Genomic DNA, 60,948 nt, shown 5'->3' with positions numbered 1-60,948 from the left:
CTGAGCGGAGCGATGAATGTATTGATTTTTACAATGATGTGTTTTTTTTTTTAATTTTTAAATTTTTTTTTTGTCTTTGTACACGATAAGTAGTCGAAATAATGCTTCAATTTTCAACTTCAGTATCTTGTTCGATGGGAAAGTGAATATTGTTGGTGCATTGAGAAGGTCAAAATTTAAAATTCCCATTAGTTTTCAATAGCGCCGGGAAAAACAACATAAAAATTAAGGAAAACGGGAATTTTTACGAAAATTTTTCACAAAATAGTTTTTAGTGTAACTCTAAAACAAATGAACGTATATTCATGAAATTTTCATTGGTCATTTATATTTGCATTTTCTATACACGATAAAATGTTCAAAAATTAATATATTTGAATATTTTAAGTTTTTATTTATAAGTATTTAAAGTTCAAATCTTGACAAAATACAGAAAAATCACGAAAATTAGCAAATTATTTTAAGTTGAGATTTAATAAAAATTTTTCTTTTTAAATCTAAGATTTGAAAATGTAATACAAGATTGTTCATAAGTTTGTCTACCTTTATCAAAAAAAAAAAAATGTCTACAAGAAAGTCAAATTAAATTTTTATGAGCGTTTGAAACTCATATTTTTACAACATTTGATATTCATTCGATATCTCGTGTAACGATTTTCTTATTTTGTTGTAATTAAAAAACGTATGACTGTAGATACTTGAAAACTTTACTGAATGTTTATATTAGCATTTTCTTTACACCATATAATTTTGAAAATAATTTGACTCTTTTTGAGCTGTTTACGGACATTGTCAGTTTTCAATTTTTTTAGTTTTTTTTTTTCTATAATTATCAATAACATTTTATTTGTTGGGTAAAAAAGCGTGAAAATTTAATATAAGGCTCCTGATATATCGTTCTAATAGCAGTTGAAAAATATTAAAAATACATAGGCACAATTTAAATTATTTAAAGTTCACATTTTGACAACATTTATCAAATTTATAATTTATTAATTATTTTGTAGTTAAAAATGTATAAAATGTTTAACTTTTATGGCTAAGGATTGAAAATTTAAAACAAGGCTCCACGTAAAAAGGTTATATATAAATTACTTTATTCACAATAATATCATCAAATATACTTGGTAATATCATAGGCTGACTGACCGTTTTTGCTCAGAATCGTTTTTCTTATACAATGATATTATATCATTGAATTCAAATTTAACACCATCCATTACAGTGATCCACTTGTAACCTACTGTACAGCAGAGCGACATCCATGTACCCACTTTTTTAGTTTTGAAGTTTCGTGGTAATATAATCAAGGTATTCACAAATCATTAGCTGCTGCAGCCAAATATTTCTCAATAATATATTTTAATAATATTCATCAAAACCTTTGTAAATTGAAATTATAATGTGTAGAATAATTCAACTGCGAATAATATTAACTATATACCTACTATACTGACTACTACTATAGAATGTATATTTTTGTTATATTTATCACTTATGACAATATTTTCCAAGACTCAACATCACTTCACTGGAACGAAGAATGTATAGGAATGTGTAAAATGTGTTTCATCCATTGAATTCATACAACTAAACATAATATATAGAGACCCATTTGTTGAAGGGTGATATTTGAGTGTATTTCAACTTGTGCGAAATCCATTAAAATTTGAAAATGTTCCTAATTGGTCTATTCAAAAATATATTGATAACCAATAAGTCATAACAAATATGCCATTATGTATTCCATGAAATGGAATATATATAAATTAATGCTGCTCTTTAAATAAAACATAAATTTAAAAACGCCATTAAAAACATATTATGCATATCTAAATTTAAAATTTAAATTTGGATCATTTAGAATTAATGCATATAAATAATAATTTTATGTACATAGTAAAAATATAAAAATTAGTCTATTTTTATACCTAATTTTAATATTTTATCAATTTTAATATAATATTATTACCTAATTCAAATAAAAATATTAATTTTATTTTTAGTTAATATAGATTAATAATATTATATCGCTTCGATATATTTTTTCTTTTTGAAATGCCTTTTTTGACGGAATATTTTATATCTAAAAAAGTGTACACACAATTTTACAATTCAAATTATTTATACTTTATTTATCTTTAATTGGCATTTAGGTACGGCACATAGAAACAAATATTCATTAAGAGAAAATCAAAATTGTCAATCAACGTCTATCCAGGAGTTACCATCTTATAAATATATACAGTTTTATCGTAACAATAGATTTATTTAGGTTTACGAAAGTATCTATAAATTGACAGTAAATGTTTGGTAACTTCTGGACGGGTTATAATTAACAGATAGTATAAATTAATAAACGTAATACAACGTTTTCATTAAATCCAAATGGTACAATTAAAATTGATGTGAAATAAAATTAATTATACATTCACACAATTACTTTCAATTTCGAATATTTAATTATAATATATTGTACATATTGATTCTATTAAACGTTTATTAAAAAAAAAAAACAATTTAAATAAAAAAATATCCTTATAATTTGGATTACAATCAATAAAATTAACTTAAACTAAAAATAAAATTACCTGAGCTTTTGTGGCATTACATTTTATAGTATAATATAATTGTCAATTAATTTTAGTACAATATGGATGTAATCGTATAGCCGTATGTCCAAATATAAAAAAATATTGAAATGTCATAATATTTATCCTGTTGCCGATTTATTTGATTTCTAATTTGTATTTTTTTAGTCTTTAAATGTGTATTGATTATTGTCAATATTATTAATCTATAGTTTTCCTTCTTACAACTTTTATCTTTCTTCCAAATTCTTGTTGGTCATAAATTGGGGCATTTGGGTAATTCTTTCTACTCGGACTTTTGATTACAACGGATGGATTTAATTGACTTTGTTTTACTACTTGATTAAAACTGCTTCTGATATTCGCGGTTTGTGATTCACTTTGTTCGCAATATGAACATTTATATGGTACTTGATACGCCGACGGGAAAACAGGATTTAACTTAGATGTTAGCACTTCTTTTGATGCTGCACTTCCTGCTCCACATGATGGATAAAATACTACCGGCACGAATCCAATAACAGCACCCTCCGGAAGATTATTTAAGTCAAATGTTGTTTGTTGTTGTTGTATTTGATTGGTAGAATTGTTACTTGTTGGTGGAACAAAATAACATGGACAAGATCCTGGGTTTGGCACAATTGGCAGTGGATAAGGAATTATATTGACAGGCGTTGAAGAATCCGGTGAAAGAGTACTAAATTGGTCTTCATAGGATATGGTACTAGTTGATTCCACTAAATTAGTATTTTCAGGTGTCGATGATGTTTTAGTGGATACACTATAGAATGGAGTGCTGGTTTCTGGTTTGCTTGATGATAAGACTACCTGATTTGATTCTTGACCAAATTGATATGGTAATTTGGGTGCCTTTGTAGGACTGTTCACGTATTGTGGAGTAAGGGAGCTGGAATATCCAGATGATCCTGATGATGGTCCTATTAATTCATTTTTACCTAAAATTACGGCTTTTTGGCCATCGTTAGATTCAGGTTCATTTGGCACATTAATGCGTACATCTATCAAACTAGGCTTTTCTGGGTATTCCACAGTAGTTTGACTAGACTCACTCTTATAACCATATGTTGGTGTAGAAACAGGTGTAGTTATTTGAGGTGTTTTACCTTTGTTTTCTGTTGCTGGCGAAGTAAACTGTTGATTAGGATTACCATAAGCGTTTCCGTTGAAAGGATATTGATCACCAGTTGGGTATGCATTAAAATCCGGTTGAACGGGGTATATTTGATTTTGACCCGGGTACAATTCGAAATAACCAGAGTAACCAGATGGTGAACTAGGTGGTGGATAATTAGGAAGTGGTGCGTTTGGTGGAGGGGGTACTGGGTAACCTGAACTTAAATACCCAGGATATTCATTTGGTTGCTGTGCTCCATAGTCAGGAACATTTGGTCTTTGAGGATAGCTGGTAGGATAAACATAGCTTTGACCCGGATACGATGGTTGAGGAATAGGTTTATTTGGATAACCTGTTTGAGTTTGACCAATTGATGATGGATAACCATTGGATGGTAAACCTTGAAAAAAATATTGATTTATTATAAATTTAAAAAATATTTAGTTATTTAAATATTCACCTGATACACTTCCACTGCCTGGATTTATGGGAGATGGGCTGGGTTTTGGTGAAATGGGATAAGAACCTGGAGTTCCTGGGGTTCCTGGAGTGCCTGGTTGACCGGGAAGCCCTGGTTGACCTTAAACAAAAGCAGAACTATGTTACACGAGAAAATAAATAACGAATATTACATTACTAAAGCTTCAACAAAAACTTGTAAATGATCAAATATTTGAATTACAAATTTTTCAACCATTGTACAGTTTTTGATACTTAATATTCAAATTTAAAATTCTTAAGAGGATGTCAGCGCACTATTTGTTTTCTCTCTCTGGCCCACGCGTTACATAGAAGAAATTTAGTTATAATAAATTTTACCTGCAGAACCAGGATATCCTGATAGATTAGGTTTTCCATAATCAACTGAAGCTTGAGGATATTGACCAAACGATTGAGCTGGAATACCTGGGAGGCCAGGAGTTCCTGGTTGACCTAAAATATTGTCAACACGTTAGTATAATATTGTATTTAATTCAGTAAAACTAAAATTAAAAACATGCTATAAGTAAGTGATTTTATATATACTATTTGATATATTATAGATGAATAGATTATAGCAGTACATATGTATAAGTAATTATACTATATTTAAACTGTGTGGGTCAAAATTTAAGTTTAAATGTACCTGGTGTACCAGGAGAACCTGGATATCCAGCTGGAGGTGTAGGTTTTTGGTAGGACGGTCCCGCGGGAAGTCCTGGTGTACCTGGAGTACCAGGAGTACCTGGTTTTCCTGGTTGACCTGAGGTATAAATCACATTTATGAATAAATACATCGTTTAAGTACAATCTAAATATTTAAAATTGCTTAACATAATGCCTAACCTAACATAATGCAGTAATTTTAGTTTTAAATACGTACTTATTTAAAACTATAATAGGCACAATAAGTTTTTTTAAGTTATATTTACCTGAGCTTCCGGGATAACCGGAATAAGATGGTTGAGAAGGATATGTTGGTTTAACTGGGTATGTTGGTGGATTTGGTTTTTGATACGATGGCTGGCTTGGTATAACTGGGGTTCCTGGTTGACCTACAATTATATTTCACAAATTATTATACACAAATATATTGAGTAGGTAATCGTTAAGTCTTTTCTCGTTAAGAAATAATTTAAAACTTTTAAGAATATGATAATATTATACGTATGTACATAAATTATAAATGTATAATAAATTATGACATCAAAAAAGATATTTTTAGTAATTTTCCCGTATAGATTACATAAGTAAGTAATATTTTTATGTACAAGTATACATTTTAAATAAATATAGTATACTGTGTAGCAAGTTGTTTTCTTAAACATAAAATTCAAGCTAGGTACTTATTTAAAAAAAATTCAAACGTGTTTATCTATAATTTATCTTAGGTACTATAATAAGATAGTGATATAGGTACAAAACAGCAGTTATGTCAAAATATTTATAATACCACCATGACTATGTGCCTGTACCTATGTCAATTGGAAGATAAAGGATATTACTTAGAGTTGAATGAGTAAAAGAAACAAGAGAATTTCCAAATAAACCAAAATTAAGTATTACATAACCAAATGTATTTTTATTAATGGTGGATTTTATTGTACCTATTATATTTTTTTTATAAAAATATTTAGTTATTTAAATATTCACCCGATACACTTCCACTGCCTGGATTTATGGGTGATGGGCTGGGTTTTGGTGAAGTGGGATAAAAACCTGGAGTTCCTGGGGTTCCTGGAGTGCCTGGTTGACCGGGAAGCCCTGGTTGACCTTAAACAAAAGCACAATTATGTTACATGAGAAAATAAATAACGAATATTACATTATTAAAGCTTCAACAAAAACTTATCAATGATCAAATATTTTAATTACATATTTTTCAACCATTGTACAGTTTTTGATACTTAATATTGCAAAGCAAATTTTTATGCTACTATTAACATGGAAATTCAAATTTAAAATTCTTAACTAATTTATTTATACCTCGTATTAGTATTCTAAAAATCTATAAAATGTGTTTTAATTGGGAACCCCAATAACCAAAATCCCAAAAATAACCTTAGTTATAATAAATTTTACCTGCAGAACCGGGATATCCTGATAGATTAGGTTTTCCATAGTCAACTGAAGCTTGAGGATATTGACCAAACGATTGAGCTGGAATACCTGGGAGGCCAGGAGTTCCTGGTTGACCTAAAATATTATCAACAAGTTAGTATAATATTGTATTTAATTCAGTAAAACTAAAATTAAAAACATGCTATAAGTAAGTGATTTTATATATACTATTTGATATATTATAGATGAATAGATTAAAGCAGTACATATGTATAAGTAATTATACTATATTTAAACTGTGTGGGTTAATATTTAAGTTTAAATGTACCTGGTGTACCAGGAGAACCTGGATATCCAGCTGGAGGTGTAGGTTTTTGGTAGGACGGTCCCGCGGGAAGTCCTGGTGTACCTGGAGTACCAGGAGTACCTGGTTTTCCTGGTTGACCTGAGGTATAAATCACATTTATGAATAAATACATCGTTTAAGTATAATTTAAACATTTAAAATTGCTTTAACATAATGCAGTAATTTTAGTTTTAAATATGAACTTATTTAAAACTATAATAGGTACAATAAGTCTTTTTTAAATTATATTTACCTGAGCTTCCGGGATAACCGGAATAAGATGGTTGAGAAGGATATGTTGGTTTAACTGGGTATGTTGGTGGATTTGGTTTTTGATAGGATGGCTGGCTTGGTATACCTGGGGTTCCTGGTTGACCTACAATTATAATTCACAAATTATTATACAATAAATATATTGAGTAGATCGTTAAATCTTTTTTTGTTAAGAAATATATAAAAAATTTTAAGAATATGATAATCTACGTATGTACTAAATATGGTAATATGCGTATCAGTTGAATGAGTAAAACAAACTGGGAATTTCAAAATAAACCAAAAATAAGTATTATTTATGAATTGTGGATTTTTTGACGAATAGTCACTTTTAACTAATTAACTGTTACGATTACGTTATAATAGAATATACTGCCAGAAAGTACATTTTTAAGTTAGAAACAATTTTATTTGTTTTTTTTTTTTTTATTTAGGAAAAAGAAAATCCTCGATAACGGGACCATTGGTTTGCTTTACATATGTACTTAAACTAAGTTATACAATTTAATGTTTTTCAAGAATAATAATATGTTTTGGATGGCTTCTTCATCTGGGCCGAGTGCGTCATGAAGGTGCTAAGTTTGTTTTTAAATTTAATTCATTAGACTGAAGTTTTTTTTTTTTAATTTTAAGCCGTATATTACAATGTTATTTACCTGGTAATCCTGGAGTTCCTGGTTGTCCTAAAATATAAAAAATGTGAAATATATATTATAATTTTATTCTAATTTCATTATATCCTTTTATATTTAGTTGATTATATTTATAACTACTTAAATGTAAATATATTTACCCGGACTTCCTGGGTATGAAGAACTTGGTTTAACAGATTGATAATTAGGTGTTTGATTCAATGTAGAACCTGTATAAACTGAGCCTGGTGTTCCAGGTGTACCGGGTTGACCTTAATTAAAAAATTTAAAATTGTTGCTTTAATAATTAATATTTAAACTGTAGATTTTAGTAAAGTTATTTGTTTAAAACGTTAATTAATGCATTTCGTACATTTTGTCATATTATCAATTAATAATAAGTACCTGGTAATCCTGGTGTTCCGGGTAATCCTAAAAGAGTTATATTATATATTATTATCTTAAAACAAAAAAAATCTTATACTTTACGTATTTTTTTTTAAATTATTTTATTTATATTAATTTATATTGTTTACCTTGACTTCCGGGATAAGAAGATTCTGGATATAGTGATGGATTTCCATATTGACTAACGGAAGATGGTTTTTGATATGAAGGTTGGTATACAGACCCAGGTAGACCTGGTGTTCCTGGTTGACCTATTAAAATTAAAATAATATTTATATAAAAAAAGTCTTAACAGAATAATGATAGGTATATTATTTAGTGTAATTGTTGAATTGTAATATTTACTTTTTCACTAATGTAGTAAATCATTGGAAAATAATGAGCAATGAGCAATGTTAATAAAATTATTTTCCATATTAATATATGTATTTATTTTATACTATTATAATATTCTTCATTAAAAATGTTCAAAAAAAAAAATGTATTGTTTTATAGTTATGGTTTGTTTTTTTCTGTAGGTACATGGTAACTACTAACTGTAATGTAATTATATTTTCATACACATATAATGTAGGTAGTGAACTTCTTATTTTTATAAATACAATTACGTGATTGAATACATCATTATTATAGATAGCATTACATATAGTCATATAGATTACTTATTTAATCTACTCATGTATTTAATATATATGTATATACAGATTTAATGGATTTTTTTTTCTTTTATAGCTTTCAATATTATGATTGAAAGGATTTATAAAATATATCTTCATTCATTTTTGTATTAATTTTATGAATGATGATGACATGTTATTTTTTACTATATAATATATTTTTGATGAAATTACCTGGAAGTCCTGGAGTTCCAGGGTATCCTGCTTGACCTAAAAAATTTGTTTAATTAAGAAAATAAATAAATCATAATACTAGTATATTGTGCTGATGATTACATAGACATTTTCTTTTTATTTCAAATATATTTTACTATATATCATGTTAATTTAATATTTTTGTTCCAAGTATATAAGATGAAAAAAACTAAAAAAAATAAATAAATAAACTGCATAAATCATAAATGTCTGATATTTGTATATGCTGATTAAATGTAAAGCCGTTGTACTTAGTTGTAGTCATATTTATTATTTTGTAATAATATGCTTTAAATATTTAAATATTTCTATTATTTTAAGCTTATAATATTTTTATTTTAAACATTCATTTGAATGTTATATTTAATTATTTATAAAATATAATTATAATGGGTCATATATGTACTCATATAGGTATTACAATAATATCGATTAGATAAATTAATGTTTCTTTAAGGAACCCATTTTTAATTATAATTTGTAGAAGTATTTATTATTGCATTACCTGGTCCTACAGGATATGCGGATGGTGGTGTGGGTTTTGGGTATGAAATTGTGCCTGGGAATCCTGGTGCTCCTGGTAAACCGGGAGTACCTGGTTGGCCTGAAAATAAATTATTTCTTATTAGAATGTATATATTATAAATAAAATATTATGCTTTTTTTATAAAAAAAATTAAAATGTTATTCTAATTTCTAACACAATATCAACTTAATGTCATACAGTATTAATAAAAAAAAAAAATTTACCTGGACTTCCGGGGTATCCTGCATTTGGTTTTTGGTAAGTTGGTTGTGGTTTTTCATATGACGGTACACTTGGTATAACTGATGCTCCTGGTTTACCTACATAGTTATTATTAAAATGGTCATTATTAATGATCATAAGGATTTTATTCATAGGAAATATGTTATATAACTAATACATTGTGCTTTTTTCACATAAACATATACCTGGTAATCCTGGAGTTCCTGGTTGACCTGGTTGACCTAGTAAGAAAAATAAAACCAGATTATATTAATTGGTATAATATATTATTTTATAATTATTTGTATGTACAAAATAAATTATTTATAGTCTATAGATATTATATTATATTTTCTATGAAAGTAATATTGACATTTCTCAGAAAATTAAATACATATTTTTCTATACCTGGGGTACCTGGATAAGATGATTCTGGGTATGAAGTTTGGGGAACGTAAGGTCCTGGTTTTCCTTTAATCAAATAATTGAAAATTAGACATTTGTAATTAATTTTAAAGTTACCTTGGTATTATGTATTTATGAATATTTATATATCATTCAATCACAAATTAAATAATTTTTTCCAAACAATCAGTTACAACTTACATTTTACTAAAGAAAGGTATTATTTACCAATATGGTAATTTGTATAACAGTCATTGTACATATAATATCATACATATATGTATAAATTGTAGAATCTACTAATACAACATACCTACTCCAAATTAAAATAAAAACAAACTCTAACAAACCACCAAATTAAAATTCAATTCCGATACAACTCAAAAATCTCCAACACACTCGAACATTGTTAACACTCAATAGATAGCTCAGAAATTATGTTTCTAGTAGGAACTACTTCGTCATATTACTTATTCACTTTTAAATGTTAAATTAGTTTTTAAAAATATTAAATTGTATACCTGGTAATCCTGGTGAGCCTGGTAACCCTGGTGTTCCTAAATTTAAATTGAAAAATAGTTGTTTTTAATAAAATATTTATTCATATCAAACTAATTATAATGGTATCAATTAAATTACCTGGACCACTTGGGTATGAAGATGGCCTGTTATAAGAAGGTGATCCTGGTGAACCGGGAATTCCTGGAGCTCCTATATAAAAATAAATCATACATTATAGTTACTATAATTTAATGTTACTTTCCAAATAATACATAGTGTATAAAAACACTAATTTTATATTTTTAAAAACTGATAAACTATTAAATAATATTGTAAGCCTATTGACTAAATTTTTCTATTTATTTACAACAGATAGGTAGTAAAAATATTATAATAGTAGTTAAATTAGTATGTCATAAAATACCAACCTGGAATTCCTGGAGTTCCTGGCAAACCTGAAGAGCCTAAGTAAAAATTAAAAATGCATATATTTAATAATTTAATACGATTGGCTGTCCTACAATATTTAAAATATTAAATATTAAGCATAATAAATAAAACATAGAACATATTCAAAAAGTTCAAAATTTAAACAAAGTTATAATTATTTATTTTACATGAATGATGTTCTTATATTATATTTACCTGGTGCGCTTGGATAAGGTGATGGTTGTTGATATGATGGGTAGCCTGGAGATCCTGGTTTACCTATAAAATAGAAATAAAAATTAATTTATTTAGCGTAGGTATATCGAGCCAGAAGTAATTTCTCTAAATTATGAAACTAATTTTATAATTATACTGTACAATATTAACCTGGTAAGCCTGGAGTTCCGGGTGAACCTGGAGAGCCTGGAGAGCCTGGGGAACCTAGAACATTTAAAAACAAAATTATTTTCATCGTTTTTTTTTTTCGAATATCGGTTTTGTATGAATAATAATACATTGGTACTTCTTAGTTACTTTGAATATTGTATTTTATGCAATATATTAATCATATACACATATTAAAATGTAATAGAACTATATTAAATCGTTGACAGTATATGAATAGTTTTAATTATCAGAATTATATTTAAAAAAATATCTAGTTCGTAATATTGATTCCTAATATTGTACGTTTTATGAACTAGATATTTTATATGGTTTTTAAATCAAATATTATATTAATCATAATAACCTGAGCTCCCAGGATAAGTGGATGTTGGATAAACTGTTGGTTTTTGATAAGATGGTAAACTGGGTAGTCCTTGGCTACCTGGGCTACCTGGGCTACCTGGGCTACCTGGAGCACCGGGAGAACCTGATGAACCTTGTGATCCTGAGTAACAAAAAAATAAATATATTTTAATGATACAGAAATTTTGAAGCCAAGTTAATATTATATTATTTATTTTCATAGGCAATATATACTAAAGTTTTTATTAATTATTGTAAAAAGTCATTGTAATATACAAGCTTGTGAACATAATATGCATGTAGTTATTTCCTGTTGCCAACAACATTGGCGCCAAAATTCATTTTTTACAACATTTGATATTCACTCGATTTCTCGTGTAAAGTTTTTCTTATTTTGTGTTGTCATTGAAAAACGAATGACTGTAGATACTTAAAAATGTAATTAATGTTTATATTTTCATTTTCTATATACCATACAATTTTGAAAATATTCTGACTAAGTTTGAGCTTTTTACGGACAATTTAAAATTTCAAGATTTTTTTTTCTATTAATATCAATAAAATTGTATTTGTTGGGCTAAAAAGCGTGAAAATGTAATACAAGGCTCCTGATATATTCTTACAATAGCGGTTAAAAAATATTATAAATGCATAGGCACAAATTTTTTTTATAATCATTTGAATTTCAAATTTCGACAAAATGTATCAAAATCAGGAAATTTATCAATCATTGTACATTGTAATTAAAAAATTATAAAATGTTCAGTTTTTATAACTAAGGATTGAAAATTTAAAACAAAGATTCTCATAAATAGTTCATACTGTAACCGAAAAATCTAAAAAATATATAAACACAGTTATTTTTTACAGACATTTTTAATTAAAATTCGGACAAAATTACATATTAAAACCGAGAATAATGATTTTAGTTTTTTTGTTGTAATTTAAAAATATTACTTGTTGATAAATGAATTTTTTAGAGTATATTGTTATACTTTATTTACATGCAATGACATTTTCATATGTAATTTTTTTGGAAAAAATGAATTAAACCTACTGTAGTATATACTAGTGTCTAGTACTTTACTTACAATAATATCCTAAAATATGCCTACTTATAGTAATAGGCTGACATACCGTCTACGCTCAGAATCGTTTATCGTACACAATGATATTATATTATTGAATTCAAATTTAATACAATTCATTATACAGTGACCCATTTGTAACCTACTGTACAGCAGAGCGACATTCATTTTTTTTAGTTTTTTTTTCAATCATGGTCGATAAATAATTTTCGATTCCATCCAAAAACTCAAAAATGTAATACAACGTACCTAACACAAGTTATTATTATATTATATTATAATTAAAAAAAAGTTGAACGTAATCCCCAATCATTTTTAATGAGCATCTGAAGAAAGACATTTTACAAAACTCTTTATAATTGCTAAACCTCACAAGTTATTTTGAGTTAGAAATTCATAAAATATCTTCATTTTATATCTAATAAGATTTTTCCTACAATTTTCCATCTTTAACAAACAAAAAAAATTTTAAGTGGGTGTCGCTATGTTGTACAGTATGGCTTAAAGTGGTCACTGTAATGGACGGTGGTAAATTTGTATTCAATGATATAATATCATTATAGGTATACGAAAAAAGATTCTCAGCGGAGATGGTTTGAAAGCCTAGAATATTTTATATTATATATTTATATTGTTATTTTGTTATTAAAAAAAACAGTAGCCGGTTAAGTTGATTTATTATTATTTGATTATCATCATATTTATATAGAATAATATGCTTAAGAAGTTTTGAGTACCCACGAATAATAATAGTTTAAAATATAGCAAAAAACTAAAATTGTCCATCTTAGTTTAAATATACGAATAGGTATATCTAATGTTGTCCAAATTTGAACTAAAAATACTTAACTATAATAAAAAAAACTTTGCTTTTAGATTTTCTGGTTACAGAATAACCTACTTACGTGGAACCCTGTTTTAAATTTTCAATTCTTTAATATAAAAGTTGAACATTTGATACATTTTTAAATTTTAAATTTTTTGTCAAAATTTAACTTTAAACGCTTATAAAAAAAATCTTCTAAATAATTATAAAATATATATATATAAATCATTTTTTTTTTATATATATTTATAAGTTTGTACACTATTAAAGGCAAATTAATGTATAAAACATTTGTTCATCTTCATTTAATACCCTATTTTATCAAATGTATATTAAACAGTGTTTATTTTAATTAATGTGCAAAACTGCACATAACAGTCTAGAGTTTTAAGAAATCCATTCACAATAAATAATAATATGAACAGTTATTAAAAAAAACATTTTTTTCAATTGTATATTATTAATTTATAGCTATTTTTAAAAAAAACAATTTCCCGATGGGTGGTTATTTGGAAGGGATGGGTAGATGAGCGGGTGGTTAAATTATTTGAACTGCCAGTTTCAATTTTATTTGGCGCCACTGGCCTACAACCATAAGAGGCGATGCCGATTCATTTTCTAAGAAAAAAAGGCAGCTCAGAGAGAAAAAACCAACTGTGACCAAGGTTTGATCAAATGTCGATATATGACAGCACTGCCACTTTTCTCAGATTCAACAAACTGATCCCCCTCCCCCAAAATAATTTAATATAATATATTTGTACCTGGATAACTTGGATAAACTGAAGATGGACTTGCTGGAGTTCCAGGGTATCCTGGTTGACCTAAAAAATATTTTTAAATAAGAATATAAATAAATCATAGTACTACTATATTGTTTTGAAGATTACAAAGACAATTTCTATTTAATTCAAAAATATTTTACTATACATCATGCAATTTAATTTAATATTTTTGTATATGCTGATTAAATGAAAACCGTTGCTCTTAGTTGTAGTCTTATTTATAATTGTGTAATAATATGCTGTAAATATTTAAATATTTAATTTTAAATCAGATTTAATGGATTTTTTTTCTTTTATAGCTTTCAATATTGTGTTTGAAAAGATTTATAAAATATATGATCGTTCATTTTAATACTAATTTTTTATGAATGATGATAACATGTTTTTTTTATTATATAATATATTTTTGATGAAATTACCTGGAAGTCCTGGGGTTCCAGGGTATCCTGCTTGACCTAAAAAATATTTTTAATTAAGAAAGTAAATAAATCATAATACTAGTATATTGTGTTGATGATTACATAGACATTTTCTATTTATTTAAAATATATTTAACTATATATTATGTTAATTTAATTTAATATTTTTGTTCCAAGTCTTAATATAAGATGAATAAATCTAAAAAAAATAAATAAATAAACTGCATAAATCATAAATGTCTAATATTTGTATATGCTGATTAAATTTAAAGCCGTTGTACTTAGTTGTAGTCATTTTATTGTTTTGTAATAATATGCTTTAAATATTTAAATATTTCAATTTTTTTAAGCTCATAATATTTTTATTTTAAACATTCATTTGCATGTTATACTTAATTATTTATAAAATATAATTATAATGAGTCATATATGTACTCATATAGGTATTACAATATTGATTAGATTGATTAGATTGAAGGAATCCATTTTCAATAATTATAATTTGTATTAGTATTTACTATTACATTACCTGGTCCTACAGGATATGCAGATGGTGGTGTGGGTTTTGGGTATGAAATTGTGCCTGGGAATCCTGGTGCACCTGGTAAACCTGGAGTACCTGGTTGGCCTGAAAATAAATTATTCCTTATTAGAATGTATATTTTATAAATAAAATATTATAATTTTTTTATAAAAAAATTAAAATGTTATTCTAATTTCTAACACAATATCAACTTAATGTCATACAGTATTAAAAAAAAATATTAATTTACCTGGACTTCCGGGGTATCCTGCATTTGGTTTTTGGTAAGTTGGTTGTGGTTTTTCATATGACGGTACACTTGGTATAACTGATGCTCCTGGTTTACCTACATAGTTATTATTAAAATGGTCATTATTAATAATCATAAGGATTTTATTCATAGGAAATATGTTATATAACTAATACATTGTGCTTTTTTCACATAAACATATACCTGGTAATCCTGGAGTTCCTGGTTGACCTGGTTGACCTAGTAAGAAAAATAAAACCAGATTATATTAATTGGGTTAATATTTTATTTTATAATTATTTGTATTTACAAAATAAATTATTTATAGTCTATAGATATTATATTATATTTTCTATGAAAGTAATATTGACATTTCTCAGAAAATTAAATATATATTTTTCTATACCTGGGGTACCTGGATAAGCTGATTCTGGATATGAAGTTTGGGGAACGTAAGATCCTGGTTTTCCTTTAATCAAATAATTGAAAATTAGACATTTGTAATTAATTTTAAAGTTACCTTGGTATTATGTATTTATTAATATTTATATATCATTCAATCACAAAATAAATAATTTTATCCAAACAATCAGTTACAACTTACATTTTGCTAAAGAAAGGTATTATTTACCAATATGGTAATTTGTATAACAGTCATTGTACATATAATATCATACATATTTATACATATAAATTGTAGAATCTACTAATACAACATACCTACTCCAAATTAAAATAAAAACAAACTCTAACAAACCCCCAAATTAAATTTCAACTCCGATACAACTCAAAAATCTCCAACACACTCGAACATTGTTAACACTCAATAGATAGCTCAGAAATTATGTTTCTAGTAGGAACTACTTCGTCATATTACTTATTCACTTTTAAATGTTAAATTAGTTTTTAAAAATATTAAAGTGTATACCTGGTAATCCTGGTGAGCCTGGTAACCCTGGTGTTCCTAAATTTAAATTGAAAAATAGTTGTTTTTAATAAAATATTTATTCATATCAAACTAATTATAATGGTATCAATCAAATTACCTGGACCACTTGGGTATGAAGATGGCCTGTTATAAGAAGGTGATCCTGGTGAACCGGGAATTCCTGGAGCTCCTATATAAAAATAAATCATACATTATAGTTACTATAATTTAATGTTACTTTCCAAATAATACATTGTGTATAAAAACACTAATTTTATATTTTTAAAAACTGATAAACTATTAAATAATATTGTAAGCCTATTGACTAAATTTTTCTATTTATTTACAACAGATAGGTAGTAAAAATATTATAATAGTAGTTAAATTAGTATGTCATAAAATACCAACCTGGAATTCCTGGAGTTCCTGGCAAACCTGAAGAGCCTAAATAAAAATTAAAAATGCATATATTTAATAATTTAATACGATTGGCTGTCCTACAATATTTAAAATATTAAATATTAAGCAAAATAAATAAAACATAGAACATATTCAAAAAATTCAAAATTTAAACAAAGTTATAATTATTTATTTTATATGAATGATGTTCTTATATTATATTTACCTGGTGCACTTGGATAAGGTGATGGTTGTTGATATGATGGGTAGCCTGGAGATCCTGGTTTACCTATAAAATAGAAATAAAAATTAATTTATTTAGCGTAGGTATAACGAGCCAGAAGTAATTTCTCTAAATTACGAAACTCATTTTATAAATATACTGTACAATATTAACCTGGTAAGCCTGGAGTTCCGGGTGAACCTGGAGAGCCTGACGAGCCTAAGTAAAAATTAAAATGCATATATTTAATAATTTAATACGATTGGCTGTCCTACAATATTTAAAATATTAAATAATAAACATAATAAATAAAACATAGAACATATTCAAAAAATTCAAAATTCATTCAAAGTTAAAATTATTTATTTTAGATGAATGATTTTCTTATATTATATTTACCTGGTGCACTTGGATAAGGTGATGGTTGTTGATATGATGGGTAGCCTGGAGATCCTGGTTTACCTATAAAATAGAAATAAAAATTAATTTATTTAGCGTAGGTATATCGAACCAGAAGTAATTTCTCTAAATTACGAAACTAATTTCATAATTATACTGTACAATATTAACCTGGTAAGCCTGGAGTTCCGGGTGAACCCGGAGAGCCTGGAGAGCCTGGGGAACCTAAAACATTTAAAAACAAAATTATTTTCATCGTTTTTGTATGAATAATAAAACATTGATACTTATTAGTTACTTTGAATATTGAATTTTATGCAATATATTAATCATATACACATATTAAAATGTAATAGAACTATATTAAATCGTTGACAGTATATGAATAGTTTTAATTGTCAGAATTATATTTAAAAAAAGGTGGATAAGTGGATGTATTTGATGATATTATTGTGAATAAAGTAATTTATATATAACCTATTTACTCGGAGCCTTGTTTTAAATTTTCAATCCTTAGCCATAAAACTTAAACATTTTATACATTTTTAACCACAAAATAATTAATAAATTATAAATTTGATAAATGTTGTCAACATTTGAACTTTAAATGCTTATAAAAAAAAATTGTGCCTATGTATTTTTAATATTTTTCAACTGCTATTAGAACGATATATCAGGAGCCTTATATTAAATTTTCACGCTTTTTTACACAACAAATAAAAATTTATTGATATTTATAGAAAAAAAACTAAAAAAATTGAAAACTGACAATGGCCGTAAACAGCTCAAAAAGAGTCAAAATATTTTGTAAATTTTATGGTGTATAGAAAATGCTAATATAAACATTCAGTCAAAATGTCATGTCCCTACGGTCATTTGTTTTAGAGTTACACCAAAAACCAAAATCGATTTTCTCGAAAACAGATTTTGCGTAAAATTTCCCTTAATTTTTCTTTTGTTTTTCATGTCGCTTGTGAAAACTACTGGGAAATTTTTACTTTTGACTCCCTAAAGTACAACTAGATTCACTTTCCTATCAGAAAAGCTAGTATTGAAGAAAATCCGAGCACTTTTACTGTCCTAAAAGGTAATGACAGACACAAAAATAAAAAATAAAATAAAAAATAAAAATAAAAAATAAAAAAAAAATAAAAAAAAAACACACATCATTGTAGAATCAATACATTCATCGCTTCGCTCAGAATCTAAAATATCTAGTTCATAATATTGATTCCAAATATTGTATGTTTTATGAACTAGATATTTTATATGGTTTTTAAATCAAATATTATATTAATCATAATAACCTGAGCTCCCAGGATAAGTGGATGTTGGATAAATTGTTGGTTTTTTTACAATATATAAAATATTAAATAATTAACATAATAATAAAACATAGAACATATTCAAAAAATTCAAAATTTAAACAAAGTTATAATTATTTATTTTAGATGAATGATGTTCTTATATTATATTTACCTGGTGCACTTGGATAAGGTGATGGTTGTTGATATGATGGGTAGCCTAGAGATCCTGGTTTACCTATAAAATAGAAATAAAAATTAATTTATTTAGCGTTAGCGTTTATTGAGCCAGAAGTAATTTCTCAAAATTACGAAACTCATTTTATAAATACACTGTACAATATTAACCTGGTAAGCCTGGAGTTCCGGGTGAACCTGGAGAGCCTGACGAGCCTAAGTAAAAATTAAAATGCATATATTTAATAATTTAATACGATTGGCTGTCCTACAATATTTAAAATATTAAATAATAAACATAATAAATAAAACATAGAACATATTCAAAAAATTCAAAATTCAAACAAAGTTAAAATTATTTATTTTAGATGAATGATTTTCTTATATTATATTTACCTGGTGCACTTGGATAAGGTGATGGTTGTTGATATGATGGGTAGCCTGGAGATCCTGGTTTACCTATAAAATAGAAATAAAAATTAATTTATTTAGCGTAGGTATATCGAGCCAGAAGTAATTTCTCTAAATTACGAAACTAATTTCATAATTATACTGTACAATATTAACCTGGTAAGCCTGGAGTTCCGGGTGAACCCGGAGAGCCTGGAGAGCCTGGGGAACCTAAAACATTTAAAAACAATATTATTTTCATCGTTTTTTTTTTTCGAATATCGTTTTTGTATGAATAATAATACATTGGTACTTCTTAGTTACTTTGAATATTGTATTTTATGCAATATACTAATCATTATACACATTTTAAAATTTAATAGAATTATATTAAATTGTTGACACTATATGAATAGTTTTAATTGTCAAATTATATTTAAAAAAATATCTAGTTCATAATATTGATTCCTAATTTTGTACGTTTTATGAACTAGATATTTTATATGGTTTTTAAATCAAATATTATATTAATCATAATAACCTGAGCTCCCAGGATAAGTGGATGTTGGATAAACTGTTGGTTTTTGATAAGATGGTACACTGGGTAGTCCTGGGCTACCTGGGCTACCTGGGCTACCTGGGCTACCTGGGCTACCTGGAGCACCGGGAGAACCTGATGATCCTTGTGATCCTGAGTAACAAAAAAATAAATACATTTTAATGATACAGAAATTTTGAAGTCAAGTTAATACTTTTTTTTACTACTATTTATATTATATTTTGTAAATTGTGTGAAGTCAAAATAAATTCAAATTAATCATCAACATAAACATTGGTTGACTTGAAAAGGACTTTTTCTATGTTATATTAAAATATATTAGCACCCAATAGAATGAGTTTTAATGAAAGTAATTTTGTTTTTTTGTACGCGATTGTTTTAGGAGTATTTGGAAAAAGTGCATGTCTACTGTAAGTTTTAGTTGGTGTTAATACTTTAATGGATTGTGGTTCTTCGTAATTTTAAGACACAGCGTTCTTTTTAAATTGTTGATCTTTTCATTAGTAAAATCATTGTTTATTAAATGTTCCATACATAATCGTTTTTTGTACAAATCATCTGTCAAATGTATTAAACTAATGATTACTGTACAAATATAATTAATATGTGAAGTCTAAGACAAAAGACAATAGATACATAAAATTTTAACTGAACGTTTATGTTGGAAATTTTGTGCACCATACCATTTTCAAAATACTTTGATTCATGTTAAAATATTTATAAGCTTATGCAATTTTCGATTATTATATTTTTTTTGATTTTACAATGATGTATGTTTTTTTTTTTTTGTGTGTATTATATATCAATTAAATTATATTTGTTGAGTAAAAAAGTTTGAAAATTTAATAAAATGCTCCAAGTATATTGTTTCAAAGACAGATGAAAAATATTAAAAATCCATACCTAATCACAATTTTTTTTATAAGCATTTAAAGTTCAAATGTTGACAAAATACCTAAAAATGAAAATAATTTGCAAATTATTTTAATTTTGAAATTCATAAAAATTTTTTTTTTTAAATCTAAGATTTGAAAATGTAATTCAAGATTCCTAATAAGTTCGTCTACCTTTATTCAATAAAAATGTCCAAATTTAGTCAAATTAAGTTTTTATGAACGTATGATATTCATTTTTTACAACATTTGATATTCACTCGATTTCTCATGTAAAGCTTTTCTTATTTTGTGTTGTAATTAAAAAACGAATGAGTGTAGATACTTAAAAATGTAATCAATGTTTATATTCTCATTTTCTATACACCATAAAATGTTGAAAATTTTCTGACTAGTTTTGATGGTTTATTTATCTATTTATTTTATATGAATGATTTTCTTATATATTTACCTGGTGCACTTGGATAAGGTGATGGTTGTTGATTTGATGGGTAGCCTGGAGATCCTGGTTTACCTATAAAATAGAAATAAAAATTAATTTATTTAGCGTAGGTATATCGAGCCAGAAGTAATTTCTCTAAATTACGAAACTAATTTTATAATTATACTGTACAATATTAACCTGGTAAGCCTGGAGTTCCGGGTGAACCCGGAGAGCCTGGAGAGCCTGGGGAACCTAAAACATTTAAAAACAAAATTATTTTCATCGTTTTTTTTTTTTCGAATATCGTTTTAGTATGAATAATAATACATTGGTACTTCTTAGTTACTTTGAATATTGTATTTTATTCAATATACTAATCATATACACATATTAAAATTTAATAGAATTATATTAAATTGTTGACAGTATATGAATAGTTTTAATTGTCAAATTATATTTAAAAAATATCTAGTTCATAATATTGATTCCTAATATTGTACGTTTTATGAACTAGATATTTTATATGGTTTTTAAATCAAATATTATATTAATCATAATAACCTGAGCTCCCAGGATATGTGGATGTTGGATAAACTGTTGGTTTTTGATAAGATGGTACACTGGGGAGTCCTGGGCTACCTGGGCTACCTGGGCTACCTGGGCTACCTGGGCTACCTGGGTTACCTGGGTTACCTGGGCTACCTGGGCTACCTGGGCTACCTGGAGTACCGGGAGAACCTGATGATCCTTGTGATCCTGAGTAACAAAAAAATAAACATATTTTAATGATACAGAAATGTTCAAGTTAATACTATATTATTTATTATCATAGGCAATATATACCAAAGTTTTTATTAATTGTTGTAAAAAGTTATTGGAATATACAAGCTTGTGAAGATAATATACATGTACATGTGGTTATTTCCCGTTGCCTACAACCATAAGAGGCTATACCGATTCTTTTTCTAAGAAAAAATGTTTGCCCAGTGAGAAAAAACCAACTGTGACCGAGGTTTGATCAAATGTCGATTTACGACAGCACTGCCACTTTTCTCAGATTCAGCAAACGGTCCCCCCTCCCCCAAAATAATTTAGCATAATATATTTGTACCTGGATAACTTGGATAAACTGAAGATGGACTTCCCGGTAATCCTGGAGTACCTGGTTGACCTTAATTAAATACATTACAATTAAACTCACATAAATAATACTTGATACAAATCATACAAAAATGTATAATGATATTAAAGAATTTGTACATTGTAACGCTTATAAGTTCAAAATACATAAATATGTATTGTAATAAGAATTTTAGAATTGTTAAAAATGATTAATTTTACTTAATTGATAAAAATTCCACTATGTATATTTTTAATATTGAAATATTACATAATTATCAAATCGGCCGTAACACGTTTGGGCACAAAACGATATTTTTACCTGTGGTTCGGGAGAACGATTGGGAACACACGTTTAGGTACACTTTTTTGCAGGCCCCAAAAATCAATACAACGTTTAGGTAATAATATTTTTTAAATAATACTACGTTTGGTTGAACTTTTTTAGATTCTGGAACGATGAATGTAATGATTTTACAATGAAGTGAGTTTTTTATTTTATTACTTTTTTTTTTGTCTGTCACCGTTTAGAACAGTAAAAATGCTTAGTCTTCAACAGTATCTTTTCTGATTGGAAAGTGAATCTAGTTGGTACTTTGGGGGGCCAAAAGTAAAAATTTCCCAGTAGTTTTCAAAAGCGCTGTGAAAAACAAAAGAAAAATTAAGGGAAAATGGGAATTTTTACGCAAAATCTGTTTTTGAGAAAATCAAAGGTTTAGCCCACTATTGTAGATCACGTGTTTATATAAAGTGTACCCACATGTGTCTTGTATAATATGTGTATTGTGTACCCAAACGTTCTCTGATTTACAAGGTAAAATTATAAAATACCTTTTATTTTATGTGTCCAAACGTTGTGTCTATTTGTACCCAAACGTGTTGGCTTTTGGGCCAATGTGACCAAACGTTCAGCGCCCATCAAATCATTAGTTGGCATATTATAATAATGTATTTATTGAAATGTAGGTATAAATTGTAATAGAAATAATTTCATACCAGGTGCGCCTGCCGGTCCTGGTTGACCAACTCCAACAAAGCTTGGGTATCCTGATGAACCTGATCCACCTAATTGACCAGTACCTTGAATTGGACGTCCTCCTCCACATCCCTTTGGGAAATAAAGATCACCCCATGCTGTTACCACTCCATGATGTCCATGATGTTCGTGTTCAGAACCACCTTCAGAACTTTCATTAGCTTGATTTTCATCTGCGGGGTCATGCTTATGATGGAATATTTCTACAGGTTCACCTGGTGTGACAACTCTGTATCCCCATCCATCAGATATATAATGAGTCGCTTGTAATTTTCCTTCTGGATCTACATATCCGTAGCAACCATATGTGAATCCATCTGGACCTTTATTTTCATGATGGAATTGACCATTTGGACCTACTTCGTAGCCGAATATATAGGCCACTATCAAATGAAAAAAAGTTTATGTAAAATATATTATAGTAATATATGGTTAAAAAATACATACTGGTATCGAAATTTTGTTCATGGTATTGAGTTTTATTGCTGTCTTCAATGTTAAGCACCACTTCCAAATCATTTGGGTTAGTTTGCTGAGATAAGGCAAACTGAACCCCCAAAATTGAGAACAGTATTAAATACATCTAAAATAAAAATAAATGTTTTATTATAGATAAGTTTAAAGTGATCTTAAAAGTTAGAATAAGACTTGGCATAATATTGTATCTGATTGGAATTTACTATCAAATTACCAAATTATGAACAATATAAATGTATCTATTTACTATTCGATTCAATGTTAAGTTCAATTTCACACTATAGGTTTAGTATGTAACAATAATGTATAAAATAACAACGTCAATGTTAAAATGATACTCAAGAGCTCTTAAAAGTTTGAATTAATTTATTAAATATTGTACTTATGTTGACTAAATTCTATTCTAATTATATCAAACTTTTAGATATATAAATATACTTTATGGAATTTAAAATAGAAATATTATCAAAAAATCTTATCGTCGTGTCACTCAACTAGAAAAATAAACAATTTTTTATATTAAATTGTAAGTTGCAAATAAATAAATAAAATTATTTTTAATTAAAAAGTTACATACAAAAAAATAATATTTTCAGAAATTTAATACAAATTACGGTAATTCTTTATTATTTAAAATATAAATGAATTGCCATCTTAAAGTTCAACAGTAAAATTATATCAATACAGATAAAGATGTTTTAATGTTTGGTCGTGTATTCAGCTAAGTCGTCCGATACGTAACCTATTTTATTTTCTACAAAGACACTACCCAGATAATATGCTTTTAATTTAATATAATATTTTTACACACATTTATATTTAGATTTTTTTTTAACCTAAAACATTTAAATCCAAAACTTGAATAAATTAATACAATTTTAAGGCATTTATTATAATATGGTATATATATTCTCCTAAGTGTGCAGCTACTACGTGTACCAACATGGATGTATAATATTTTGATTTTAACCCGGCGCATATGCCAAAAAAAAAAAATATAGTATTATTCCTTGCTATTTTGCCAATGAACGTTAAACTGTTATTTTTGTCGCGATTCCAACTAAGACGTGTAACCGTAGTTGTTCTCCGGCACAAAACGGAATTCTAAAAATTATAATCGTGTTGGCATTTTTGTCCTACATTTGTTCACTGTGAGAACCTCCTGGTCGAATTCATCACACGAGCTAGAGCACTCGTAATCACCACTTAGAAATTCAACTCAGACTAGTGCATTCGCATGGTGAATTACCTACCTATATTATATTGAAACGTCATGTAGGTGCGCTCAGTGTGCTGTTACTTATTGTAGGAATATGCGTATTAAAATGTAATATTGTTCGTATAACGTCAGGATTTGCATATTTTTTCAAAAACATAATAATAGGGCAATATGGGAATGTAGTTGAATAACTATATGTACTTAATAAAAAAGTTTTTTCATTATATTATGTTGTTCGCATAAATATTATAGAATGTATTATAGAATTTCACATGGAATTTCCATCGTACCTATGTACGTATGTAAGTACGTGGTAATATAATATAATATATTGGTTTTATAATTAAAATTATAAATTACTTTAAAATGTATATAGATTTAGGCTTGACATTATTTACAAAAAAAGATAAATATATTTTTAAAATGGTCATAATAACATATTTCGAAATTAAAATATCAAAAATAATCTCAGTGGGACACTGAATAATATTCTGACCTTTAAATTTAATAACAGCTCAGTTCACTCCAATAAAAAAATTAACTTAACAAAATGGATTTATGCGTTACCAATCAAAACGGAGACAACACTCACTGAAAGTAGTACCATGTCACTATTATCATCAAAATTATGATAATCAAGATGAGATGATATGGAATACTTATTTGCATTCAATATGGGATACTATTTCCCATATAAATGTTTTTATATTTATATAATATATACCTATGTGTATTTATATTTTTCTTCGTTTTTATTTTTTATCATAAGACTGATCCGTATTCTTAAGATTTAAATAAAAATATATTATGTTAAAAGGGCAAACATCAGGACTTATTTTAATTCATTCCTATTAATACACTATAGTTCATATTACCAACACATTTTGTTAAATGGTAAAATTGAATTGTTATACATTATCGTCATTATAATAATATTGGTACCTTGAAGTGTTCTAACGACAGAAAAATGTATTCTATAATAACTTTAAATTAATATGATACTAATGGTTTTTCAATAACATCATGGTTATTTTCACTGAAGATCAAAATCAAAATGGTATTTAATATTCATCACTTCTCCTGACTTTCCAAATAATCAACATACAGAATGCAAATCGTACTTGGAGAATTGATTTTTATTTTCCCTTAAATGACTTAAGTAACTTTGTTTACAAATATAGATTTACCTAAGTTGTTATAACTAAGTTGCATAAAACGGTTTTAAATATACAATTTTCATTGGAAAATATAATACACTAATAATTATGACCAATAATCGAACCATCTATAATACTCATATTATTGTATAAAAAAAGGTCATATACTAATACCATAAATGACATATATTGCCCTCAAGATTTTATGCCAACAACTCAATATATAAATTATATGTAACAATTAAAAAAACAAAAAAATACTATAAAGATCTTTAAAGGTAGAAACGATCTACCTAATACATATTATATACCTGATATCCTTGAACTGCCAATATTATATTAATATAACATTCAACGTATTAGTCTTATATTTTTTTGGTGGGCCTCAAGACCAATTTTGGAGAAATTTCCTTTTTCTAATCTCATCTTTATTTTAATGTAACACTGAGGTCGACAAGTTTCGTATTTATTCTGTAGTACAACGACTCCAACCGAGTCTGTTCATCGCATATATTAGTGGCCCATGCTGGATAAACGTAAGTGGAACTTACATGCATTTTACATAAATAAAAAGCAGCTAATATAATAGCTTAGTAGTATAAACGATATTATATATATATATATATATATATATATATATATATATATATATGATAGATAGTAGGTACGTTAAAAGCTGAATAGTTATTTTTGTAACAAATATGGCCAAACGCGGCTTAAATCGTTAATACTTTCTGAATTAAAATGTAACTTCGTATTAAAAATATATCATTTAAGTAAAACTAAGCAGCTCTTAATTTGTTTATTTAATTTTCAAACGATTCAAAACAAATAAAAAACAGAAAATACAAAACCTTAATAACGCAATGTTTTAGTGATTTAAACATTATTTTTTTAAAAATTCGAGCATATTTTTTGGCCATAATTATTTTTTTGCTTAATTTAATTTTTAATTTTTACCAGTCATTATTAAAGAGAATATTATAATTACAACTAAGGTTTATTTACATAACATTGAAAATATATAATTAAAAATATACGAAATATAATTTGCACCATAAGGTCTTATCAACAAAATTATACAATATCGTCGTTTTTAAGTTTAGACCTAGTTTTAGTTGCTAATGTACTTAGGTAAACAACAACACTTTTTGTGTGTGATTGACAAAATAATAATAATAATCATAATAATATTATGTTTATAACAACATAAGTGAATTTTTTCCCTATTCCCACAGTTTACATATTAAGTTCCTCATACGCGTATAAGAATATTTTAATAATTTTTTTTTGTATTAACAATAAAAAAATAATTACGTGATATATATTAAAATTTATATCCGTATAAATCAATGAATAGATAATAGGTACCTATTACCTAATGTGAAGTTTGAAAGCAAAACGATTCTATTTGTTTTACATGTTTATTATAGTTCTGAATAATTACGACGTTTCGTAAGCCCAAAGTGAGTTAATAATATTTCTAATCGTGGACGTACCTAGACGATTATTCAAAGCACATGCACAATGAACTTTACAAATATTTTCCATGACCATTTTGTGGTTTAAAAGTGTACGCACTGCGGTTGGGTCGGACACTTTGGCCCGGAAAACTATTATTGACACTTATTGTGTCAATCGAATGATTTAAGTATAAATGCGTATACAACGAATCCTTGGAAACACTAACACACTTGCAATAGTTATATTTCAATGACAATAAAAACCTGATTGCCTTAGATAATTAATATTAGAAAAAACACAGTACATTTATGAGAATATTATGATCACGAGATGACATCATTTGTCACATGTTGAATGTCATAAACGCTATTATACGAGTATGTAATGTATGGTAAACGGTAGTAAGAAAAAAAATCATCACTACCACTTTATCGTATATCCTCGTGGTACGGGGAACACGAATCGTTATTCAATCGTAAAGATGGGCCAGCCAGCACAACAGCACAATAAGTACTACCTACTATAATAATATTATAATATTAATATCAAGGTACTCCGGAATACGAACAAAACGCCATGAAGTATATGGGGTAGGTTGCGGAGTCTAAGCGAAACGGTATAGAGGTCTTGGAATATCAGTCACTGTCTACCCGCTCCGCAAAATAAATCGACCACCATATATTATATTATGTAATAATAATACCGGACCCGTGGGAATCGCCAATTCTAAAACACTTGAGCAACGGTTGCGGCGGCTGTGGTGGGATTCGGGGTGTGTACCCTCGCCAGTCGCCCAGCTAGTAGTTATATCCCCGAATCCTCTAACGCGTGACGTCCAAGACACACATTTTTCCAGGGCTGAAAATCCCAATCGACCGCATTACATGCGCATTATAAGTTTGTCGTGTCCGGTCGGAACTTGTTTGAATCCGACGTACGTGTCAAACGCGCACGTGACTGTTGTCCACCGACAGATAAGTGACGGGAAACGTGCATATATGTATAGTACCTATCTATACTAAAACTTGTACGAATGCGTAGAATTTAATGTCCTAATGGCTTACAAAATATGTGAGTACTTCTGATAAAACAATTATAGCGTAATATTATAATAATAAGAGGTTATTGTCGGTTGGTATTGTCGGTGTATTTCTCGAACGTTACAGATGCTGGGAAAAATATTATCGGATTTGTTGAGCTTTTTATATGCTGTGTGAGGGCTAAAAAAACTGTACATTACCGCATATCATTCAAGTAAAGTAAATATAGTTCATATTCATGAAAACACTGTGATTTAAATATTGTGTGCTAATGTATTCAGTGTATTAAATAAAAATAAACAAAAAAGATTGAACTCTGCTGCAACATTGTGGGGCTATGCGTTTGTGTAATTTCGCAAACTCAGAACCTAACTCGAACCAACAATTTCGAAACAATTTTACATGCCAAACGATAAGCGTACCGTTATTGTTTTAATGAAATGCATATTCAGTATGTCCGGATTTCCGATCTTTGATGCAAAATATGTATTATAATATAACTTATACCGCACGCTGTAAACCCTTGAATAGAATACATTATTCATCGCGACGTTCAGTATGAGATAATTTTTTTTTTAAATTGCCATTGAAATATTATAAGTATAATATTGTCTTATTGACGAATACAAATTTGCGTAATATTATTATAATCTTGCCACGCTTATATTATTATAGCGCGATACGTAAATAAGCCGAGGAGTTAAGACTAAATAGGATTTGTTGAATTATGAGCGACGATTAAATAGGATTTTAATGCACTCGCAAAGGTCCCCGATACTATAGTAGCAGAACAGGTACAATACGGATTTATGTGATATTATTGTACTCGCATAGGACGCATGCCAGTGGGTGATACGTACAAGCATTGTTTACAGAAACCATGTGTTTGACCAACAGCGACCATTGTTTAGCAACACTCTATTGTATCTATTATATACTCATTTATTACATCGATTTCGAAGTATTGCCTACCATACGCTAACATATAGTGATATACGTATATAATAACCACACAGGCACTGCTACATAATATTATGTTAAATAATAATAATTATAATCACAAAATTTAGTGAATTAGCAGCCGCAGTCTTCGCGTGATTGCGATAGAATCATGTATTTAATCGAGTTTCTATACCGCGGTATAACAGTTGGTAAGTACCAGCTATATATACCGTCCACAAAAAGCCAGAAGCTGGGTTCACACAGCACCGTGTCGTGTCGTGTCGTGAAATGTTACCGTGCCCTGATTGGTCCAACCACTATGCGGTATCGTTTGGTAACTGTGGTAACCGTGATTATTTTACACGACACGGTGTAGTGTGAACCCGGCTTGACGCGTGACTGGCCCGGGACAGGCCCGACCGATACAATTAGGTACCTACTACACTCAGTGTTCAACACAATATAATATATTAATAATAATATTATGCATGTACAAGTACGCTACAGGTACTCGTATTATATAGTACTTATATTATAATAAACGACGCGGCGTTGTAACGTCTGCATAATAATATACGAAACGCAAAATGAAGAAAACTAACCGCGCACTGCAGCCGCGCGGTCCTTCGATTGGATTGCCTCCGTTTATTATTATTTATTATTACAATCGACACGATCGCATTATATCATTATTATCATTAAAATTATACGCGTTTTAACTACGGCGGCGTGTATAAATAGTACACAGGCGCCGTCGCTTTTAAGGTGAAGGCCGTCCGGTATCATCATCATCGCCGCCGCCGCCGCCGCATCATCTACCGCGCGTCTGTGTATACCTGGTTACGTTAACGTCCTTATCCATCAGTCCTTTACATATTATATTATTATTATTATTATTATTATTATTGTTAGTATAATATATTCCGCCTTGCGTCGGAGACGGGTCTGACCATATTATAATATTATTAATATTACTATTACAGTGCTGTGTTTGTATCGCGTTACGCGGTAACAAATTGCCGACGGTGATCTACCGTCTCCGGGCCACGCGATTCCGATAAGCAATATTATTATTATTATTATAAACCATAATAATATGCCGTACGTGTGTGTGTGTGTGTGTGTGTGTGTGTGCGCCGTCGGAATTCCACGCATTCACTTTTGTGCACATGTGTATGACCCAAACGGTTGAAAGTTCAACGCGACCGCCCAAAACCTTCTCGCGTACCTTTAATGCAATTTATAATATTATATTATACCTACGAAGACCGGTATACGGGTCCGGGTGACCGCGCGTGGGTAAACACTTTCGACGACGACACCGGCGACGACGTTGAATAATAATAATAACGTTAGCGTTCGATCATAATATAGTATTGTAATAATATATATTATATTGTTATTATCATATTTATATTTTTTTTCTAGGTCTACTTGGCCCGGAGCCTGGGTTTTATTCCTAGGAGTATCCGCGCCCTCAAGACCGATGTAAATAAGAATTCGTACACACACGCGCTCGAAGGTCGGCGGCCGCCGCGGCGATGAGCGCACACGTCCGCGTGTGCATCTTATTGTCTGATAATATTATGTGTATGAGTGAAAGTTTCGTTATTCGACATTCCTCTTGCGCGCGCATACATGTCGAACAGAAAAAAAAAAAATTTATAATAATAATAAACGGAATAACAATCGAATCCCGGGCGAGCTCGGTACCTATATAGCGTGTAGGAAAATGCCCACGCGTGGAAAGCGGTCCATAAACCGACAAAATACCACAGAACATTCGACGAGGATTACGAGTGCCTTATACTCGCTGTGGATGCGCGCAAACAACACACTTTATAATATTATTAAACGTCGAATTATTGATATTATTATTATTATTATTATTATTGTTAGTAGTAGTAGTAGTATTGGAAACGCATTGATGTGCTCGGTCGGTAATATAATATGGTAATATTATATCGAATTCTGGTAAGCAAATAAACGTTTTCGCAAGACGTGCGTGTTTCAACAACGTTCTCAAAGTGTTTTTACGCGCATATACTTCGATGTTTTTTTCATTCCGGCGAGAAAAAATAAGCATCTTCGATCCTCGCGCATTCGAACAGACACGCCACATCACGAAATACGCGTCTTAAACGACTGTGCAAATGACATTCGCATAAGGCCACACGCGTTTGTTGAAACATAACTCACACAATCGTGGTATAATAGCTGATGCGGTATAATACGTGTCTGCAAACACCGCGTGCGCCGTACACATTTCAACTACATAATAATATACATTTTAATGTACATTTTTATCATACGTAATATTATGTAAAATCCATATGGTATACAGTAAGTTATCGTTTCGAGTTATTATTGTTGTCGCTAAACAGTTGTTAACCGTAATATATAATAAAATTATGTATTTCGGCGGTCCCGTAGGTGTAAAACGCGTACCTACCCAAACAGAAAGTGTGGGTGCGGTGACTATTATAATAATATATCGCTTTCAGGTCTTTGCGGTCGAAATGATTCCGAACACAATCATAATAATAATAATACTGCAGTCTAGGTACCCATACAATACGCGCCGTTCGTTTTAATGAGACAAATATTGTTAAATATCGAAGTAAAATGATTGATGTCTACGAAAATAGCAAACACCAATAAATTACTTTCACCGGCCCCGGGGTAGGTTCGAAGCTTTATGTCAAGTTCGGCCTACGGTATTTACGTTCGCGTTGCTTCCCGGCGGTACCTATACCGAAAAGACGCCATTCCCCGGAACATCGTCGCAGTACCGTATACATATTATAATGCGTATATATATATTTGTGTGTGTATATGTGTAGTGCGTACCCATACGGATTACATAATATTTGCCCACACATGTGAAATAATACATACAACAATGGACGAAGGCGCGAACTCCGACAATAGAACTGCAGACGTGCTGGAGATATAATACGACACAACTATACACACGAGCAGCATCCAGTATTTTTTTATTTTACTTTTTTTTTGTTTTTGTTTTCGTTCCATCTCAATGATAATAATTAATCGCTGTCGTGATCCACGTGAAATGTAGGCGCACGCTATACGGCATAGGAGGTACCTATATGCAGTTTGACACATTTTTAATGTCATTTCGCATATTATACTCCGGAAACGAATGCGAATTATTTAAAATATAATATATTATTATTAGGTATTATAATAATATATAATATACACGCAGTAAAAGTAGGTACTACAATAGGCTGCAATGTATAGCCTGTGATGATACTCGAATTTTTTCTCGAAGTTTATACCTTCACGACTTAGTCAAGCTTACGTGCGCAAACATTAATACTTAATACACACAATATTTTAAATACAATTTTTTCACCGATCCGTCCACAAAACTTTTGAAAACATTATTTGTTTCAAATACACGTGCACTTTTCAACTGCTCCATAGTCCTCTATAAAATATATAAATGGTAGGCTTAAAAAGTTTAAAAGCAATAGTTTAAGGATCACAATTTTTTTTTATTAAAAAGTATTACAATACTTTGCAATTATATTTTAATATGTTTTTTGTTATCTCGTATACATAATATCATGTATAAGATAAATTAGAAAAACAGTATTGGGTATATTAATTCTTCGAAATATGAAACCTTTCAAAATATTATAGTTTGTCTTAGCTATACCTTATAATATTCTATAAAAATGATTTATTTTAACTTATTATATTACTATTCGATTTTTGATTTCTGAAAGTATATGAATGTTTTGACAATGATTTGCTATTTTATTTCAAATACAATTTACGAAATCTTCAAGAGGATGATTCCGACATTCTTAGTATCGATTTAAATGATAGATCGATAGTTCATCACGCTGGATGGACACGATCAAGACTATTTGGAAAGTTAATATTGCTTAATTGCACACAGTCTTTGAACTATTTATTTATTTAAATGGATTAGTATGATGATATTATAAACTGTTTCGATACTGCAATAGATTTAAGCACGTCACACGCGTACACAATGTTTTTGGTTTTTTTTTTTAATTTATAAGCGTTTACTAACTACGCACACAAATTTATAAAATATTCTTACCATTGACCTTTAATAAGACAATTTAATAAACATAAATATAAGCTTCCAATTTGTTTTGTAGTACCATTTGTTACAACTTATAAATATGGTATCTTGGGATGTTCCTTTAAATTAAAATATATGACGGAAAATCATTCTCAAGAAAACTATATACCTCGTGCAAAAATAAATGTTTAAGAATGTATGCGTAATAGTAGTTGATTTCCAATTTAAAGTTGTAACTACTTCAAAAAAATCAGTGAAACCACTCTGCTGTATAAAAAGAAGATTCTGAATGTACCTCATCATTAAATAGGTCACTGTAATGAATGTGTTAAATTTGAAGATATATATTATAATGACAATATTGATAAATCTTTGTGCATATGAAAAACGATTCTGAGTAGAGCCTGTGTCTGACAGGTTTCCGCTATAACATTCTAAGGATATTTTGTAAAGATGTACGTGGAGTTTTTACTGTTGACTCCCCCCGACCCATAGAACTAACTAGATCAAATTTTTACCAGAAACTACACTCAAAGTTAAAGATTCATACTACACTTGAACTTAAAAGTTAGTGACAAAAAAAAAATAAAATGAAAAACACACATCAGTGTAAAAGCAATACACATCGCACCAAATATTTCATTCTTAGAACAACCATTTTTTTTTGTTGATATTATCTACTATTCTAATGATTTAGTTTAAAATTAAATATAGTATTTAAATATATGACAAGGAAAATAATTAATTCAAATTAAATTAATATACTTAGGTACCTATACAATTTAAAACAATGAATAAATTCTATAAAAAAAATAATAACTGGAAAAAGAAGTGTTTTTTTTAATATCATAGTTTTATTTATATATAAGCTGATATGAATAAGCTATAAAGTGTATTAAACTAGCTTGAATGTATACGTTTTCAGTACATCTGATACATATATTATGAATTCAAGGTGTCGCATAACCGTCAAAACCCAAATTACGTCATTTTTCGGGAAGAGGGGAAGCTTAAATATCCGTATCACGAATTCGCACTCTCACGGACTGTCATAATCATAACAACAATGGTAAATGGCTGTTAATTACGAGATGCGAATATTGTATAACCGATAAGTCTGACCCGTATCACGTGTCACCTGTGTCTATTTTCTCAAGTCAACAATATTGAAACAGATAAGTCAGCCGAACTGCAGTTAATAGTTACTTAATACACTTTATTATTCCTTTATAGATTACTAAAAAAAAAATGTAAATGTAGGAAGTGCTACAGATAAAAGATCCTGGTAACAAAGATGCGTAGATCGATTTTACACACTTGAGTTGTTATCGTTTTGATAATATTATTATGAAATTGAAGTGTTTCAAATTACGTTTTCATTATTCAACCATATACTACCATAGTGCATTTTTTTCCCATTAATATATACGGGCATATACGGTTACTATATCATCATATATCGACACGAAACGATGTCCGACCGTGAAATTAAAATCGCCAGCTAACAATTCCCACACAGCTGCAGTGACAATGATCCAAATGGGAAAAACGAAAATGTTAAATAAAGAAACAAACAACAAATGCCATGGTGTTGTGCAACACAAGTCACGATTGTCGTTGCATTATCCTGCGTGGGGAGTACCGTATAGCTGTTGTATGAAAAAAATAATGGTAAATCCCAATCATAAGGGAGGACCGGCTCCGTCTCGTTCAATGTACCTACGACCAAAACTGTATCGGCCGTAACGTTCATATAACAATATCATCATCTCGCATTGACTATTCATCATCATCATCATCATCATCATCATTATTATTATTATGGGTACGCACGTGGAAACATTACATGTCGTACGGCCGTAAACATAGGCCACTTACAGATCGTGTTGTATACAACTCACACTCGTATATTATTATTATTATTTGACGACGACGACGACGGCATCCACACGGCAATATACGTCTAACCTTGTGGGCCGGCCGACGGTGGAGTAGGAGCTGTTTTCGTGTAGTCCATAATATGGCATAAGTCCGTGTGTGTGTGTGTGTGTGCGACGAGTGGGTGCTGCGGAATATTTCCGACGGATTGAATTCGCCACGGAGGCGCTTCGACCGGCTTTGGAGACATCGGAATTAATGATAATTATTGTAGTTGTCGCATATTAATATATTGTACTAGTGCTGTGACAACCCGAGAGAGAGAGAGGCATGTTTATACGGCCCCGCGTGCGCTACCGAGAAACGTGGTTCGAGTAACGTTCATTCTGCCGCTCATAACGAGCATATTGTTGTAACGGTTTGAAATATTATCGGCCATCAATCATGATATGAGAAAGACTTAAAAAAATGTATTCAGCCAATAGAAACTATATCGCATTACTATTTACCAAGTACAATTAATGAAAGCGGATGGGTACCTATACTGTTTAAATTATTGTTTTTACTTTCAAATACGTATTACTATTATATTATTGGAATGATTAATTTAAAGAATTAGGAAAATATATATCCTTTATATTTGAGTACATTCAGTACTAAAAGGGGTGCTAAAGTGCCTAATGGCACTTGATAAATCGTTAAAGTAAACTCTGATTTTTTTTTAGATTATTTTTAAAATAGTACCGAGTAATTTCTTCTAGAAGTAGATTATTGGAACATTTTTTTCTAATAAAAAAAAAAATGTCTGGATATAAAAAAACACAAATAATTAAAGGACGATACATTTATGGCTCCGCTCAGGATCTAAAATTTGATATAGTCGCCAAAAGAATTGATCAATCACAAACTATAAAATAGTGAAGACATCATAAACAGTTAAGTTTTAATTCGAATAAAAACATCAATGAGATTATTTATTTCATAACTCGAGTAATTTAATAAAACACTATTTTCCACAAACAGTTGATACGTCGTAGAGAAAAAAGATTACTTTTTCCAGTTTTTTCAAAAACTTTAAAAACCGTATTATCTCTTGCGTGTATATAGAAACATAAGTAATCAATTACAAGATTTAATTTAATAAATAGCTGATATTTTATATCTTATACAATATACATATTACTTCGCTACTTGTGTATTGTTCTTTTTTTTTTATCAGCTACAAAATCAATACGAGACCGAACAAACTATCAAAATCAGCTTTGGAAGACTAGAAGAGTCACAGCAGCAGGCTCCCGTCTATTGTAGTCAAACATTCGTCAGTTTACCAAAAAATCTGCTTCAGAAAAACGAGCGGTTTTATAGTAAGTATAAAAATAAATAAAAATTTAAACGACCACCTCGAAGTAGTAGATAATAATATGTAATAAAAAAATAATAATCTATTTCGCGAAATAAATGCATATTATCTACTTCTTGCAGTTTACGTGTCGCCCACTGCAGTAGGCGTGTACCTAATGATTTGTTTAGAAACAAACCCAAGGCACTTAAACATATTATAACATTAGCATTGCTAATAATAATATTATAATACACTCGTACGGTGTTATGAAACGACACAGTGACCGAAAAAAACAATAGAAAGACCACCCGCCGTAACTGTCAGGTTTATGCGTCACATTGGCTACTTATACTTTCCATATTGACGCACAGCCATGTGGAATGTGTTGCAATCCGTTCCGTGCCGAAGGGAAATAAAATCGAAAACGCATTGTTTCCAGCTAAAGCCCGCCGAGACGAGGTAAACAGAATAACAGACGTTATTAACGATTGTCCGACGTGGAAGGAAACACACATAAAAATCACCCGGGCAGCAGACGTGTACACCCTATCCCACGCATCTCTCTTGAACGGTTGCCAAGTTTTATAAATTATAAGACTGGTATTTTTCGAAGTGCACACATATTATACGGTCAAAATCACGCGACACGTGTGACACGATGATAGGTCGTTTTGAAAATCACGTTTAACCAGCATGGAAAAAAATAAATAACGATACTTAGGAGCAGATTTCCAGGTAAGTATAGTATTATATACATTAGATTAAAGTGGATATTGGAGAAGCCATTAGTTTCGTCGTCATCGTCTACGATATTGATTTTCTTTGAAATACTTTGACAAAACTTGGAAACCATTATATATTGTTATAAATCGTACACTTCTATCAGGAAATGACCGCTCGCGTCTAAACCAGCTTCGTATAATAAATATATATTTATACATTTTTTTTTTTAAAAGAACGGAACGGAACATCAATTTATCAACATTAAATCTATCCGATTTCATAACAAACGTTTCCCGAAAGCCGGAACGGCATGAAATCTCATCAGTTTTGAACATTTATTTTTTTTGGAAATCCGCGTAGACATATTATAATCAGTGCAACTTCTTCAATCGATTAATACGGTATAACTAGGTATATAAAGAGTGTAATTTTCACCAGCAAATGCTTTTAAGTTATTTCATTATGCTATCTGTAATTTGTGTTTCCAGACGGCGGAATCGTATTTTTAACAAAAGTCAGATTCTTATATTAAATAGCTGTCATCCGTCTTGCACATTTTTTCAACTGGTTGATAAATTAATATTACATAATACAGCCATACCGGATACTGGTGAACGTATCGCTAAAAAAAATTTAAAAAATGATTCATCCCAACTATAGTCGGAGTGTGCCAGCAAGTTGCCCCGTAAATGTGAAATACGTATTATTACTTGTGTTTGAATAGCAAATAAAACACGCATACTTTTTTAGGCCAGAGATAGTGTGTCCTGTCTCTCCTTATATACCCTTGACCGGATGGTTCGATAGGGCTTAAATTAAAACGTAGTAACAATCTATTATACTACGCTAAAATTATATATTATAATAATTTACCCTATTAGATTTAAACTAGGTACATGCAAATTTGGTCACGACAAATTAATAGTTATTTTTATATAATAACAACTTGATTTAAATAACGTACACGCGCGGAGATGATGTTAATGATAGCCGATGTACAATATAATCATATTATAGCATCATCGTTTTAATAAACGTTTTAATGTTTATGCTTAAACATTTCGCATCAGTTATTATAATATTATAGGAGAGCTAATGAGCTAATGATTTTCTCTTTTCATTTGGGTTAAACACGAAACACATACTGTAATGCATCACTATATTTACCCTATTTTCAAGTTCAATAGCAATAAAACACTGCAAGTGAAGAGTGGTTTTTAACTTTTGGTAAGATTTAAACACAATTTTTGTGGTAACTTGCAGGACTATTATTTGTGAGAGGTTTATAATTTATAGAGCATACAAAATTAAATAATAATTTCCTTGTAAAATGAATAACCAACGTGTCATAAAAATCAACGTCGTCCCGCTAATCGAAAATATTTTGACACCGACGCGTGAAAATCGGTCGCGCGAAGGACGGGAAAACTGAAATATTTGCAACCTCCTACACACAATAATCAATAGCACGTTAATTCCATAAAATGTCAGGCTGGCGTTAAAAATTACGATTATCAAAACATCTATCTATACGCCTCTCGCCCCTTATATACGCTTGTCGGACTTCCCACGAGCGGCGTTACGAGCGGAGTCTCGTTAGTCAACCATTCTGTACTTTAGATAGGTATAGCGTTTTTAATTTAACGAGCGCACGGACGGAAGGTCCGCGTGCTTTAAACAAAAGCCTGAAGATGCACGGTGGTGATTATTACTCATTATATTGAGTTTCCGTTTTTTGCACTGTTCACAGTGTTCACACATATTATAATATAATATAAATATAACGTTGTTCGCACAAACATATCATTATCGGGCTGAATCAATATTTGATGGTGTAGGTAAACTTTTTGTAACGACTAACAGTGTCGGCTATATAAAGACTAAAGAGACGCCCAAGGCCCAACAGTGCGTTATCGATTGGCATTTTATGCGGTATACGTTTATAACCACGACTGGCCTACGCACCGCGTCTAGTAGGTACCTATCTATATACTAACGTAATGCAACTATTCAGCCAAACGGTCTTTAAATAATCAATACACAACAAGCAGATTTGTTTACTATGTCGTAGTCCTACGGGGAGATGAAATAACGACGTTTTCAATAAATATTGCTTTTGACCGTTGTAATTTATTCATTTCCTATCCGGGAGAGACGCTACCCGAAAAATATTACAGAACACGTTTTTACGTAAATTATTATTACAACGAAACGTGTCAAAAGCGTGTTGACATATTATTTATATTTTGCTCGGTAGAAACTGATTAAACTAAAGACATCAAGACGTAAACCAAAACGTCACAACGCGATCGTAATGTTTCGGATTCAAACTCTAATGGAGAATACTCAAAAATATTTATTAAAACGTATTAGTTTTGCACTTGGAGAGAACACTGCACGCCATACAGCCATATAGGTATCGATTCTAGCCATACATATATCATATAAAAATAAATTATGTTGTCGTGGCTTAATGTATTAATCTTGAACGTGTGTTATGCTATACAATGTCAAATATTATACATTTATACCTATACGTACGAATGGCAGACACATAAATCTACCGTGCAAGATTTATCTGATTCACGATTAATAAACTTTGTCATTATTAGCATGTCGGTTGTATACTGTATAGGTATATCCAAATCCAATATACACGAACGAACAATTCAACGAATTATCATTATAAAAAATATGTTATACGCGAATAACCCGTGACCCGAGGTTACTCTGTATGTAGTCTAAAAATAACGGTGTCATGCAACATTTAGCTGTAAGGTACCTACGTGACAATTAATCGTATTAATATACTCTACAAATTCCTTATCATACTAAATAAACATAACTTAAAAATTGGTCATAAGCATTTAACTTTGAAAGGAAAAAAATGGTTTTATATAGATGGAAATTACTATAGATACTCAATAATTGTAATCAGGTTTTTATACAATCAATCAGTTTAATGAATGTTTATTAATTACGCTTCAGTGAAAATAAACAAAAACGTATTTCGAAAAAAAAATTGTACCTATTTAATACAAAACAAGAGGAGAGTTCAAATTGAAGAAGTTAAGTGGTAATAATATATTAATACTGAACACCAAACAATAATATTAATTATTATACTATATATTTCGATTTATTTTATTTATGTATGAAATTCAATTTTAATTAAAATTACCTTCGTACATTTTTTAACGATAACATTATTTTCCAGTATATTATATAAATAATATAATACTAGTATATTATGTTTAAAACTAATTGATTTAATTTTTATTATAGACATAGTATGAACTGCATGTTTAAAACTTTTAAAAATAAATTCCTGAATATTTTATTCAACAAAATAGTGACTTTATATAATCAATTAAAGTATTTTGATTTTAAATATTTTGTAAAAACATAATATTATGTAATGGGATTTTCAATTTAACGGAATACAAACAATTTCAGATGCATAAATAATGTTTATATTTCCGAAGTTTTTGATACAATCCATTATTATTTAACATTATATTATAATATATGATTTAATGATTAGGAAAATAGTGACCAAACCAGTTAAGAAAAAATGCCATTATGATTTGGTAGTTTTAATTTATTATAACCCGTAGTTTTAAAAACTAGGAATTTGTTTGCAGTTTTTAAATCATTTATGGAATAAGTTGTTGCATAAATAGAGTTAGAAATGAAAAGTTTTAAAATCTGTTTGAGAAAAATTATTTTTTATTTTCTTATGAATTTAATGAATATAAAATATACAATCGTTTATATGAATTAAATTTCAATACTTGGTATTAACTAATAGATTGAATGTATGCCAATTTCATGTAATAAATTATATGCATTGTGTATGACAATAGACAAAATTACAAATTAGGTAACCAGCAAAATAAAAATTCTTAGTTTAACGATGTACGCTGAAGCCTGGAAACAATAATTATTTATATGATTTTGACATTTGTTCAATAAAAACATCAAACGCGTATAAATACCGAATTTGAGTAACATATTAGATAAGTGGATATTAAAACAATAAAACACCTATTGTGCAATGTATGTATATCATTATCAAAATTATAAGGAAAGATAGTTTAAGAAGGTTACCTAGATGTCACACCTTGATTACGACCTAGATCAATGTTACATTCGTTTGCATCTTCAATTACGACTCAATAATTTATTATTATCATGTCATTATTGAATACATTATAAACGTCGATGATAAACAATATTATTCTTTATAAGCTGATAGGTACCCGTGTTAATTTAGAAACGAGTTTTTTAAACAAAAAAATTAATCTTTAGTTATGTGTGAAAAGCATAATATGAATACATTAGCGTATAATTTAAACATATTCTTTAATAAATATAGTTACTACCTGTTACATCATTATCTATTGAAGAATTTTTACTTAGATAAACGATAGATTAGTATGTTAAAACCTGTAATAATATATAGGTATATCATGAATTAAAATAAAATCATTCTTAATAATTCATACTCTCTACACTAGTACCTACCTATATTATACTAACATAAATTATAATAATCATTTAGTACCTATATTTAAAATTTTATTTCATTTAATTAAAGTATTTTTTAGTAAATTTATCATTTAAAAGAAAAATTATAATGCATAATACGTTTAACAGAACCTGCAAGATGATTATATCCGACTTCAGACAATATCCGATGGTAGGTATTTTTTTTATAAATAATAATCCGTGCTTGAATAATTACGTATTTTTTTTTAATATATAGGTTTAATGTAAAAGTTGTACATTTTAAGAATAGTTTATATTATAACGTAAGTATACAAATAAATTAATAAAATAATTACGTAATTATGTAATAACGCATACATGTATAATTAATTAAAATACAATATATTATACTAATAGCTTAATAAAAATGAATCAAACAAATAAACCATGACTAATAAAATACAAAATACGAGGTATGTACACAAAATATTATTCAAATTAATATCAAAAAAAAAAAGCAAATTTAATATTATTAAATGTATACCTTCTTTATTTGTTGGTGAAACTAAATTTTCTTATGTGTGAAACAATACGTTTAAAACCAACAAAAATGTATTCATTTTTTTTTCCAAACAATTTTACTTCTTACTTTTAGGTTTTACTCACTGTATAAAATATTATTTAAACATGTCGAATTATCGGCATATTTTTACGAAAGAAAATGGTTGAACGCAGTACTATTTTGTTGATCCGTGTTATTTGCACTAGCCACGGGTTTATTTGACCATAATATTATAGTTATCAATTTACATATGGCAGAAATACCTATCCTAAATTACATGACTAAACTGAACAACAACTTTATCTAAGCGATTGTCTATAGTCTATTTGTGTAAATTCTCAAATACCTAAATTATGTTACCATATTTGTATTATATACCGCTGGCATTAGTCACACATCAATTAAAAATATTTATAAGATAATACATGTAAATTATCTACTATTTTGTTTGTTTCATTTTTTAACAAATATAATTGTATGGATACACTTGCGCTGATCTGTATTAACCGACAGTATACAAAATAACCAAACATTGATGTTTAAAAATATGTTACTAATGTTATGGTTTCTTTTTTTTAATGTTTGCAGTATTAGTGTGCAATATGCCAACGAAATAATTTGATTAGCTATATAGCTTATAAGTTATAAGTTTATATTTATTACTTTAAGTTTGGTGAAGTGGAGCAGAAAATTGCATTTAGACCTTCCATGAATATTCAACTCTAGTTAAGTAAGTTATTAAACTAGGTCTTTTTTATTATAGAATATTATTCTATGTGTAAACTTTAAACTTTAAAACGTTTCCAAATAAAAGTAGGTTCAAATATTTTAACAGATTGATATACAGATATCAATATATGATAATCATCATAAAATTAAAACTGTATAAAACTGCAGTATTATGTTAAATAATATAGTATGGATTTTAATTTTACAAATATAATTTAATAGGTGTATCGAAGATTATCTTTTTTATTTGATACTATTATATATAGCTAATTAAATCAATACTTTAGGTAGGTACTTTTAAATCTTTTAAAAACAGATACTCCTAAATAAAGTAAGTTTAATGTTTTTTTTAATTTAACGATTGTAAAATATTAATTAATAAGGTTTTAGTATTTTATATAGGTAATTTAAAAAAAATATATAACTTTTTAGTTAAATAATAATATAATATAATATAATATAAAATATTAATTAATATAGGTAGGAACCTGATATATGAATGTACCTATATTATAAATTATAATATTCAAGTGAACTTAAATGCCTGTATATATATATAATTATATATAACAACAAGCTTAAAATTGATTATAATTATTTGTAAAATTAGGACATTTAAATAACTAGGTACACAATAATATTATTAAGTATACCGCCTAGATACCTAGTTAATATGTTTCATAATCTCATATTTTAATAACTCGTATATTTATTATTAAAATCGAGTATATAACGACAAAAACCCATAAAAGTAAAAAATACCATAACATACTACCTATAAATCGTTAAATTATGAAAAATATAAATTCGTACCTAACAACAAATCGGTTTGTAACGACAATATCTTATCGTCTATTCAAAACGAAAAATAAATCCATTTATTGTTCTAACAATATAATTGCGATCCGTTAAAAAAAAAAAAACTTTTTCTGGATGCCTATCTAATGTGCTTTTTTCAAAATCTCTGAACGATAAGTCTTCCAATCAGGTACACGATATAAAATTATTCGACAATAATTAGTATACATTGGTACTCACGTTTGTACGCGGTCTCGGAAACATCTTGCCGTTCAGGCGCATCGCGTCCGGATGCTCGTATGGGTTATCCTGCTGGAACCCGAACGACCGGAGCTATGTTGCGTTCGCGTGCTTGAATGTGTATATTTTTATTGTAAATGTTATGTGCGAGACGACGCGGCAGACGAGAGTGAACGTGTACCTCAGTGTGTGTGTGTGGGTATGTGCGATAACAATCGCGGGTGCGTTGTTTGCGGACTGGTTTGTTCCGGCGTAAAGAGTACGAACCGTTGGTGTTTCGGTCTTATATATAGCGAAAGCCGGACCGGTCTGCACCGGGAGACTTTAACGCCGCCGCCGCGGCCAAAACGAAGATGACGACGACGGCCACGGCGGCGGCGGCGGTGGTAGGTACGAGCGAAACGAAAAAAAAAATCATACGATAAAAACCGTATTACGTATGAGCCCGGGGTCCAGCGGTCAAGGTCCCGCGGATGCCGCGTTTGACCCCGGACACGGATTATTTTTTTCTTCACGATCGGTGGAAACTGGAAATCCCATATACAGTCAAATGCGATTATTATAATATTATATTTTATACGCGCGCGTGTGCCGTTCAACACATTTTATGCATAATATTGTATGATATACCAATATATAGTTGGACCTACATTACATTGGCTATATTATATGACATAATAACGCCAAAGATATATGAATACATGTAATTTGCTACAAAAATCTATAGTTTTGTTCATTAAATAATAAATGCTTAAAACACTTCTATTATTTTGTAAAATCAATTGTCACTAGATACCTACAGTAAAGATTACGCGATAATGTTATGACACAAAAACTCTGACGGCTTATCGTAATCATCATAATATACATTAATAATCGATTCAGATTACGTTATATACGTTTGGCGTTTTTAACGGTATACGTCGATAGTTCTAAATTGTGTATCTGGGATGAAGCACACAGGTGCCAGGGATTTTTGTGCTTGTGTATAATAAATTCATTTTTTTACTTTTATCTCGTTTTAGCGCTTACGTCTTTCACGGATTATATTGTGTCTGCACTCACACAGTCACATTCTGTTACCAGTTGTGGTGCAAAATGCAATCGTTATTATTATAGTTCTTTGTTTATATATCTACTTAATACTTATACATAATATTATATGCAATTACATAAATCGTCTGTAACAATTTATTGAACTCACCGCTAGACTATGCGTTTATGTGTGCCAAAAAACATCTTTCAATATTGTTTTCTCCGATAAAAAATATTACTAACAATATTATATTGTATTGCGATGGTATATATGCGTGGGCAGAATAATAAGATTTTGTGTTTGTATAGGCATTTTCAGGTAGTTGCTCGTTTCTGCGAAGTAAGTGTTGAATTGTACTTATATACATCTAACTACATAAGGCGTATGTTATGGACCAGACTATGGGAGAGCAATTAATAATAACTATCGTAATTAATCGTCTTGTTCGAATAATGTTTTTGAGCACACATTTGTGGTTGAATTATTTATTCATAAAATTATAAGCATTCGTAAAAATCTATAAATAATAATGTTTTATTATACGAATACGTCGTATTTAGCTATTATTATAATGAAACAAAGAAATTTAATTTTAAATATTTTAACACAAAATCACGAGTTATATCACGTCATATTAAATGTAAAAATAAAGAACATCATAAAAGCTGGTATTTATATAGTATATAAATTAATTGATTTAACTAAAATTTAAATATTCAAAACTCTCAAAACAATTTAAAGCACGATTTTCAAGATATATTTTGAATAATAAAATACTATAAAATATTTTAAAATATTATTACCATAAGACTTAGCCTTACATTAAAATTTCAAGTTTACTTCCACAGATAGCAAATATATTTTCAAATATCTCAATAGAATATTAATTAAATACTACCCATCCAAATATTTTTGAAAATTAAATCACAACCTTAAAATTTTAACTAAAGAAATTTTAAGAAAATACTATATTTTACTATATACAGGATGATTCACCAAGCATGTTACCGTCTTTTTCTTCAATAAAGCAGTTATTTAAAATCTGATTTTTGGAATTTTTAAATATAGGTACCTACTTAAAAACCAAATTTTAAATTCTTCAGATTTTTACGTACTACTTGACTAGTGTCTTATAGATATTTAAACTTCTGATTTTTTCGAATGATAACTCCCATTTTTCACTGTAAATTATTTGGTGAATTATTTTTCTGAACATTCCGACGTATCAGAATCAAAAATTCGAACGTATAGTTTGTAGTAGTTTTTGAGTTATTTGACTTTGATTATTAAGGAATAGGGATAAAGGATTTCGAATATATGGGGACTATGGTGATTTGAAAGTAGTATTGATTAATATTAATCTATCAATCTTAGGGTTTTTATTTGAAAAATTGAAATTTGTATCACCACGAGACTTCTGTGGCCCCTTAAGAAGTAAAAAAATGTCAAGAATTTTAAAATATGGTCTTTAAGTATACAAGGTGATCAACCAAGCATAATCACTCCCATTTTTTTATTCAATAATACGTAGTTATTCAAAATTTAATTTTCGTAAATTTTTAATATACTTATACTCAAAGAACATATTTTCAAATTCTTGAATTTATTTTACTACTTAAGGAGTGTCTTGTAAAAACTTCTGTTTTTCAAATGAGAACTCCTCATTTTCAATGTAAATTATTAAGTGAATAATTTTTTTGAAAATGTTGATGTACCTAATTAAACATTTGAATGAGTAGTTTCTTAGTTATTAAAAGGTTTGTAATAAAGATAATAATTTATTATTATATATAATACTATAATATTGACCTTAAAAATTGTGTTACAAAAATATAAAATAGAAGTAAAATTAAATATAGTATTTAATGGTATTTATTATACTTGAGCTTTTTTCACAAATTATTTATATTGATAGATTAGTATTAATGACTATAATATTCAAATCACTATAGCTCCCATATCTTATAAACCCATTACCATGAACCTTTTATCCTTAGAACATAAAGTTAAATAACTCAAAAACTAATCGTACAAATTTTGATTCTGATTAGTGGAAAATTTCAAAAAAATTATCCACCGTATAATTTACAGTTAAAAAGGAGTGTTTTCATTTGAAAAACATAAGTTTGTATCTCCAAAGTACACTCCATAAGTAGTCAAATAAATCTCAAGAATTTGAAAATACGGTCTTGAAGTAAATTTAAGAATTCAAAAAATAAGATTTTGAATAACTGAATTATTGAAGAACAAAAAGGGGGAGCATGTTTGGTGAATCGCCTTGTATAATAAAATTCCAAAAATCAGATTTTTAAGAACTGCATTATTGAAGAACAAAGAGGTTTAGGCGGTTGAGCGTGCTTGTTGAATCGCCTTATTCATATAATTTGTGATAAATGATAATACATATTAAGTTTATTATTTCTCAATTATATACGAGTTTCCGCTGTATAAGGTTATTTTCTCGAAGCTGCTGAAATAGTCCAGTATAATAGGACTATTTTAAATACATTTTGTAAAAATGTGCATATACAATAAAAAAATAAAAATATATCTGTATAACTTAGTTTTTTATTAAAAGTTTTTTTTATTCATTTTAATAAACTTATTACGGACGACTATATTTATAACCATTTTCATGTTTTACTAAAACCAATTATGTATAATAAATTAATAAGAACTATAAATATAGTAATATTATACAAATTATCGCTATTTCTTTTTTATTTATTAAATTTCTAAAATTGTAGTGATTCATCTTGACCATTACGGGATACAAATATTACAATTTTATCTTCAATTACTAATAATATAATAATCAGCTACTTAAATAGTTGATACTTCATTTATTTTTGAATTATTAGTTAAGAAAATCTTGTGAGTTTCTAATTATTATAATATAATCTCATTCATATATATGAGGCGTGATTTAAAACATTGGTTGCATATGGTTTTTCTTTATGTTTAATTATGTGTTAATGTGTTATGAACCTTCGTATTAAATTAACTATAAGACATCGTTGCGTAGCTTCAAATTTCAGTATACCAAATAGAAGTAAAATGTGCGTAGATCCGCGCGTAGACATATTTCAATTTCTTTTAAAAAATTATTAAGATTCTTAGTGCTTTATGAAAAAAAAAATGAAATGTACCTAACCGTAAATATAGCAAAACTCTTTGAATGCTGATTTTCAACCAAAAAATGTACATTATTCATGTCAAATACAATCCGTGACTTTATTCTTAAGTACGCAAAATGTTGTCCTATATCTATTATGTTATATTAACATCATTTTATATTCAGGAATTGCACTATAAACAATTAAAATAATTACTATTATTTTATAAAATTAGTAAAATTACGTTGCTTTTAAAAGATTCTGCTTCGACAAAATAATAAAAAATAATAAATAGAAGAGGAACGACTATGATTAATATGTAATCATTTATGAAACGCGAGTGTGATAATATTATGTTTATGCATCTACAAAATATAATATTACGTTTTAGACCAATATAGTATTAGTATAACATCATATTAATTAACTTAGCATGAGAAAATACCTGGGCGTTTAGAACACGTGAAAAATAACTACATTAAATATAATATTACTATACGTTCGTAACTTATAAAACATACACACACAGTACCTATGTTAACTGAATTGTGTCGTGCATTGTATTTTAATAACTCGTCGGAATAGAATGCATATAGAATATATTATTACAATAAAAAAAAAATATAATAGTAATAATAATAATAAAATACAACAATATGTGTACACAACTTTTATGCACATATTATAATTACACAATTACAAACATTAACTGATATTATACATTATAATTTATAATTGCCAGAAATTAAACTCACAAACTCATCGGAGTGAAATGTCATTGGAATACTATAATATAATATTATACTTCAATGGAATAGGTTTTTAACATTTAACATATTTTATCACTTGAATCACGCTACAATGACATTTACTGTTGCTATCTCCGTCCTCCCACAGACTGGCTTACGGTAAAAAATTAATAAAAAAAACTACTGGCTCCGTTTTTCCATTACGGTGGATTTAACGCCAAAATGTAGAACACGTAAAATCACAATATTGTTATGTTATAAAAGGGAATGTGAACATGTCTGTGCATATAATATATGTATATGTATAAAGAGTACTATCTTACGGCAGATTTTTGATTTTTTTTTTTTAATTTTAAACAAGATATAATATAATTCATAACTGGGAAAGTTAAATTAATATATTTTTAAAGCAAATTTTATTTTTATTTAGGTACCTGGGGTGTTGCAGGCGTATTATACAGTAAAACATTAGTAACTAACGTAAACTGTTTACAAACGTAACGTCTCTACAGAATATTATCTTATTGGATATAATATTATAAACAATGCGGTGTTAAAACAAAATATTTAATATAGCCACATAATATAATTAATTATTACTGGTAAAAAATTTATACTTTCGCGTTTGTATATTTATATATTATATAAATATATTTTTTTTATGCAATATTCTAAAATTTGAAAGGAACAACCTGTTAAATACCAAATGTGTGATTTCATGATTACTGAGATGTATTAATCATTAGATGAATACTAGCGGAAATCAAAGCTATAAATCATAATATTATATTAAAAGCTGTGATTATTTTTTATATTTAAGCATAATATTTTATATTAGACGAGTCATCTTTGCTATTATATAATTTATTTTAGTGGCTTAAGCTACCTACTAAAATATTAATTCATCATATTTTATAATACACATATTATATAGGATACAGAATAAAATAAAATCCAAACGAGTTAGAGGTGTTGAGCACTAGAACATTCGTCTTGCTCTTTGCTCATCGTGGCGCCAGAGTATAGGTAGTGGTGAATACACATTCAGAATTTAAAATTCAATAAGAACATATATTTTTTCAATTCATAAAACGATTGTGAACACATTTTCAGCTGTACCTACGTCCTCTATTTTTATTTAAAGTTTTGTAGTTTTTACTTGTCGTGAGCATAACCACTATATAAGTTGATTAAAATACTACCGTCAAGGATCGATTTTGGAGTAGGTACCTACATGCAACTATTATTGAATTTTTCGAAAAAGTTTCTACACAAGACGACGAAAATAATCATTGTCAAACCAATAAATCGGTCCTCTCGTGATAAAAAAAATGAATAATCAAATTACAATATTATAATAATATGTTAAATTATAATATTGAAAACCATTTGAGACGATAATACCTATTATATATCTTTCAATAATTTATTAGTATATTTGAATCTAGATTACAAGTGGTCTTGAACTAACGCCGCTCTGGAACCAACTATTTATGAATGATTTATTACTAGTTTACACAGGGCATATTTTAATATATTGACATAATATGGTCTATATTCAGATAATCTATAGTAGTGATACGGCATTACATTCACCATTTCGTTGTTACGAAATTCCTTCATATCGTTAAATGTTAAATTTTTTTTTCTAAATTTATTTATTAGTCACCATAAAAGTGATTGCGTCCACTTCTACAATAATAAGTCATTGTTAATAATTTATACTTATATTTGTACTTGATACTATTGTTATGACGCGTTCGTTGCTTAAATATTATGAATACTGCCTATAGTGCTAAATCGTTTCGAGGATTTAATAGTTTCAACTGTTAAATAATTGTTTTGCGTGTGGTCACGCTGAAATAATTAGATAATGAAAAACGAGGAAAATAATATCTTAGTTGCTTTCAAAATATATTATATTTTAGGCGGAAACAAAGACTTTTCTTTATTTATTTATACATTTGTTTTCAAAGGTAACATTGATATTTAAGATATTCAACGTCTGTGTGAACAAAACTTTAGGTTTTGACGGCCTCATCTATAATCATTTTGTGTTGAGTATTTATTTTATTCAAGGGCGGACGAAATTGAAACCACCGTTGGATTCTAGATTTCAATCGAGATTTATGAATTCAATATGATAGAATAAACTTTTATACACTATCATCATTTGAAATAACATTAATTAATATTTACGCCAAGATGGTTATCAAGCTAAATTTTGTTCCTTGACGTTTAGCTCCGCAGTAAATTAAAAATACATTTTGATTCCTTGTATTTGCTCCGTACAAAAAGTACCTTTGTAGAAACCGCACACGATGTGCTAATTAAAAAAGTGGATTTATCCTTGTCGCCAAAAACAAAATGTTCAAATACCCTTACTGTCTACTTGGTATTTTTATACATTTATGTACATCTACATGCGTAATATTGTAAAATTAAAAGAGAGTTATTCAAAGAAATGTATGAATCAGCAATAAGCCCATAATATAACAACCTTACATATATGGTATTATAAGGTTGGACACGAGCATTTTTCTAACTTGAGATCATTTTACGATGCTTTAAACATTCATCTAAAAATACAAACAATCGACCAAAACGTCGGTGATTTGCGATATGTTTCACGAGTTGAAAAATAATAATAGTTTACACCCGCACATCTGCAGATTCCTATTTTCGATAGGAAAGAATAGTAATTGTATTACCTACTTATATACACTCAAAAATGATATTTCTTGACGTTGTTATTCAGTGTCGCTGTTTTTGTTTATAGTTGTCCGTCGAAGGTCAAGACATTTTTAACATTTTTTCAAGTATTTCTATTAAAATAATAAAAAACCAATTATTATATTTTTCGTTGGTAGGTATGTTATTACGAGTTACGACAAATGGAATCTATAATATGATGATCCATATCGCTTGGTTATAGCTACGCGAACGCTGTAGTGTTAATAAAATAATATGTCTTCCCCAATCAAGCCTCCAAGCTATCCGCAGTTACTTAACTTGTAAAAATACATACGTATTACAATTTTAAATATATTTTTCACTAGAAAAAAAAAACGTGTTTTTATTTTTACTTCATTATCGACTTATGACCCGACATAAACGAAATGTACAGTATTGGCATATTATACCTAGTAAATATTAATAAATATTATACATAATATACCTATGATGGTAGTACAAGATGAAGAGATGCACAATCTATACGAACGTATATCAGTTGCGTGGGTATAAACTGAATTCATGAATTCAAAATGAAACATAACTAAATATGTGTAATATTAGTTATTACCTAATGAAATAATAATATTATACCTATTAGTTTTTTTTTAAGTCGTTGGCGTTGCTATCATAACGGTAAATGAGTGTGTTTATATCACGTAATATAAACGACGGTAGACGTATGAAATATTAATAGAATATTAAGCTAATTTAATATCAATAAAACCATATATTTTGGACAATGATGACGGGACGTCTCCGAGAGAGTGTTGACCAAAGAGTGTATAATATTAATTTAACAATAATATTATGCATTTAAAATCAACGACGACGGTATTAATTATACATCGGTAAGCATATAGGAATGGAAGTCGTGACGGACACGAACGACGCGCGACGTCTGCAGATGGACACAACTACAGGATAGATAATATACATATATTATAACTTATAACGTATTCCATGTACGTGGTATAGAAACGTAAAACCAAGACAAATAATATAAATTTAATATAAAGTATAGGACACAACATAATATTATGTTATTAAAAATAGTCAATAACCTTAATGTTGCCTACAATATATTATTATCATTAGCTGTGTACGATTGTGTACCTACTAGATTACTAATGTCCAACCATCATATTATTATAAGTAAAAATGTATTGCCTACTAATAATAATTTTTATTGGTGATTAATTATTATAAATCAATATATTATTTTGTACCTATACATAATATTTTGATACTCCAAATGTACAATTTAATAATCGAAATATGTTTCCCAATTTAGTTATAAATACGAATTTATCATGTATTTCTGAAGTGACTTTATATAAATTGAATGTCGTATCAATTGGTAGTTTTGAAAATTATTTTTTCGATTTTTACAATTGTTTCTTGAAACGCAAAAATTAATAAAATAATCGTTGAAAAAATGTCAACCAAGTTTTTACCAAGCACTGTTCGGAATCGTTTTTTCTAACTCAATGATTTATTATTGGTTTCAAATTGAATATAAGAAAATCTTATACAAAGTAAAAAGTACGCCAACAATGTCAAAACAAAACCAAAGTGCTAAGCCACTTAAAATATATATATATGATCGATAGTTAATTTTTATGTACCTATATAGCATATAGTTTCAATATGTATATATACGTATTACACATTTACACGTAACATATTCACATCTTGCATAATATTATGTAAGGCGATAAATATATTCTGTAGAATACTTTTTATAGAAGTTAAATATTTAAATTTAACATAACTAATTTTATTTAGTAGCATTTTATTAAGTATTTTTTTTTATTATTATTATTCTTGAAATGTATTTGTTCCAAGTTTTAAAATTAAAAACGTTGAAATATTTTTCGTGGGTATTCATAAGACATGATTAAGTTAAATAATATATTTTATCTTTGAATATTTAAGAACAGAATCGTCTAACAGATTCAAAAATTCAAATTTTGAATAAAATTACTATTGCTGAACATTTACAATACTACAGGGCATGAGTACCTATTCAAATGAAAATAATTACTTTCATTCCTTAGTAAAAGAAAAGAAACTACAAACACAAAAGTATTATATTATAGAGGTACTAATTACAACTGATGAAATAAATACTTTATTAAATTTACTCCAAAATCAAAAATTAATAAGATTATCAACATATAGTCAACAAAAACAATAGGTAATTTCGTACATACGCCTAGTATTATATAACGTACCTACGAATTGTACGTGTAAAAATAGATACAGAATAATACTTGAATTATTAATATTGTTATATTGAAATATTATATAAACCGTGCGAATTATGTGCGTTTGCGTGTATTTCTCCTACTTAAGTCCTAGATAATATATAATATACTTATATATCATAATATTGTGTATTGGTAGCAGACTAGCAGCTCATTGTTATAATTGATCAGTTTGGTATACGTTATAGCCAATTAACTGAATTATATCAATATTACTATCTTACAACCGTGAATCGAGACCACCTAGTTTATATTTATAAAAGGATGCTGGTATAGAATTTTAATATATTAATCATAGTTAATAATTCAGAACTCGGAATTATGACCTGACCAAGTGTTTGTCAGATTCAAATTTATTAATACACATATTATTATTTATGTAAATAAGAATTAATATATTATGTATTATAATAATATACGATATACACAATACATTATATAAATAAAATATTACCTGCGTATGCATTATAAGAATAACAATAACACATTTTTTAATGTCACGAAAACACATAGGTATAGTTAGTTATAATAATACTATAATAATTTATTTACGCACAATTGAATGGAAAATGGAAAACTTTAAGATATTATGTATAAAACATTCATGCTAGTATTACAGTTATATAATTAAAAATATTTTGTTTTTAACTCAATTTAAAAATTAAAACCAATTTAAAAAAAAAATTCCAATAATAATATTATATTATATAACTAGCCGCCTAGTACAGTAATGTGTAGTATAATATTATGTACTCTACTTATATTGGTGATATAAGTAGGTAGGTATGTTTTTATTTATATTCATAAATATTTTAAATGATATATAGAAGAATACATTCTATATATTTCGTTCAGTGTTTACCGTCGTGGTAAAAAATTATAGTTGGAATTCAAGAATAGGCCATAGTGAAACAAAAAATTAAAATCTTTATTAGCATTGAAACCAATTGAACTTGCTGCATAATATGTATGAAATATACTATAACTATTGAACTACAGTGACGGTGACATAATAGATCTGTGACAAACGAATAATAAAACGATTTTCGTTATCGCTGCTGCAATTATATTACCATCACATATTTTATTAGATAATATCGTTTTGATTTCTAAAACGCATTTTTTTTTTCTGCAAACAAAGAATCGTACAAGTACAATATTATAAGGACCGTGGGTTGTGACCTCTTCAATAGATCTCCGTGCGTTATGATTAAATTATTGCTGTTTTATTCGAGATGAGTTTCGCAATTCGAAATTGTAATATATTCTCCAGTCAGCGTGGACATTTGACACATGGGTAGGTACCTACCTGTTATGTACGTACGGGGATTGGTTTCTCATCACACCTGTAGCGTACGGCTGTATACCGTTTATCACTCGGACAACACCACGACCGGGTCAAAAACACAATATTATAATACCGCAGTGTGACCGTCGCGGTGTTTGACCGCCTCGGCGATTACAATACATATTATATTTTACAAGACCGTCGAGTATTTAGCCCGATGGTGTGCTCGAATAAAATGTTTATTCCATGTAATAAGTAATTATTGTTTAATATATTGTGTCGACATATTAATATGATATAGGACCTATATACTATTAACTCGGACACATTGAGGTGCTTACTTAATGTTTTTTACTGCAAAGTTACGATTGTTACAATATTCGAACACCATATTTACGAAGCTGCTGCTGTGAGACTATTCTGGCCTTAAATAATATCTGATTTATTCTTATGCCCCGTAGTCGCGGCCTGAAATGTAATTTTTAAACTCTGAAATGTATTTCTCTCTGGTTTTCAGCCATGTACGAATGTGTTTCCAATTTTTCCGTTCAATATAATGATAGCGTCAAGAATATTATGTTCCATACATTTAAATTCAAAAATAATAATATTATGTAGGTATCTGTTAATATTGGTATGTACGTACAGCCGTGTTGGTTTCTCATTACATACCTGTAGTGTACCGCTGTACCGTTTATCACTGGTCTCGGACGACACCGCGGTCGGGTAAAAAACACAATTTATTATAATCATACCACTGCAGTGTGTGCAGTGTTTGACCCACGCGGTGATTAAAATTCATATATTTTATAAGACCCTTGTGTGCGTGTCGAACCCGGAGGTGCCCGAATAAAATTTGTATTTTTACTATACCAGCTGTAATAGTTATTGTTAAATAATTAATCGTGTCGGACACGACATACTCACTTAATGTTTTCACAGGAACGTTACGATCATTACAATATGTCACTATTCGAATACCATATTATTTTTTGCACCGCTGTTGCTGCTGTGAGACTATTCCGGCCTTAAATAATATAAATATACCTATCATTATGCCCATAGTCGTGGCCTGAAAGGTAATTTTTAAACCGAATGGTATTTTTCCCCTGGTTTTCAGTCATTCGTGCGACGAGGTGGTATTTCCAATTTTTCGGTTGAATAATGATTATAGCGCCGAAAATAATATGTTCCATAAATCTAAATGCAATAATAATAATACTATGTATTCCCTGTGTATACGCACGCTCGGCAGTTGTCAAAAAGCCGTATAGGCCACATACTTGCACGCCACCACAACAACAAAAATGTCGGCGACTAATGGCGGTCGTTATATTATGACAAAATGTTTTGCGAAAAATATACATGTGAATGTCATGCGCGAGACCTTTGCGGGAGTTCCGCTGATCGCCGCCGCCGATGTTCGGCGGTCATAGAGCTCCAGAAAATATTCCGGAAAATCCAACGGATAAACGCAAAGCAACACGTTGGCCACACACACACACACACACACACACACACACACACACACACACACACACACACGATATTATTATTATTATTAATAATATCGTGCGGCAATAACCAGTTTTTTTTATTTTGTGCGACAAATTTTTTCCACCGGCCAAGCCGCCGTCGGCGCGCCGTTGTCGCGGGCATTTATTACTGCATGCAGTCATTGTGTTACACCATATCAATATAATATTATTATGGCATAGTAATAATAATAATAATAATAATAATATGCTACGACGGTATAGTAATAATAATAGTATGCTATGATAGTATAGTAATAATAATAATAATAATATGTGCGTATTGTACGAGGTCGATGACGCGTAGTTTTAAATTTCAATATCTCTCTTTTTTGTGCACTTTTTTTTTTTTTATAAACGTTTTAGATAAAATATTTGTTTTGGAAAACGTTTGGGTTATCATATATTATAACATATAGTCAGTGTAGGGCTATAAGTCAGACAACATTTCGGATATGTTCACTTATTTAGGTATCTACTGATGTTGGAAAAAACGTATTCCTAGTCAACTTCTACAATGCCATTTACAAAAACCAATTTTAATATTTTATCAGTTTTAAAATATTGGATTTTTCGTTTATAGGTACCACAAAAATAATAATACTATGTATGTCAACTTTATCTATATTTTCACTTTGATCAAGGAACATTAGTTCAAAAATCATTTTGACGATTTGGGGCAGATGTTAGTGGTATGATAATTATTGAAAATGTCTATGGATCTGTGATGTATCCATGTCACACTTTAGTCACATCATATAAAACCGATGTTTAACACAATGGTACATTGATATTCGATAGACCACAGACAATAATAATATGTTGGCGAGAAATTGACAAACAATACTTGAACACAAAATGTATCCAACAACACTATAAAAATTATGTATAATAGATAATACCTACGCAATAATTATTATAATATATTATAAAAGCCACATGACGTATTAGACAGGAAGACTAAAAAATATTGCAAACGTATATCCAATAACTGAGTTATACATTTTAATGCGAATTCTTTGACTGACGACTGTGCATTTATCGTTGTATAGAACGGCTTTTAATCAGTTTAATCAATACTGGCTGAAAGCTATTTTTTCTTTCTTTTGATAAATTGTCTATATAGTGGGATGCCTTTGTGTAATATTGGACATAATCTGTGGAGCGATTCTTTATTATTTGGCATTGCGAACAGATCGTTTTTTATCCTCAACTATCCCGACCTACCAATATTATTACCCTCGCTGTGCACCAGACCCTAGAACAGGTGATTAAATGTTACAATAATGTAGAGATCAACATAGCTGACAATGCATTTGAATTTTTAAAATTAAGATCGAATATGACTGAAAATAAATATTTTTAATTATGATATTATAAATATTATCATGAGCAAAAGCTATTTTGATCGATTACTAGAATCCTACCACTACAATGACAAGAGTTTATATGGTAATATCTTCTACGTCAGTTTTAATATTTACCGTTGACATCGTCATAGTATAAAAGTGATAATTTAGAATATTGGAGTGTTGGCTGAGTTTGAAGAAATCCTAAGATTGGTGTTGATATAATATAATAGGTAGTTTACTTATTTTTTTAAATTACACTTTGTGCGGATTGTTAAGAGGTTGTGTAAACGAGGAGACTACAGTGGTTTTGAAACCAGGATTTCTAAATATTCGAATAAAGATTTGTGAGTGTTATTTCTGTTATTTTGGGAATGTAAAGGTAGTCGTGTGGAGAGTATTGTTTGAGATGTATTTGTGGTGGGGAGTTGGCATTGGTAATTTAACCAAGGATTTTGTTTTGGAATACTTGAATTGTTATGTATTTGTATTATTAGCTGCAGAGCCCCATATTTATATAGATTTATATATATATATATATATCCGTGTGATAGGTATGAGTAGGTAGGATGTGTGGATAATATTATAGATATACAGATTTAAATATTTAATATTTCGTCCATTTTCTAAAACGGAAAAAAATTTTCTTGAGTACCGTGTCCTCATCGGCCAATTATATGATTATCACGAGAAAACGTGGATGACTTATTACAAAAATGTTCATTGACTTCGTAATTTATTAATTCTAAAATTAAAATAAATAAACATAAAAAATTATTATAAAAAACTCTGTAATAATATAAACCGAAATTGTCAACAATTGACATGTCCTCCTTTACACGAACTCCGTCCAATTATATTTTAGTTAATCAGTAACATTCAAATATCACAACATTATGTGTGTTCAATTAATATAATATACCACAAATAAAAATTGGAAACTTAGGTAGGTGCCTACGACGGATGTATTTTGTGCTTTGCTTTCGGAATGACAAGCAATTCTCATTAGTTTTTATACAATTAATTTCTTATTGTGGCAGTGAACCATGATAATTGGCAATAAAAAATTACAGACGGACTGCGTGCCTCTGTGATATCATGTAGGACGTAGCTGGTATTCTAGTAGTCAGTATGTATTTCTAAGCTCTTACACACAGATACTTCAGTAGAAGAAACAAGCTAATTGTTTCAAACTATTTACGAAAACTCAACAAAGTTATTCGCGGTCGTTTTTGATCAGAAAGTATCTATGAAGTGTATTTAATTACATCGAATATAGGAAAGTTAATTAGTTTATTAATATTTAAATAAACAAAAATAATGTATAGACTGCCATGAATTAATCACTCGTTTTGTCTATTCATACTTACAATAAACAATTTCAGAAATATTATAGCCTCTTTAAATGTTCGTATTCATTAGTACGTATTTATTTATGTACTATTAATGTATAAAGTTCATGCACAATGCACATGAATAAAAAGCCTATTGTTATAAAAATATAAAATGCATGTCTTATAAGAAATCGTTTTTATTTTTAAATTTTACACTAATAACTGAAACAATAGTATTTACTCGTTTGAGTTGAAATCGCTTCCAAATATATCCATACGTAATAGTCTTACCAAAGTCATTCTTAAATTAGATACTCAAATATTATTTATTATATGCTATTGTTATAATGTTTTATTTTATCATTGTTATACGTACCTATGTCACGTCTTTATAGTTCAAATAAGACTTATGCAAAATAAACTGTAACATTGTAAACAGTACTTAAACACTCATAAATATTGTAAATAATTAATACTTATTATGTATGTACTGTGTTGATTAAATTGTATACAAATGTAGTCAAATCACTTTAGCTGATGTAGGCATGTAGCCTTACAAATTGTAAACAACAAAATTAAAATATTTATACAGACTTAACTATATACATGCAAATTATGACGTCGCGTATTCACCTATATAATGTATCTTTTAATCTACTAAATTTGAATAATTTAGTAAAAACAAAGTTTATTCTATGTGTGAATCACTATAAAGAAAACACGACACATAAATAACAAATAAGTACTAAATTTGTTTTATCAGTTTGAAAAATTAAAACAAGATGATCCTTCATTTCATAAGTTTTATTTATATCAATTGGCACAATTTTTTTTTAAAGCATTTATTATTCAAATTTGTACACAAAAAAACGAAGGACAATGATATCAGCTACCTATATTGTTGTAATTTTAAAAATATTATTCGTAAGGCATTAAATTGTCTACTATTACAGTATTACGTACATTACTAAATGTACAGACAACGACATTTTCAAGATATTTAAATTAGGTTTAAGCTA

The 60,948-nt window shown here is 28.7% G+C and overlaps 1 protein-coding gene across 10 annotated transcripts; it reads right to left on the bottom strand.

Moving 5' to 3' along the window:
- Positions 1-2,106: 2,106 nt before the first annotated feature.
- LOC132949804 (collagen alpha-1(III) chain-like) lies at positions 2,107-44,794 on the bottom strand. Of its 10 annotated transcripts, XM_061020898.1 has the most exons (50): positions 44,520-44,794; positions 23,821-23,956; positions 23,334-23,756; positions 22,330-22,389; positions 21,939-21,974; positions 21,780-21,875; positions 21,417-21,470; positions 21,246-21,308; positions 19,884-20,033; positions 19,520-19,573; positions 19,349-19,411; positions 19,124-19,168; positions 18,951-19,013; positions 17,643-17,696; positions 17,472-17,534; positions 17,247-17,291; positions 17,076-17,138; positions 16,859-16,894; positions 16,569-16,640; positions 16,451-16,486; positions 15,929-15,991; positions 15,727-15,762; positions 15,523-15,618; positions 15,279-15,377; positions 14,750-14,785; positions 14,310-14,369; positions 11,633-11,773; positions 11,269-11,322; positions 11,098-11,160; positions 10,881-10,916; positions 10,591-10,662; positions 10,473-10,508; positions 9,955-10,017; positions 9,753-9,788; positions 9,549-9,644; positions 9,304-9,402; positions 8,778-8,813; positions 8,055-8,177; positions 7,924-7,950; positions 7,680-7,790; positions 7,543-7,569; positions 6,872-6,989; positions 6,596-6,717; positions 6,289-6,402; positions 5,860-5,979; positions 5,144-5,261; positions 4,853-4,974; positions 4,546-4,659; positions 4,187-4,306; positions 2,107-4,126 (listed from the first exon to the last, which is right to left on the bottom strand). In XM_061020898.1, the coding sequence occupies exons 1-50, from the start codon at positions 44,559-44,561 to the stop codon at positions 2,793-2,795; spliced, it is 5,346 nt and encodes a 1,781-aa protein (XP_060876881.1). In that variant the 5' UTR covers positions 44,562-44,794; the 3' UTR covers positions 2,107-2,792. The 10 variants fall into 10 exon arrangements, with proteins under 10 accessions (XP_060876881.1, XP_060876877.1, XP_060876878.1 ...); XM_061020894.1 differs by having other exon boundaries at positions 21,780-21,974; XM_061020895.1 differs by having other exon boundaries at positions 6,872-6,980; positions 21,780-21,974.
- Between the last annotated feature and the right edge of the window lie 16,154 nt (positions 44,795-60,948).

This window comes from Metopolophium dirhodum, chromosome 7 (assembly GCF_019925205.1).
Source record: "Metopolophium dirhodum isolate CAU chromosome 7, ASM1992520v1, whole genome shotgun sequence".
Taxonomy (NCBI): Eukaryota; Metazoa; Arthropoda; class Insecta; order Hemiptera; family Aphididae; genus Metopolophium; species Metopolophium dirhodum.
Note: the sequence above shows the minus strand (reverse complement) of the source record. Positions and strands in the feature narration are given on the sequence as shown.

Bases quoted from the DNA above. Each gene is read 5' to 3' on its own strand.
- LOC132949804 (XM_061020894.1), bottom strand. From the start codon at position 44,561: ATGCGCCTGAACGGCAAGATGTTTCCGAGACCGCGTACAAAC. The intron at 19,169-19,348 runs GTAAATATAATA...ATTTTTACTTAG, and splicing joins ACCTTATCCAAGTGCACCAG to GCTCGTCAGGCTCTCCAGGT. The intron at 17,697-18,950 runs GTAAATATAATA...TAAATGTTTTAG, and splicing joins ACCTTATCCAAGTGCACCAG to GTTCCCCAGGCTCTCCAGGC.